Source organism: Monodon monoceros, unplaced genomic scaffold (assembly GCF_005190385.1).
Source record: "Monodon monoceros isolate NGI ecotype Baffin Bay Population unplaced genomic scaffold, NGI_Narwhal_1 Super_Scaffold_15, whole genome shotgun sequence".
NCBI classification, from domain to species: Eukaryota; Metazoa; Chordata; class Mammalia; order Artiodactyla; family Monodontidae; genus Monodon; species Monodon monoceros.
In genome coordinates, this window is record NW_021703771.1 from 3,674,158 (window position 1) to 3,746,246 (window position 72,089).

Consider the following 72,089-nt stretch of genomic DNA (forward strand, 5'->3'; position numbering starts at 1 on the left):
TGCTGGTAGAAATGCAAACTGGTGCAGATACTTTGGAAGACAGTTTGGCAGTTTCCTACAAAACTAAACATACTTTTACTATATGAGCCAGGTATTATGCTCCTTGGTGTTTACTCAAAAGATTTGAAAACTTATTTCCACACTAAACCCTGCACATGGATGTTTATAGTGACTTATTTAAAATTGCCTAAATTTGGAAGCAACCAAGATGTCCTTCAGTAAGTAAATGGATAAATTGTGGTACATCTGGACAATGAAATATTACTCAGCACTAAAAAAAAAAAAAAAGATCTTTCAAGACACAAAAATCATGGAGGAATCTTAAATGCCTATTACTACAAAAAATAAGTCAATATGAGAAAACTATAAGTATATGTAAGTATATAAGTATAATTCAAGCTGTATGATATTTTGGAAAAGATAAAACCACAGAGACAGTAAAAAGATCAGTGATTTCCAGAGACAGGGGGAAGGAAGGAATGATGAATAGGTAGATCACATCTCTGTATGAGATTATAATGAAGGATATACGTCATTTCACATTTGGTGAAACCCATAGAATGTACAACACGAGTAATGAACCTTATTATAAACTTTGAACTATGGATAATAATTATATATCAATATAGGTTCATTCTTTTTAAAAATGCATTATTCTGGTGAGTGATCCTGATAACAGTGGAGGCTATACATGTGTGGGGACAGGAGGTGTTATATATGGGTAATCTCTGTACTTTATTTTCAATTTTTTTGTGAACCTAAAACTGCTCACAATAAATAAAGAAAACAATTAAAGGTTACTAAAAGACAATGCACATAAATCAAAATTTGAGTTCTTGCAATATTAATTTGCAGATATTAATTTGTTAATATACTTTTATCTGTTTTATTTAATCCATTCAATAATTATCATTCTTAAGCTCTTATTGGTGATCTATCAATATATTATTCTTTTAAAAATTGTGTCAAATAAGTTTGCTAATTTTTAGATAATGAAAAGAAGTAAATTTAGAGATATTTTAGAATCAGGTTTTAAAAGACTTGTGCAATACAATAAACATGCATATTTTATTCTTTCAACAAGATTTATAATAAACAATGAACAATGTGCTTTGATATTTTAGGATCAATAGTTATTTTCAAAATAATGAATACATGATATTTTTAAGACATAAGCAGTAGTTCTGGGAGGACTTAGTTTTTTTTTATTCTTGTTTGCTTTTTGGCTAAATCTATAAATTGTCAACATATATTTAACCAAAAAGTATAAATTGGAAATTACAAATTTACAAGTTATGAATTTTACTTTTCACTTGGCTTCCTCCTTCACTATGTTTGAAGTAGAAACATACATATTAACTAACATGTATGTTTTCTACAGTTTTAACTCTTTAAGTTATTAGATTAAATAAGTAAAAGAATGCCCTGAACTCATAAAAAATGGAAGATTTTGTTTAATTGTTAACTCAGATCTCCAGAATATTCTTACATATCATTTTTGTATTGTCAGGTTTCATGTTGTTAATAAATACAGTGTTGAATTGTGAGCTCTTTACAAGTCCATCTGTACTTGCTGAAGAAAGCAGTAAAAGATTTTGTCATTATTGTAAAATTAAATTATAGTGGCTTCCCTGGTGGTGCAGTGGTTGGGAGTCCGCCTGCCGATGCAGGGGATGCGGGTTCATACCCTGGTCCAGGAGGATCCCACATGCGTGTGGAGTGGCTGGGCCTGTGAGCCATGGCCACTGAGCCTGTGCATCTGGAGCTTGTGCTCCACAATGGGAGGGGCCACAGCAGTGAGAGGCCCGCGCACTGCAAAAAAAAAATTTAAATTATAATTACACTGTACATTGAAAGAATTCAAGCATGAACTTTCTGATTGTTTGCATACTAAATTAGCTCTATATTTCTTTGGGTTCTTTCATTAAGCACTATATATATATTTTTTTTTTTTTCTTTTTTTTGCAGTACGTGGGCCTCTCACTGCTGTGGCCTCTCCTGTTGCAAAGCACAGGCTCCGGACATGCAGGTTCAGTGACCATGGCTCACAGGCCCAGCCGATCCGCACCATGTGGGATCTTCCCGGACCAGGGCACGAACCCATGTAACCTGCATCGGTAGGTAATATCTCAACCACTGCGCCACCAGGGAAGCCCAAGCACTATATTTTATAATAAATGTGTTGCTTTAATACAATGCTTTTGTTAAATGGCTTTTATTGAAATTTTGCTGCAATGTTGATTGTTTGGGATGATTAAAAAACATTTTTCAGACTGAAGGGCATCAAAAAGCATAATCCACATATTAATCCAGGAGATGCTGAATGACTGGTTTTAATAATTTAGTCAAATAAATAAATACATACATAAATAATCTAGGCTATAATCTACATACCAACAGCTATCGTTGGACATAACATTAATAAGAATATTTTACTACCACAATTTTAATCCATTGTTTATCAAAAGTCTCATAGATATTATAAAATGCTTTTTAAAATTATGTAGTTTTACATCATTCCTTTTGTCTCTTGTAATGTACATCATCTTTTGTTCTATGAGCATTCCTCAACATTAAATTGAAACCATTTCATGGTGCTGGTCAGCTGGGTAGCAGTTTTACAGCTATTTCATTTCCCTAGCTCAGTTTTCTGCCCTTGTCATCCCCTCTATCATCATATCCTCTATGAAAACTCTGCTAAAATCCTTGTTCTTCTATTTTTCATTTTTGGCGTTAGCATTAGAATAGGTTAATAAAAATGAAGCATTATTTTTTCTCTCCAATCCTCCACAAGATCTGCATTTTGTTTTCATCAAAAGAACCTACATTCCTATAAATATTTAGAGCAAAAGCCGTACAGCAGTTGCCTGTTTTCAGATGCAAGTAACTTAACAGTTGAGTTTGTCAGGCAGTCTCAGATGTTCCTGCTGACAGTTCTTATTTCACTTACTTTCATCTATTTCTCTCTAGTGTCCATCTTATTTATATCTGAATCCATGAGTATGCCAGTTGTGGTAGATAGATAAAACACCAGCTTAGCCTATTTCTTCAGGCTGTTTAGCAATTACCTTGAAACCTAAAGAATGGAAAAATATATACATACATATATATATATATATATATATATATATATATATATGCTCATTCATTTGTCCTATTTGTAGAAGTCATTTAGAGATCTCTTTTGTGTTATGAAATGAAATAATGTATTTTTTTTCCTTGTAAGCTAGGAACTTTTCTGTGTCTCTGTGTATGATTGATTTCTCCAACATGCCCTAGATTCCAAGTTCAGTTTTCACGATACTTGTTAGCTCAATATCTAAAAATACATTGTAGACAGGATAGTCCATGAAAGGAACATATATACATCAATATTGAATGTACTATCCAAACAGGATTCAATGCCTGAAGTCAGAAGAAGGGTTAAAATTCATATCTCTTGCTCTAATAATAGTTTGTGGTCTTCCTAGCTATATCCTGTGCCAACTTTTCTATGGATATCTTTTTTCTTTGCTGAGGATAGCATTTTGAAATTGGGTGAATTCACAGCTACTCTTTCCTTTTTTATTCCTCAAGCCATGGTATTTTATATATATATATATATATATATATATATATATATATATATGTATGTATGTATATACATATATATGTATATATATACATACATATATATATGTGTGTGTGTATATATATCATTATATATATATATATGATTTTCTACATCTTAGAAACTATTTTTGCTGTTTCTCAGAAAATAAAAAACAAACAACCATCCGTCTTCATTCTATTTCTACTTTTAAGTGTCCATCTAGTCTTGTTTTAGAGGAATAACAGCACAATACTTTTTATTTTATATTCTTAGTGTTCATATCTAGACTGTAGTTTCTCTGGCTCAATGATTGGTATTTATATACCAAAAAGAAAAGAAAAGAAAAGAAAGGCTGTAGCAAATTCAAAACGATGAGAAATAATGCATTATTTTTTGATGGTTTCAATATTGTTTGTGACCAGAAAAGCCTCTAAGATAGCCTCATTCACCAGAGGGCAGACAGCAGAAGCAAGAAGAACTACAATTCTGCAGCCTGTGGAAGGAAAACTACATTCACAGAAAGATAGACAAAATGAAAAGGCAGAGGACTATGTATCAGTTGAAGGAACAAGATAAAACCCCAGAAAAACAACTAAATGAAGTGGAGATAGGCAACCTTCCAGAAAAAGAATTCAGAATAATGAGAGTGAAGATGATCCAGAACCTTGGAAAAATAATGGAAGCAAAGATCAAGAAGGTGCAAGAAATGTTTAACAAAGACCTAGAAGAATTAAAGAACAAACACATAGAGCAATTAAACAACAAACAGAAGTGAACAATACAATAACTGAAATGAAGAATACACTAGAAGGAAACAATAGCAAAATAACTGAGGCAGAAGAACGGATAAGTGATGTGGAAGACAGAATGGTGGAATTCATGGCAGTGGAACAGAATAAAGAAAAAAGAATGAAAAGAAATGGAGACCTCTGGGACAACATTAAATGCAACAATATTCACATTATAAGGGTCCCAGAAGGAGAAGACAGAGAGAAAGGACCCAAGAAAATATTTGAAGAGATTATACTCAAAAACTACCCTAACATGGGAAAGGAAATAGCAACTCAATTCCAGGAAGTGCAGAGAGTCCCAGGCAGAATAAACTCATGGAGAAACACACCAAGACATATAGTAATCAAACTGACAAAAATTAAAGGTAAAGAAAAATTATTGAAAGCAACAAGGGAAAAATGACAAATAATATATATGGGAACTCCCATAAGGTTAACAGCTGATGTCTCAGCAGCAACTCTACAAGCCAGAAGGAGTGTCATGATATATTGAAAGTGATAAAAGGGAAGAACCTACAACCAAGATTACTCTACTTGGCAAAGATCTCATTCAGATTCGATGGAGAAATCAAAAGTTTTACAGACAAGCAAAAGTTAAGAGAATTCAGCACCACAAAACCAGCTCTACAACAAATGCTAAAGGAATTTCTCTAAGTGGGAAAAACAAGAGAAGAAAAAGTACTTACAAAAACAAACCCATAACAATTTAAAAAAAATCTTAATAGAAACATACATATTGATAATTACATTAAACGTGAATGGATTAAATGCTCCATTCAAAAGACACAAACTGGCTGAATGGATACAAAAACAAGACCCATATATATGCTGTCTACAAGAGACCCACTTCAGACCTAGGGACACATACAGACTGAAAGTGAGGGGATGGAAAAATTATTCCATGCAAATGAAAATCAAAATATAGCTGGAGTAGCAAGCAATACTCATATTAGATAAAATAGACTTTATAATAAAGAATGTTACAAGAGACAAGTAAGGACACTACATAATGACCAAGGGATCTATCCAAGAAGAAAATATAACAATTATAAATATATATGCACCCAACATAGGAGCATCTCAATATATAAGGTCACTGCTAACAGCTATAAAAAAGGAAATTGGGGCTTCCATGGTGGCACAGTGGTTAAGAGTCCGCCTGCTGATGCAGGGAACACGGGTTCATGCCCCAGTCCAGGAAGATCCCACATGCCGCAGAGCTGCTGGGCCTGTGAGCCATGGTCGCTGAGCCTGCATGTCCAGAGCCTGTGCTCCGCAACGGGAAAGACCACAACAATGAGAGGCCCGTGTACCGCAAAAAAAAAAAAAAAAAAAAGGAAATTGATAGTAGTACAAGAATAGTGGGGGACTTTAACACATCACTTATACCGATGGATAGATCATCCAGGCAGAAAATTAATAAGGAAACACAAGCTTTAAATGACACAATAGACCAGATATATTTAATTGATATTTATAAGACATTCCATCCAAAAACAGCAGATTACACTTTCTTCTCAAGTGCACATGGAACATGCTCCAGATTAGATCACATCTTGTGTCACAAATCAAGCCTTGGTAAACTTAAGAAAATTGAAATCATATCAACCATCTTTTCCTACCACAACACTATGAGATTAGAAATCAATTACAGGGAAAAAAAACGTTAAAAATACAACCACATGGACACTAAACAATATGTAACTAAATAACTAAGAGATCACTGAAGAAATCAAAGGGGAACTCAGAAAATGCCTAGAGACAAATTAGAACAAAAACACGATGATCCAAAACCTATGGGATGCAGCAAAAGCAGTTCTAAGAAGGAAGTTTATAGCAATAAAAGCTTACCTCAAGAAACAAGAAAAATCTCAAATAAAAAAACCTTACACCTAAAGGAGCTAGAGAAAGAAGAACAAACAGAATCCAAAGTTACTGGAAGGAAGGAAATCATAAAAATCAGAGCAGAAATAAATGAAATAGAAACAAAGAAAACAATAGCAAAGATCAATAAAGCTAAAAAGTGGTTCTTTGAGAAGATAAACAAAATTGATAAACCTTTATCCAGACTTATCAAGAAAAAGAGGGAGAGGACTCAAATCAATAAAATTAGAAATGAAACAGGAGAAGTTACAATGGACCCTGAAGAAATACAAAGCATCATAACAGACTACTACAAGAAACTCTATGCCAATTAAATGGAAAACCTGGAAGAAATGGACAAATTTTTGGAATGGTATAACCTTCCAAGACTGAACCAGGAAGAAATAGAAAATATAAACAAACAAATCTCAAGTAATGAAATTGAAAGTTTCATTCCCAACAAACAAAAGTCCAGGACCAGATTGCTTCACAGGTGAATTCTATCAAATATTTAGAGAACACCTAACACTGATCCTTCTCAAACTCTTCCAAAAAGTTGCAGAAGGAACACTCTAAACTCATTCTACTAGGCCACCATCACGCTTATACCAAAACCAGAGAGAGATACAACAAAAAAAGAAAATTATAGACCAATATCACTGATGTATATAGATGCAAAATCCTCAACAAAATACTAGCAAACAGAATCCAACAACACATTAAAAGGATCATACACCATAATCAAGTGGGATTGATCCCAGGAATACAAGGATTCTTCAATATTCGCGAATCAATCAGTGTGATACACCATATTAATAAATTGAAGAATGAAAACCTTATGATCATCTCAATAGATGCAGAAAAAGTTTTTGACAAAATTCAACATCCATTTATTATAAAAAAATACTCTCCAGAAAATGCACATAGAGAGAACTTACTTCAGCATAATAAAGGCCATATACAAAAAACCCACAGCAAACATAATTCCCAAAGGTGTAAAACTGAAAGCATTTCTTCTAAGATCAAGAATAAGACCAGATGTCCACTCTTGCCACTATTATTCAACATACTCTTGGAAGTCCTAGCCATGGCAATCAGAGAAGAAAAAGAAATTAAAGGAATACAAATTGGAAAAGAAGAAGCTAAACTGTCACTGTTTGCAGATGACATGATATTATACATAGAGAATCCTAAACATGCCACCAGAAAACTACTAGAGCTAATCAATGAATTTGGTAAAGTTGCAGGGTACAAAATTAATGCACAGAAATCTCTTGCATTCCTATAAATTAACAATGAAAGATCAGAAAGAGAAATTAAGGAAACAATCCCATTCACCATTGCAGCAAGAAGAATAAAATACCTAGGAATAAACCTACCTAAGGAGGTTAAAGACCTGTACTCAGAAAACTCTAAGACACTGATGAAAAAATCAAAGATTACACAGACAGATGGAGAGATATATCATGTTCTTGGAGTGGAAGAATCAATCTTATGAAAATGACTATACTACCCAAAGCAATCTACAGATTCAGTGCAATCCCTATCAAATTACCAGTGGTATGTTTTACAGAACTAGAACAAAACCCTTAAAATTTGTATGGAGACACAAAAGACCCCGAATAGCCAAAGCAGTTTTGAGGGGAAAAAATGGAGCTGGAGGAATCAGACTCCCTGACCTCAGACTATACTACAAAGATACAGTAATTAAAAAAATATGTTACTGGCACAGAAACAGAAATATAGATCAATGGAAGAGGATAGAAAACCCAGAGATAAACCCACGCACCTATGGTCAACTAATCTATGACAAAGGAGGCAAGGATATACAATGGAGAAAACACAGTCTCTCCGTAAGTAGTGCTGGGAAAACTGGAGAGCTACATGTAAAAGAATGAAATTAGAACATTCTCTAACACCATACACAAAAATAAACTCAAAATTGTTTAGAGACCTAAATGTAAGGCTGGACACTATAAAACTCTTAGAAGAAATCATAGGCAGAACACTCTATGACATAAATCACAGCAACATCTTTTTTGATCCACCTCCTAGAGAAATGGAAATAAAAACAAAAATAAACAATTGGGACCTAATGAAACTTAAAAACTTTTGCAAAGCAAAGGAATCTACAAACAAGACAAAAAGACAACCCTCAGAATGGGAGAAAATATTTGCAAATGAATCAATGGACAAAGGATTAATCTCAAAAAATATATAAACAGCTCATGCAACTCAATATTAAAAAAAAACAACCCAATCGAAAAATGGGCAGAAGACCTAAATAGACATTTCTCCAAAGAAGACATACAAATGGACAAGAAGCACATGAAAAGCTAGCTTCTCAACATCACTAATTATTACAGAACTGCAAATCAAATCTACAATGAGGTATCACCTCACACCAGTTAGAACGGACATCATCAGAAAATCTCCAAACAACAAATGCTGCAGAGGGTGTGGAGAAAAGGGAACCCTCTTGCACTGTTGGTGGGAAGGTAAAATGATACAGCCATTAAGGAGAACTGTATGGAGGTACCTTCAAAACTAAACATAGAATTACCTTATGACCCAGCAATCCCACTACTGGGCATATATCCAGGGAAAACCATAATTCAAAAAGACACATGCACCCCAATGTTCATTGCAGCACTATATACAATAGCCAGGTCATGGAAGCAACCTAAATGCCCATCAACAGACGAATGGATAAAGAGTATGTTGTACATATATACAATGGCATATTACTCAACTGTAAAAAGGAACGAAATTGGGTCATTTGTAGAGACGTGGATGAATCTAGAGACTGTCATACAGAGGGAAGTAAGTCAGAAAGAGAAAAACAAATATCATATATTAACGCATATATGTGGAACCTAGAAAATGGTACAGATGACCCAGTTTGCAGGGCAGAAATAGAGACACAGATGTAGAGAACAAACGTATGGACACCAGTGGGGAAAGTGGCAGGGCGGGTGGTGGTAGTGTAATGAATTGGGAGATTTGGATTGACATATATACACTAATATGTATAAAATAGATAGCTAATAAGAACCTGCTGTATAAAAAATAAATAAAATAAAATTCAGAAGTTCAAAAAAATATATTTTTTCTATCCAAATTTAAGCCAAAGACAATCACTTCTTTTCTACCCTCTCTTTCTCCTTCAGAAACATATATTCCTTGGTCATTCTTGTAATAGGCTTACCATTTGCATAGTTATCTCTTTTTAAAGGTTTTTTATATTTGCTATAGTATTATCCCCCTTAATGGCATCTAATAGGCACTCAAATTTTTGCTGAGTTTAATTACTTATGTTAAATTAGATCTTGAAAAGCGTAAGTTAATATCTATCTCCATTTTTTATTCTCTGTTTCGAAAGACATGCAACATCACATATAGAAAATGCAAATTCACACTGTTTTTTTCTTAGTTCTTACCTAGCATTAAGGAAAAGAAGTCCATAAAATATTTCAGAGGTAGAGAGCTATACTTTCTTGAACACTATGGTAAAACAATGGCTTTTTTTCAGTCATGGTAACAAACCAGGCTTATTTCTGTTTCAGAAACTGTGCACTAGCTTTTTCTTTAGGAATTCAGGGATGAAAATCTAACTTCCTGTTTTGGGACACGAAGCTCAGTGTCACCTCTGTGGAGCATCCTTGCCTGCCTATTTGTCAAATATATGGTAAAGAATCCTTTGGGGTTTTTTTTCTCCACCACACAGGAAAGTTTAATTTTAGTTATATAATTTTATTTCTTTGTTTCCTCCTAAGAATGTCACCCTCTAAGAACAGAGACCCTCTCAATGTTCTTCAGAATTATTTCTTGAACATCAAGAGTCATGCCTGCACCAAGGAAGCACCCAATAAAATCTTCTTTAAAGAACCAATGAGTGAGGGTCATTGTCTTTATATATATAATAAAGTTACTATCCTATAAGTAGTTAATTAATTTTAGATGCAAAGGATATTTATGTGACACATGTATCATATGTACGCATATGCAATTTATAACATATAGACACACATGCATATAAATGCAGACAGGTTAGCTATCTTTTCTCTATCATCTATCGATCTCTCTCTCTGTATATATATATATATATATATATATATATATATATACAGCTACCATCTATTTTTTAGTTAATCTATTCTATAAGGCATGCTTTGTTTCAAGAAATGTCTTCTTTTCTCCAAGATCTAAAAGTTGCTTGCTGCATGTAGAGGTTGACAAATCACTTTCTGAGTCTTGGTACATTCATCTCTAAATACTATCTACTTTTTTGTTTGTTATGAACTTTATATGTGATAATATATATGGAGTCTTTGCCTGTAGAAGGTAATAAAAATAAATTCAAGCCAGAGTTAACTATAATTTTTTCCAATAAGATATTACTGTACAGTAATAAAAAATTGCATGACACAACATTTGGGTTAAATTATTTTTCAGAGAAGCTACAGAATAGTTTGGTCATTTTCTTGTACATTCATTGGTGACTGAGTACATATCCAGAATCAGACATGAAAACATGTCTTGAATAGGATCTCAAAATTGAAATTTCCAAATTAACTGCTAAGGAGTAAGATTTATGGCCAGATTTGGCTTTAGAATTTTCCCTGGTTTAATGACTATATAAACTATTAAGAGCGAGAAATATTTTAGGTCTACTTCTCAGAAATATTTACTTTTTCTGTCAGAGCAGTTTGAGTTATATTATAGATGAATATGTGTTTTTATCACTAAGAAGTAGTTGTTTCTATATATGGATTAGCTAAAAGACTGAAGAGAGTGTGTTTGCTTATCAAGTGACTGACACTCCATGTCCTCTATTTGCTGCATTATAACTGATCACATTTTCACATTTCAGTTAATATAATTTATCTATGAAACATCTAATTTCTTTTTACACTAAAAGATATTTAGTACAGTTGACCTTTGAACAACATTTGGGTTAGGGGTGCAGATCCTTTGTGCAGTAGAAAATCTGAGTATAACTTTACAGTTTGCCCTTCATATATGTGGCTCCACATTCGAGGATTAAACTAACGCTGGTTTGTGTAGTACTGTAGTATATAGTATTGAAAAAAAAAAAGTCCACATATAAATGGACACATGCAGTTCAAACTCTTTTTCTTCAAGAGTCAACTGAATATAAGAACACAACAGCCAGATTTAAAAGCTACAAAATCTTTGGCAAGTTACTTCACATTTTTTATTTCATTACCTTCATCTGTAAAATGGTTAATAATAGTAACCATCTCAGTGGATTATGGTGAGGTTTCAATAAATTAATACATGCAGAGAAATTAGAAAATCAGTTGGTACATAGTAAATGCTATATGTGTTGGCTACTATTAGTTAGAAATAAAATTTGAACTACATTTTCTAATTTATTAACTGTGTTACATAGACCACTAAAAGGATGGTATAACTCTGTTTTATACTATTCAATTTATAATGAATCCTTAATCAGTGGTTCTAAAAATATAATGTGTCAAACTATCATCAGAAATGTTGACTAAAATCCATATTTCCACACCTGTCCTTAGAGAGGCTGAGTAATAGCCTGGTGACACCAAGACTTCTGCAGTTTAAACAAAATCAACAGATAATTCCAATGCACATGGCATGGAACAAACAGAGAATACTTGATTTAGCTATAAATTTAAAAAGTAATGAACTCCTGCAAGAGCCACGATCTTCATGGATGTCAAAATCTACCTGCAGGTAGAGGCAGGATCACACCTGTTCAAATAGGATTGTCATAACATGGAGGTTTTATTTCTCTTTTTATTTTTATAGGAGTATAGTTGTTTTACAATTCTGTATTAGTTTCTGCTGTACCGGAATGTGAGTCATTATACATATCCACTCTTTTTAAGATGATTTTTAAAGTTCTATGGATTCACAGAGGAGAAAAGAAAATCAATCTTGGTGACATTGGAAAGGCCACATCCAATTAGAAGTAAAACGTGAAGAATATATGAAATTTAGAGTAAGTTGATGAATTAATCTGTGAAGGAGAAAAAAAGATGAGACAATAGAGAATGTGGAAAGAAAAGGGTGTAATATGAACATGATGGCCTGAATATATATCTACACCACAGACAGGTACACATATAGAGATACCATATATATACATATATATATATATATATATATACACACACACACACACACATATACACACATACAGGGGTGCATATATACATACATGTATATACATGTGCAATCCATATTGTAGTAATCATTTTTAGAAATTTCTGCATATTATGATGTTTTCATACTAAAAAAAAACAAACAAAAACATTTCTGGCTGGGAAGAACCGCTTGGAGCTGGCCAATTCTTATAGACAGCAAAAACCTCAGCCAGGAGCAGGCCTTTAATATTCAAACTAATGAATCTAGAACTATACTTTCCCTATCCAGCCTGTGCACCACAGGATGAAATATTCCTCTGTCTTAATAATCCCAGGGCAGATACCAGGCAGCTACAGACCAGCCCTGTAGCCCAAAGCCTACTGAAATTATTCAGATTAGCCAGTCCTCAATTGTTTACCCTACCTTGCCCGGGTTGCCTGAAAAAAAAAAAAGAAAAGGGGCTTCTGGCCTAGGTTCTCCCTTCCCTCCTGCTTCTACTTCCTGACCAAATCCTGGGGTCCCTCCCAGGGCCCTGCATGGTCAGCTGTGTCTTTCATTTCTAGAGGATCTGTGAATACATTAAACTTGTCTCTCAATGGTGCTGATGTCTCCATGGTGTCATTTCAGTCACTTTTATAAATTAATACTCAGTACAAAACTCAAATGTACATTTTTCACACATGTACTCAAAGAAGTGGGATAATAGAATCTGAGTTTAAGATGACAGGACAGATTGGATGAGACAGAGCCTTCAAATTATGAAACTAGGAAACTTTTTCTTTTTAAAGCTTTATACAAGTTAAAGTTTAGTAATTAAAATTAGGGTAATATTTGGTAAAACTGAAATACACTTTAAAAATGTCAGGGAGGGCTTCCCTGGTGGCTCAGTGGTTGAGCTTCCACCTGCCGATGCAGGGGACATGGGTTCATACCCCGGTCCGGGAAAATCCCACATGCTGCGGAGTGGCTAAGCCCGTGAGCCATGGCTGCTGAACCTGCGCGTCCGGAGCCTGTGCTCGGCAACAGGAGAGGCCACAAGAGTGAGAGGCCCGCGTACCGCAAAAAAAAAAAAAAAAAAAAAAGTCAGTGCAAAGTGGGAGATAATGGAAAGGAAGAAATTAAAGATAATCAACACACCTAGATTCTTTGAAACTCTAACCCATTCTTTTAGAAATAACAATCGAGTTTACACTTAGAACTATAGTGACTGGGAAGAAGAGCAGAAGATTCTGCTAATTATGTTTCTTTATCTGAATTACAGTTACATGGATAAGTTACATTTAATTTGTAAAATTTTGTCAAGATATACACTTATAATATACACTTTATTACACATTTATTACATTTTTTGAATTAACAGATAAGAGTTTTTATAAAAATGATTTATTTTAAAACAGTGAATACAACTGATTTATCAAAATGATTACTGACCTTTACAAAGCAGATACTCTCAGAGAATATCTAATTATCCTAAAATTCTGCTGATGTCATACTCTTTTAGCTTCCCTTCTTAAATTACTTTCATAGTTTAAATTATGATTTTAAAAATAATATTTATTGGTATATAATTTAAATATAACAAAATACATAGATTATAGTATATATTTGATGAGTTTTATACAAACTCCAACCTAATCAAAACAAAACACTTCCATTATCCTTGGATTTCCTCCAGCGTAGCTTTACAGTCAAACTATACCCACTACAGTGTTACCGTTTCTGTTACTGTAGCTTAGTTTTTACTTTATCTAGGACCACATAAAGTGGTATCAACCATGAACTGTTTTATATATTTATTCATTATATATATATATATATATTTGTGTGTGTATTTGTATATATGCATGTATATCTATATACATACAAAATTAAGTAATATATAATAAAGAAATAATAAACATATATATATAATATAATAAAGCATCTTCCATTGTATTAAATCACTGCAGTTTTTTATGTCACTGACATATTGATAGACATCTGGGTGTTTTCCAGTTTGAAGCTGTTATTAATAATATTGCCAATAACATTCTTGTACAGGTTTTTAAAAATTTTTTTGTAGATATATATTTGTATCTCTTTGAGTAAATATACAGGAATGAAATGTCTGAGCCATTAATGCCTTTCATATACTACATAATTTACTTATTCATTGTGTTTATTGTCTCACTTTACTCCACTAAAATATAAAATGTATAAAGGCAGTAATATTTTGTATTTTCCCCTCAGTATATCTCACATGATAACAATGTGCCTAACACTTCATAGATGTATATGGAATTTATAAAATGTAACAAAACTGTTTTCCTAAGTACATTGCACACTGTACATAACACACTCCCACCAGCAGTTGATGAGCTCCAGCCATCCCATCTTCACTAAAACTGCTATTATTAGTCTTTTTTATCTTATCAGTCCTTTTGAGTATTAAGTAGTTTATCATTTTGGCTTCAATTAGCATTTCTCACACAGCTAAGGATCTTGATCATTTTTCCATGTACTTATTAGCCATATTTATGTCTTCTTTTGTGAAATGTCTGTTCAAAAATCAGCCTAATTTTAATGCTTAGTTTTTCCTTTCTTTAATTATAATTTTACATATTCTGATTACAATGGCACAGCAGTTTGAATACTTGGCTTTTTTGAAACAGCCAAAAAGTTTATGGTTATACATGTAAAAAACAGTGGATAATCACAACTGAAAACACTAAAAAACAAAAGTGAAAATAATAATCTCATTCTTGTGTGGGGTGTAAAGAAAATCTTTATTAAAAATAAAAGCTTTAAAAAGATTTTTGGTGATGTTTTCATGTCTCTGGTTAGAAGACTCAACTCTGATTTTCACGATACTCATTTGACTGTGAAGTCCTGGTGTAGAAGAAATGATATTTGAATTTTGTTATGCTGTGTCAGCTTTTTTTTGTTGTGCACCCAGCGTTACTTAGACATTTTTAATAGACTTCCATTTTTACATCAATTTTAGGCTCACAGCAAAATTAAGCAGGAATTAGATACTTCCCATATATCCTCCACCTCATACAGCCACTGTTTCCTACCATTAGCACCCTCCACAGTCAAGTGTAACAATCAGTTGTTACAGTGCTTCAACCTACCCTGACGCATGATCATCAGCCAACGTTGTTTACAATAGGGTTCACTCTCCCTGTTGTGCATATTATGGGTTCTAACAAACGTGATGAATGATGCACATCCAACATTATAGTATCACACAAAATAGTTTCACTGCCCTAAAAGTTCACTTCTACATCCCTAACTCCCCTAAAGGACATCTGGGAACCACTGATCAGTGTTTTTTTCTTTTCATTTATTTGTATTCTCTTATTAATTGAGGTAACATTGATATGACAACATATAAGTTCCACGTGGGAAGCATTATATTTCTACTTCCTTACACTCTACAACATGTTTTTCACCAAAAATGTATTTTCCATCTCTCACTGTACAGTTGAGCCCCATTAACCATTTCCCCCTCACCTCACCCCTTACCCTCTGTTCTCTGTATCTATATGTTTGTTGTTGTTTGGTATGATTTGTTCATAATACCTTCAAAGTCTATCCAGGTTGTCAAAAAATGGCAAGATTTTATCTTTTCTATGGATAATATTACATTGTATATATATATATATATATATATATATATATATATATATATATATATATATATATATAGCTTGTGTATCTTTGACTATTGTAAAGAATGCCATGATGAACATCGGGTGCAGATATCTTTTCAAATTAGTGTTTTGTACCCTTTGGATAAATATCCAGAAGAGGGATAGCGGGATCATATGGTAGTTCTATTATTCAGTTTTTGAAAAATCTCCATACTGTCCTCCATAGTGGCTGCACCAATTTACATTCCCACCAATAGTATATTGGATATACTCCATATATTCTCCATATCCTCAGTAACACTTGCTATTTGTTTATTTGAGATTTTGCTTGTTTCTTGTTCTATTGCTATATTTATTGCTCTAAACTTCTCTCTTAGTACCGCCTTTCTGCATTCCACAAATTTCCATTTTATTTATTTTCAAGTAATTTTTTTTAACACCTTTATTGGAGAAAAATTGCTTTACAGTGTTTTGTTAGTTTCTGCTATATAAAAAAGTGAATCAGCTATACATATACATATATCCCCATATTCCCCCCCTGTTGTGTCTCCCTCCCACTCTCCCTATCACACCCCTCTAGGTGGTCACAAAGCATGGAGCTGATTTCCCTGTGCATTGCAGCGGCTTCCCACTATCTATCTACTTTATATTTGGTAGTGTATATATGTCAATGCCACTCTCTTACTCACTTCGTCCCAGCTTACCCTTCCCCCTCACTATGTCCTCAAGTCCATTCTCTATGCCTGTGTCTTTATTCCTGTCCTGCCCTTATGTTCTTGAGAACTTTTTTTTTTAGATACCATATATATATGTTAGCATAGAGTATTTGTTTTTCTCTTTCTGATTTACTTCACTCTGTATGACAGACTCTAAGTCCATCCACCTAGAGTTTCATTAGGTCCCTTTTGTTTATTTTTCATTTTTTTTCCATTTCTCTAGGAGGTGGGGCAAAAAGAATCTTGCTGTGATTTATGTCATAGAGTGTTCTGCTATGTTTTCCTCTAAGAGTTTATAGTGTCTGGCCTTAAATTTAAGTCTTTAATCCATTTTGAGTTTATTTTCATGTACGGTGTTAGGGAGTATTCTAATTTCATTCTTTTACATGTAGCAGTCCAGTTTTCCCAGCACAACTTATTGAAGAGGCTGTCTTTTCTCCATTGTATATTCTTGCCTCCTTTATCAGAGATAAGATGACCATATGTGTGTGGGTTGATCTCTGGGCCTTCTATCATGCTCCATTTATCTATATTTATATTTTTGTGCCAGTAGCATACTGTCTTGATTACTGTAGCTTTGCAGTATAGTGTGAAACCAGAGCACCTTATTCCTCCAGCTCTGTTTTTCTTTCTCAAGATTTCTTCGGCTATTCGGGTTCTTTTGTGTTTCCATACAAATTGTGACATTTTTTGTTCTATCTCTGTGAAAAATGCCATTGGTAGTTTGATAGGGATTATATTGAATTGGTAGATTGCTTTGGGTACTACAGTCATTTTCACAATGTTGATTCTTCCAATCCAAGAACATGGTATATCTCTCCATCTGTTTGTATCAATTTTAATTTCTTTCATCAGTGTCATACTTTTCTGCATACAGGTTTTTGTCTCTTTAGGTAGGTTTCTCCCTAGGTATTTTATTCTTTTTGTTGCAATGGTAAATGGGAGTGTTTCCTTAATTTCTCTTTCAAATTTTTCATCATTAGTGTATAGGAATGCAAGAGATTTCTGCACATTAATTTTGTGTCCTGCTACTTTACCAAATTCATTGATTAGCTCTAGTAGTTTTCTGGTAGCATCTTTAGGCTTCTTTATGTATAGTATCATGTCTTCTGCAAACAGTGACAGCTTTACTTCTTTTCTAATTTGAATTCCTTTTATTTCTTTTTCTTCTCTGATTGCTGTGGCTAAAACTTCCAAAACTAAGTTGAATAATAGTGGTGAGAGTGGACAACCTTGTCTTTTTCCTGATCTTAGTGGAAATGCTTTCAGTTTTTCACCATTGAGAATGATAATGGCTGTGAGTTTGTCATATATGGCCTTTATTATGTTGACGTAAGTTCCCTCTATGCCTACTTTCTGGAGGGTTTTTATCATAAATCAGTGTTGAATTTTGTTGAAAGCTTTTTCTGCATCTATTGAGATTATCATATTTTTTTATCATTCAATTTGATAATATGGTGTATCACATTAATTGATTTGCATATTTTGAAGAATCCTTGCATTCCTGGGATAAACCTCACTTGATCATGGTGTATGATCTTTTTAATGTGCTGCTGGATTCTATTTACTAGTATTTTTTGTGGATCTTTTCATCTATGTTCATCAGAGATATTGGCTTGGAGTTTTCTTCTTTTATGACATCTTTGTCTGGTCTGTGATGGTGGCCTCATAGAATAAGTCTGGGAAAATTCCTCCCTCTGCTATATTTTGGAAGAGTTTGAGAATGATAGGTATTAACTCTTCTCTAAATGTTTGATAGAATTCATTTCTAAAGCCAACTGGCCCTGGGCTTTTTTCTGTTGGAAATTTTTTTTTATAATCACAGTTTCAATTTCAGTGCTTGTGATTGGTCTGTTCATATTTTCTATTTCTTCCTGCTTCAGGCTCAGAAGGTTGTGCTTTTCTAAGAATTTGTTCATTTCTTCCAGTTTGTCCATTTTATTGGCATATAGTTGCATGTAGTAATCTCTCATGATCCTTTGTTTTTCTGCAGTGTCAGTTACTTCTTTTTAATTTCTACTTCTGTTGATTTGAGTCTTTTCCCTTTTTCTCTTCATCTGTCTGGCTAATGGTTTATCAATTTTGTTTATCTTCTCAAGGAACCAGCTTTTAGGTTTATTGATCTTTGCTATCATTTCCTTCATTTCTTTTTCATTTATTTCTGATCTGATATTTATGGTTTCTTTCTTTCTGCTAACTTTGGGGGTTTTTTTGTTCTTCTTTCTCTAATTGCCCTAGGTGTAAGTTTACGTTGTTTATTTCAGAGATTTCTTGTTTCTTGAGGTAGGATTGTGTTGGTATAAACGTCCCTCTTAGAACTGCTTTTGCTGCATCCCATATGTTTTGGGTCATCGTGTTTTCATTGTCATTTGTTCCTATGTATTGTTTGATTTCCTCTTTGATTTCTTTGGTGATCTCTTGGTGATTAAGTTGTGTATTGTTTAGCCAACGTATGTTTGTATTTTTTTTACTGATTTTTTCCCTGTAATTGATATGTAGTCTCATAGAGTTGTGGTCAGAAAAGATACTTGATACAACTTAAATTTTCGTAAATTTACCAAGGCTTAATTTGTGACCCAAGATATGATCTATCCTGGAGAATGTCCATTGGCACTTGAGAAGAAAATGTATTCTGTTGTTTTTGGATGGAATATCCTATGAATATCAATTAAGTCCATCTTGCTTAATGTGTCATTTGAGGCTAGTGTTTTCTTATTTATTTTTATTTTGGATGGTCAGCTCTTTGGTGAAAGTGGGGTGCTAAAGTCCCCTGCTATTATTGTGTTACTGTTGATTTCCCCTTTTATGGCTGTTAGCATTTGCCTTATGTACTGAGGTGCTCCTATGTTTGGTGCATAAATACAATTGTTATATCTTCTTCTAGGATTGATCCCTTGATCATTATGTAGTGTCCTTCTTTGTCTTTTGTAATAGTCTATTTTAAAGTCTGTTTTGTCTGATATGAGAATTGCTACTCCAGCTTTCTTCTGATTTCCATTTGCGTGGAATATCTTTTTCTAGCCCCTAGCTTTCAGTCTGTATGTTTCCCTAGGTCTGAAGTTGGTCTCTCGTAGACATCATATACATGGGTCTAGTTTTTGTATCAATTCAGCAAGTCTGTGTGTTTTGGTTGGAACTTTTAATCCATTTACATTTAAGGTAATTGTCTATATCTATGTTCCTATTACCATTTTCTCAATTGTTTTGGATTTGTTACTGGGGGTTCTTACCTTCTCTTGTGTTTCCTATGTAGAGATGTTCCTTTAGCATTTGTTGTAAAACTGGTTTGGTGGTGCTGAATTCTCTTAGCTTTTGTTTGTCTGTAAAGGTTTTAATTTCTCTGTCAAATGTGAATGACATCCTTGCTGGGTAGAGTAATATTGTTTGTAGGTTTTCCTTTTTTTTTTTTTTTTTTGTGGTGCACGGGCTTCTCACTGTTGTGGCCTCTCCTGTTGCGGAGCACAAGGCTCCGGATGCGCAGGCTCAGCGGCCATGGCTCACGGGCCCAGTTGCTCCGTGGCATGTGGGATCATCCCGGACCGGGCCACGAATCCGTGTCCCCTGCATCAGCATGCAGACTCTCAACCACTGCACCACCAGGGAAGCCCAGGTTTTCCATTTCTTCATTTTAAATATGTCCTGCCATTCCCTTCTGGCTTGCAGAGTTTCTGCTGAAAGATCAGCTGTTAACCTTATGGGGATTCCCTTGTATGTTATTTGTTGCTTTCCCCTTGCTGCTTTTAATATTTTTTCCTTGTATATAATATTTGATAGTTTGATTAATATGTGCCTTGGCATGTTTGTCCTTGTATTTATCCTGTGTGGGATTCTCTGTGCTCCCTGCACTTGATTGGCTATTTCCTTTTCCATATTATGGAAGTTTTTAACTATAGTCTCTTCAAATATTTTCTCAGGCCCTTTCTTTTTCTCTTCTTCTTCTGGGATCCCTGTAATTTGCATGTTGCTGCATTTAATGTTGTTCCAGAGGTCTCTGAGACTGTCTTCAATTCACTTCATTCTTTTTTATTTATTCTGCTCTTTGGTAGTTATTTCCACTATTTTATATTCCAGGTCACTTATCCGTTCTTCTGCATCAGGCATTCTGCTTTTGATTCCTTCTAGATAATTTTTAATTGCATTAATTGTGTTGTTCATCTTTGTTTGTTTGCTCTTTAGTTCTTCTAGGTCCTTGTTAAAAGTTTCTTGTATTTTCTCCATTCTATTTCCAAGATTTTGGGTCATCTTTACTATCATTATTCTGAATTCTTTTTCAGGTAGACTGCCTATTTCCTCTGCATTTTTTTGTTCTGGTAGGTTTTTCTTTGCTCTTTCATGTGCTGTGTATTTATCTGTCTTCTCATTTTGCTTAACTCACTGTGCTTGGGGTCTCCTTTTTGCAGCTGCAGGTTCATAATTCCACTTGTTTTTGGTGTCTGTCTCCACTGGGTTAAGTTGATTCAGTGAGTTGTGTAGGCTTCCTGGTGGAGGGGACTGGTTCCTGGGTTCTGCTGGATGAGTCTGGATCTTGTTTTTCTGGTGGGCAGGGCCACATCCTATGGTGTGATTTGGGGTGTCCATGAACTTATTATGATTTTAGGAAGCCTATCCGCTAATGGGTGGGGTTGTGTTCCTGTCTTGCTAGTTGTTTGGCATGGGGTGTCCAGCACTGGAGCTTGCTGGTTGTTGAGTGGTGCTGGGTCTTAGTGTTGAGACGGAGATCTCTAGGAGAGCTCTTGCCAATTGATACTATGTGAGGCTAGGAGGTCTCTGTTGGTCCAATGTCCTGGACTCATCTCTCCCACCACAGAGGCTCAGGCCTGACACCTGGCCAGAGCACCAAGACCCTGTAAGTTGCACAGCTCAGAAGAAAGGGGAGGAAGAAAAGAAAGAAAAAAATGAAATATAATAAAGTCATTAAAATAAAAAAATATTAAAATAGAAAAGTAATTTAAAAAAGAATATAGCAACCAAACCAATAAAAAAATCCAACAATGATAACAACTGCTAAAAATTATGCTAAGATAAACATAAAAATCAGAAACTAGTCAGTCACATACAGCAAACCCCAAGGTTACAATTGTTCTCAAAGTCCACTGTCTCAATTTTGGGATGATTCATTGTCTATTCAGGTATTCCACAAATGCAGGGTGCATGAAGTTGATTGTGGAGATTTAATCTGCTGCTTCTGAGGCTGCTGGGAGAAATTTCCCTTTCTCTTCTTTGTTCACACAGGTCTTGTTTTTCATCTTTGCATTTGGCCCTGCCTCTGCTTGTAGGTCATCTGAGGGCGTCTGTTCTTCTCTCAGACAGGAGGAGGTTAAAGGAGAGGCTGATTAGGGGGCTCTGGCTCACTCAGGCTGCGGGGGAGGGAGGGGTACAGAATGAGGGGCAAGCCCATGGTGGCAGAGGCTGGTGTGTCATTGCAACAGCCTGAGGCACACCATGTGTTCTCCCTGGAAGTTGTCCCTGGATAACAGGACCCTGGCAGTGGCGGGCTGCACAGGCTTCCGGGAGGGGAAGTGTGGATAGTGACCTGTGCTTGCACACAGGCTTCTTGGTGGCTGCATCAGCATCCTTAGCATTTCATGCCTGTCTCTGGGGTCCGCGCTGATAGCCACAGCTCACACCAGTCTCTGAAGGTCATTTAGGCAGTGCTCTGGCTCTCCTCTCCTCATGCACCCTGAAACAGTGGTTTCTTGTCTCTTAGGCAGTTCCAAACTTTTTCCTTGAATCACTCCCAGCTAGCTGTGGTGAACTAACCCCCTTCAGCTGTCTTCATGCAGCCAACCCAAGTCCTCTCCTGGGATCTGAAGTCTAAACCCTGAGCCTTGGCACCCAGCCCCCACCCACCCCAGAGGGTGAGCAGACAATCCTCTCAGGCTGGTGAGTGCTGGTCAGCACCGATCCTCTCTGCAGGAATCTTTCCACTTTGCCCTTTGCACCCCTGTTCCTGCACTCTCCTCCATAGCTCCAAAGCTTCCCCCGCTGCCACCAGCAGTCTCCACCCACGAAGGGGCTTCCTAGTGTGTGGAAACTTTTCCTCCTCCACAGCTCCCTCCCAGAGGTGCAGGTCCCATCCCTATTCTTTTGTGTCTGTTTTTTCTTTTGCCCTACCCAGGTACATGGGGAATTTCTTGCTTTTTGAGAAGTCTGAAATCTGCCAGCATTCAGTAGGTGTTCTCTAGGAGTTGTTCCATAGATAGATGTATTTTTGATGTATTTATGGGGAGGAAGGTGATCTCCACGTCTTTCTCCTCCACCATCTTGAAGATCCTCTCTTCAAGTAATTTTTCATTTCACCTTTGATTTCTTCTTTGACCTAATAATATCTATCTTAGGGAAGGTATTGAGGTAATTAGGTGTTCTCTTAGTTTTATGAACTGGTATAGCCAGTTCCTTCCCAAAGTTTAGTGTGTTTTCAGTTATTAATTCTTCAAATAATCTCTTTGGTTTTTTCTCTCTCTCTTCTCCTCCTGGTGTATCCATTATCCTAACTTTGCCTTTCCTAAGAGGTTGATAGCTTTTGTAGGATTCCCTCATTTTTAATATCTTATTTCTCTTTAGTTTTCTACTTGCATCATGTCTAGATTTCTATCGTTAAGCTCACTAATTCTCTCTTCCATAAGGTCTGGTCTACTTCCAATGCTTTCTAATGTGTTCCTCACCTTGTTTATTGAGTTATTCAGCTCCAGAATTTGTTTGACTCATTTTTAATATTTCCATATCTTTGATAAAGTATTCCTTCTGTTCATTAATTTTATTTCTGAGCTCATTAAACTGTTTTTCTTGCATCTTGTTGAGTTTCTTCATGACAGCTATTTTGAATACTCTATCAGTTAGATCACAATATTCCATGACTAAGTTAGTTTCCTGGAGAATTTTTATCTTCTTTTTATGATATAGTGTTATTGTGGTTCTTCATGTTGTTTGGTGAACTGTTCCTCTATCAGCACATTTGATATCAAATGACAGGTTAGGAACTGGAATCTTTTCTTTTGTTTTCTGATAGGTGGCATTATCACACAAGTTTTTGTTTCTCTTACTTAAGCTGCCTCTGGTTATATTTGTGATTTTCACTTCCCAGCCTCCAATGTCTCTGTAAGAGGTGTGGCTCTGTGCCTTTGTTATTGCCTGTTGTGCAACCAGGTCTCTGCTGCCTTGCTTCTACCAGAGCCACTCTTGTCACAGAAATTGTGGGCTCTTTCCTTGTGTCCTGGATCCCCTGAGGCACAAACTTCATCATTGTGGAGGATGGAGAGTGGGGCCAGTGTTGTGGAAACATTACCCTCTAGAGGGATTTTGTCCCAGGCCCCACTACTGCTGTTACCCAGTTACCTGTGGCCATGGGCACTGGTGCAGTCAGGTGGTCAGAGCTGTGCCTGCTGTCTTCCCTGCTGTTGCTGGATTCTCTGAAGCTGAGAGCTCTGCTGTTGTGGCCTGAGGTACAGGACTTCGGACACTATCTTTACTGTTCCCTTGGTTCCATCTTTTCCATGTGTTCCAACCCACACACCTTTAGATATACAGATGTGTGGAATTTTCCTACTTCTTGATGTGCTGGGCAGAGCATCTCTGTTTAGTTGTGGATATTTTACTGGTTGTAGATTGAATGTCAGAGACAAAGGTAAATTTTCACTCCAGTATGTTCCTGTCTTCACTCTTTCCCCCCCCCAATCATTATCATTTTGGCTTTTCCACAATGTCCTATGATTGGAACCCTATGGTATATATTCCTTTCAGATTGGCTTCTTTCACTTAATAATATGCATGTATTTTTCTTCCATGTCTTTTTGTGGTTTGATAGCTCTTTACTTTTTAGCACTGAATAATAATCTGAATGTACCATAGTTTATTTACGCATTCATCTACTTATAGATATCTTGGTCATTTCCAGGTTTTGCCAATTATGAATAAAACTACTATAAACATTATGTATAAGTTTTCAGGTAGACATAAATTTGAACTCATTTGGGTAAGTACCAAGGCATGAATTTGCTGGATCATATGTCAAGAGATATTTTTAGTTTTGTAAGAAACCACCAACTCTTCCAAAGTGGCTGTACAATTTTGCATTCCCACTATCAATGAATGGAAGTTTTTATTGCTCCAAGCCTGCCCAGCATTTGTTGTTAGTGTCCCAGATTCTGGCAGTTCTAATAGCTGTGTAGTTGTATCTCATATTGTTTTAACTTACAGTTCCCTAGTGATGTATTGTGTAGAGCATCTTTCATCTGCTTACTTGACATGTGTGTATCTTCCTTGCTAGGTGTCTGCTCAGATCTTTTTTACATTTTTAATCAGGTGTTTTTTTTTCTTATTGTTGAGTTTTTATATAATATATTATTATCCTTTTAACTTCATACTTAATAAGGTAAAATACCTCAATGTTTTCAAGCTAACAAGTGATGGGTGTAAATGTAATCAATATGTGCATTAGATCAGTGATTCCTCAATCTGGCTGAAAACCAAAATCTTTTGGAATTATTTAGTCTATTTCATAAAGTCTGTCTCTTTGGTGTGAAAATTTCTACTACAAAGAAAAAAAACCCAGGTAATAACTGTGTGACTGGGGCGATCACTAGAATAACTAACACCCTAGAACTCTAGTGGCATTCAACTGGGTTTCCAGAACTCATTGGGTCCTTATCAAGTACCAGTAACTCCACTAACTACTGGGAATAAATATAAACCTTCACTCCATGATGTAATATGATAAAAGTAGAAAGAGGACAGGTAAGCAGATGAGTACAGGTAAGGTATAGAATTTTATTTAATAACCATAAACATTGGAACTAAGGAAAAATGAAGGAATGGACATTCAGATTAGAAAGATAAGCAACAACGTCTTAGAGAATATTATCACTAAGTTGCGTCTTTAAGGACAAATAGAAATCAGTTGAGTAAAGGAAGAAAGATAAGTATGTTCAGATATTCTTGCAAAGACAAAGAGAGACAAGAAAGTGTTCTATGTTAGAAACAGCAAAAAAAAAATGCCTATGAATTTAGGGTTGTGTTTCAGTGGGGTCTAATGATAAGCCAGGGTCCTCCATAAATAGCATCCATATAAAAGGTAGGCATAGGCACACTGCTTTGCACTCATGTTGCTCTTGGGTTTTTTATCCTTATCACTACTTGTTTTTTCCTAGCAAAAACAAAAGAAAAAACATATGTGTAGTATAAACTGCATGAAACTAAGAATTTTTTTGTGCTTTTTTCCCTTAATGTATCTATTGAATAAGATTAGAAAAGTGCCTAGCACTTGAAGTGATGAGTACTTACTTGATAAATAAAATAAAGGCTATATATTTCCTACCTGTAAATTCTGTCATTGTAGAAAGGATATAGGGTAGAATTATAATAATTTTAGAGTGAGGCCACTATTGGCCCAATCTCTTAAATTCTATCAGTCAATTTTCCAAATTATAATTAGGGAAAGGAATGCAGTCTTTGTAGCATTACAACTATTATGATGTTATGTGAAAGAGCTTTTGAAACTATATGAACTACATGTTGTACAAAATAAGCAATTTTGTTTATGTTAATGGTTTGAGTGGCAGCATGGTGTTGTGATAAAAGCACTAGGTTTGGGGCAAAAACAAAAACAGAATGAAATCTCTATTCTTGAGTAACTCACTTTTTTTATTTTTTATATTCTCTGCAAAATAGCGTCATTTGAATGCACTTCAAAATATAAATTCTTTTCAAACTTTAGTATTTAACACTTTTCCTACCTGTAATCTTGGGCCAGAAATGATAGTTTATGAAAAACTGTGGGTTTGAATTGCTTTTGAATCACAAGTATTTTGTTGCAGATCCTGGGTCCGCTATCTATTGCTATAATTCAATGTTCGATATAATCATAAAAAAACAACCTCCTGTATACCTCCTTCATTTTGGATATTGTCATATTATGTGCAGATCATATTGTGGTGGACTAAGCTGGGAAAATTAACATCAGTGAGGAGGAGGGCTCACACGACTGCATCCATCCAGTTCCTTCACAAGGAAAATTGTCTTATTACTTCCTGTGTACTCAGTGGAAGGAGATCAGGAGATCCTAATGAAACTTAGTAGAAAGTGTAAAAGATTAGAGAGACTCTTACTCTTCCTCATGACCTTATTTGCTTGTATTTTGATGAAAAACTGGTATGAACTCTACAATTTTGAAACAGTATGATATTAATTTCAGAGGAAATGGTTTTAAATCTGCTATGGTGCAACAAAGACAACAAGCACTAAGGAGTAAAATGTATGTTTACTGGGCAATAACCATTTTGAGGGCTTCTTTCCAATATATTTTCAAAGCACTGAATTGCCTACCTGGAGTGCAATGATCTTACGTGAGAGATGGCTAAGTTTATGTATAGTTAGCAGCAACTTATATTTAGCTACGATATGCCTATTTATGCAAACAATTTTGTTGTGGAGTAGTTTGAGTGATGGGGCACTTCACAGCATGCTTTTATTTTTTTAATTTTTAATTTTTTTATTTTTTTCTTCTTTTTTAACATCTTTATTAGAGTATAATTGCCTTACAATGGTGTGTTAGTTTCTGCTATATAACAAAGTGAATCAATTATACATATACATATGTTCCCATATCTCTTCCCTCTTGCATCTCCCTCCCTCCCACCCTTCCTATCCCACCCCTCTAAGTGGTCACAAACCACTGAGCTGATCTCTCTGTGCTATGTGGCTGCTTCCTACTAGCTATCTATTTTACGTTTGGTAGTGTATATATGTCCACGCCACTCTCTCACATTGTCACAGTTTACCCTTCCCCCTCCCCATGTCCTCAAGTACATTCTCTAGGAGGTCTGTGTCTTTTTTTTTTTTTTTGTAACACCTTTATTGGGGTATAATTGTTTTACAATGGTGTGTTAGTTTCTGCTTTATAACAAAGTGAATCAGTTATACATATACATATGTTCCCATATGTCTTCCCTCTTGCATCTCCCTCCCTCCCACCCTCCCTATCCCACCCCTTCAGGCGGTCACAAAGCACAGAGCCAATATCCCTGTGGCATACGGCTGCTTCCCACTAGCTATCTATCTTACTACGTTTGTTAGTGTGGGTATGTCCATGACTCTCTCTCGCCCTGTCACAGCTCACCCTTCCCCTTCCCCATATCCTCAACTCCATTCTCCAGTAGGTCTGCATCTTTATTCCTGTCTTACCCCTAGGTCCTTCATGACATTTTTTTTCTTAAATTTCATACATATGTGTTAGCATACGGTATTTGTCTTTTTCTTTCTGACTTACTTCACTCTGTATGACAGACTCTAGGTCTATCCACCTCATTACAAATAGCTCAATATCGTTTCTTTTTATGGCTGAGTAATATTCCATTGTATATATGTGCCACATCTTCTTTATCCATTCATCCAATGATGGGCACTTAGGTTGTTTCCATCTCTGGGCTATTGTAAATAGAGCTGCAATGAGCATTTTGGTACATGACTCTTTTTGAATTTTGGTTTTCTCAGGGTATATGCCCAGTAGTGGGATTGCTGGGTCATATGGTTGTTCTATTTGTAGTTTTCTAAGGAACCTCCATACTGTTCTCCATAGTGGCTGAACCAATTCACAATCCCACCAGCAGTGCAAGATTGTTACCTTTTCTCCACACCCTCTCCAGCATTTATTGTTTCTAGATTTTTTGATGCTGGCCATTCTGACAGGTGTGAGATGATATCTCATTGTAGTTTTGATTTGCATTTCTCTAATGATTAATGATGTTGAGCACTCTTTCATGTGTTTGTTGGCAGTCTGTATATCTTCGTTGGAGAAATGTCTATTTAGGTCTTCTGCCCATTTTTGGATTGGGTTGTTTGTTTTTTTGTTATTGAGCTGCATGAGCTGCTTGTAAATTCTGGAGATTAATCCTTCCTCAGATGCTTCGTTTGCAAATATTTTCTCCGATTCTGAAGGTTATCTTTTGGTCTTGTTTATGGTTTCCTTTGTTGTGCAAAAGCTTTGAAGTTTCATTAGGTCCCATTTGTTTATTTTTGTTTTTATTTCCATTACTCTAGGAGGTGGGTCAGAAAGGATCTTGCTGTGATTTATGTCATAGAGTGTTCTGCCTATGTTTTCCTCTAAGAGTTTGATAGTTTCTGGCCTTACATTTAGGTCTTTAATCTATTTTGAGCTTATTTTTGTGTATAGTATCAGGGAGTGTTCTAATCTCATACTTTTACATGTATCTGTCCAGTTTTCCCAGCACCACTTATTGAAGAGGCTATCCTTTCTCCACTGTACATTCCTGCCACCTTTATCAAAGATAAAGTGTCCATATGTGCGTGGGTTTATCTCTGGGCTTTCTATCCTGTTCCATTGATCTACCTTTCTGTTTTTGTGTCAGTACCATACTGTCTTGATTACTGTAGCTTTGTAGTATAGTCTGAAGTCAGGGAGCCTGATCCCTCCAGCTCCTTTTTTCGTTCTCAAGATTGCTTTGGCTATTCGGGGTCTTTTGTGTTTCCATAAAAATTGCGAATTTTTTTGTTCTAGTTCTGTGAAAAACGCCAGTGGTAGTTTGATAGGGAATGCATTGAATGTATAGATTCCTTTAGGTAGTAGAGTCATTTGCACAATGTTGACTCTTCCAATCCAAGAACATGGTATATGTCTCCATCTATTTGTATCATCTTTAATTTCTTTCATCAGTGTCATAATTTTCTGCATACAGGTCTTTTGTCTCCTTAGGTAGGTTTATTCCTAGATATTTTATTCTTTTAGTTGCAATGGTAATGGGAGTGTTTATTTGATTTCACTTTCAGATTTTTCATCATTGGTATATAGGAATGCCAGAGATTTCTGTGCATTAATTTTGTATCCTGCTACTTTACCAAATTCATTGATTAGTTCTAGTAGTTTTCTGGTAGCATCTTTAGTATTCTCTATGTATAGTATCATGTCATATGCTAACAGTGACAGCTTTACTTCTTCTTTTACGATTTGGATTCCTTTAATTTCCTTTTCATCTCTGATTGCTGTGGCTAAAACTTCCAACACTCTGTTGAATAAGAGTGGTGAGAGTGGGCAACCTTGTCTTTTTCCTGATCTTAGTGGAAATGCTTTCAGTTTTTCACCATTGAGGATGATGTTGGCTGTGGGCTTGTCATATATGACCTTTATTATGTTGAGGAAATTTCCCTCTATGCCTACATTCTGCAGGGTTTTTATCATAAATGGGTGTTGAATTTTGTCAAAAGCTTTCTCTGCATCTATTGAGAAGATCATATGGTTTTCCTCCTTCAATTTGTTAATATGGTTTATCACATTGATAGATTTGCGTATATTGAAGAATCCTTGCATTCTTGGAATAAACCCCACTTGATCATGGTGTATGATCCTTCTAATGTGCTGTTGGATTCTGTTTGCTAGTATTTTGTTGAGGATTTTTGCATCTATGTTCATCAGTGATATTGGTCTGTAGTTTTCTTTCTTTGTGACATCCTTGTCTGGTTTTGGTATCACGGTGATGGTGGCCTTGTAGAAGGAATTTGGGAGTGTTCCTCCCTCTGCTATATTTTGGAAGAGTTTGAGAAGGATAGGTGTTAGCTCTTCTCTAAATGTTTGACAGAATTCACCTGTGAAGCCATCTGGTCCTGGGCTTTTGTTTGTTGGAAGATTTTTAATCACAGTTTCAATTTCCGTACTTGTGATTGGTCTGTTCATATTTTCTATTTCTTCCTGATTCAGTCTTGGCAGGTTGTGCATTTCTAAGAATTTGTCCATTTCTTCCAGATTGTCCATTTCATTGGCATAGAGTTGCTTGTAGTAATGTCTCATGATCTTTTGTATTTCTGCAGTGTCAGTTTTTACTTCTCCTTTTTCATTTCTAATTTTATTGATCTGAGTCTTCTCCCTTTTTTTCTTGATGAGTCTGGCTAGTGGTTTATCTATTTTGTTTACCTTCTCAAAGAACCAGCTTTTAGCTTTATTGATCTTTGCTATCGTTTCCTTCATTTCTTTTTCATTTATTTCTGATCTGACTTTTACGATTTCTTTCCTTCTGCTAGATTTGGGTTTTTTTTTTCTTCTTTCTTTAATTACTTGAGGTGCAAGGTTAGGTTGTTTATTCGAGATGTTTCCTGCTTCTTAAGGTGGGCTTGTATTGCTATAAACTTCCCCCTTAGAACTGCTTTTGCTGCATCCCATAGGTTTTGGGTCATCATGTATCCATTGTAATTTGTTTCTAGATATTTTTTTATATCCTCTTTGATTTCTTCAGTGACCACTTCATTATTAAGTAGTGTATTGTTTAGCCTCCATGTGTCTGTATTTTTTACAGATCGTTTCCTGTAATTGATATCTAGTCTAATGGCGTTGTGGTCAGAAAAGATAGTTGATACAATTTCAATTTTCTTAAATTTACCAAGGCTTGATTTGTGACCCAAGATATGATCTATCCTGGAGAATGTTCCATGAGCACTTGAGAAAAATGTGTATTCTGTCGTTTTTGGATGGAGTGTCCTATAAATATCAATTAAGTCCATCTTGTTTAATGTATCATTTAAAGCTTGTGTTTCCTTATTTATTTTCATTTTGGATGATCTTTCCATTGGTGAAAGAGGGGTGTTAAAGTCCCCTACTATGAATGTGTTACTGTCGATTTCCCCTTTTATGGCTGTTAGTATTTACCTTATGTATTGAGGTGCTTCTATGTTGGGTGCAAAAATATTTACGATTGTTATATCTACTTCTAGGATTGATCGCTTGATCATTAGGTAGTGTCCTTCTTTGTCTCTTTTAATAGTCCTTATTTTAAAGTCTATTTTGTCTGATATGAGAATTGTTACTCCAGCTTTCTTTTGATTTCCATTTGCATGGAATATCTTTTTCCATCCCCTTACTTTCAGTCTGTATGTGTCTCTAGGTCTGAAGTGGGTCTCTTGTAGACAGCATATGTAAGGGTCTTATTTTTGTATGCATTCAGCCAATCTGTGTCTTTTGGTGGGAGCATTTAGTCGATTTGCATTTAAGGTAATTATCGATATGTATGTTCCTATTCCTATTTTCTAAATTGTTTTGGATTCGTTATTATAGGTCTTTTCCTTCTCTTGTGTTTCTTGTCTAGAGAAGTTCCTTTAGCATTTGTTGTAAAGCTGGTTTGGTGGTGCTGAACTCTCTCAGCTTTTGCTTGTATGTAAAGGTTTGAATTTCTCCATCCAATCTGAATGAGATCCTTGCTGGGTAGAGTAGTCTTGGTTGCAGGTTTTTCTCCTTCATCACTTTCAGCATGTCCTGCCACTCCCTTCTGGCTTGTAGGGTTTCTGCTGAGAGATCAGCTGTTAACCTTATGGGGATTCCCTTGTGTGTTACTTGTTGTTTTTCCCTTGCTGCTTTTAATATGCTTTCTTTGTATTTAGTTTTTGACAGTTTGATTAATATGTGTCTTGGCATATTTCTCCTTGTATTTATCCTTTATGGGACTCTCTGTGTTTCCTGGACTTGATTAACTATTTCCTTCCCATATTAGGGGAGTTTTCAACTATAATCTCTTCAGATATTTTCTCAGTTCGTTTCTTTTTCTCTTCTTCTTCTGGAACCCCTATAATTCGAATGTTGGTGCGTTTAATGTTGTCCCAGAGGTCTCTGAGACTGTTGTCAGTTCTTTTCATTCTTTTTTCTTTATTCTGCTCTGCAGTAGTTATTTCCACTATTTTATCTTCCAGGTCACTTATCCGTTCTTCTGCCTCAGTTATTCTGTTATTGATCCCATCTAGAGTACTTTTAATTTCATTTATTGTGTTGTTCATTGTTGTTTGTTTCATCTTTATTTCTTCTAGGTCCTTGTTAACTGTTTCTTGCATTTTGTCCATTCTATTTCCAAGATTTCGGATCATCCTTACTATCATTATTCTGAATTCTTTTTCAGGTAGACTGCCTGTTTCCTCTTCATTTTTTAGGTCTGGTTCATTTTTATCTTGCTCCTTTTTGTGCTGTGTGTTTTTCTGTGTTCTCATTTTGCTTATCTTACTGTGTTTGGGGTCTCCTTTTTGCAGGCTGCAGGTTTGTAGTTCCTGCTGTTTTTGATGTCTGTCTCCAGTGGCTAAGGTTGGTTCAGTGGGTTGTGTAGGTTTCCTGGTGGAGGGGACTAGTGCCTGTGTTGTGGTGGATGAGGCTGGATCTTGTCTCTCTAGTGGGCAGGTTCACATCTGGTGGTGTGTTTTGGGGTGTCTGTGGCCTTATTATGATTTTAGGCAGCCTCTCTGCTAATGGGTGGGGTTGTGTTCCTGTTTTGCTAGTTGTTTGACATAGGTTGTCCAGTACTGTGGCTTGCTGGTCGTTGAATGAAGCTGGGTGCTGCTGTTAAGATGGAGGTCTCTGGGAGATTTTCACTGTTTGATATTATTTGGATCTGTGAGGTCTCTTGTTGACCAGTGTCCTGAAGTTGGCTCTCCTACCTCAGAGGCAGAGCCCTGCTTCCTGGCTGGAGCACCAAGAGCCTTTCATCCACACGGCTCAGAAATAAAGGGAGAAAATGTAGAGAGAATTAGTAGAAGTATGAGGAAAGAAAGAAGGAAAGGAGGGAAGGAAGGAAGGAAGGAAGGAAGAAAGAAAGAAAGAAAGAAGGAAAGAAGCAAAGAAGGAAAGAAGTCAAGAAGGAAAGAAAGGAGGGAGGGAGGGAGAAAGGAAGGAGGGAAAGAAGGAAAAAAGACAGAAAGAAAGAAGATACAGTAAAAATAAAATAAAGTATAATAAAGTTATTGAATTAAAAAATACTTATTTAGAAAAAAAAAAGGACGGATAGAACCTTAGGACAAATGTTGGAAGCAAAGCTATACAGACAAAATCTTACACAGAAGCATACACATACACCCTCACAAAAATAGGTAAAGGGGGAAAAATCATAAATCTTGCTCTCAGAGACCACCTCCTCAATTTTGGATGATTCGTTGTCTAAAGGAGGGAAGGAAGGGAGGAAAGAAAGAAAGAAAGAACGAAGGTAAAGTATAATAAAGTTATTAAAGTTAATTATTAAGAAAAAAAATTTAAAAAAAACCATGGACGGATATAACCTTAGGACAAATGGTGGAAGCAAAACTATACAGACAAGATCTCACACAAAAGCATAAACTTACACATTCACAAAAAGAGGAAAAGGGAAAAAAGTCATAGACCTTGCTCCTAAAATCCACCTCCTCAATTTGGAATCATTCCTTGTCTATTCAGGTATTCCACAGATGCAGGGTATATCAAGTTGATTGTGGAGCTTTAATCCGCTGCTTCTGAGGCTGCTGGGAGAGATTTCTCTTTCTCTTCTTTGTTCTCACACCTCACAGGGGCTCAGCTTTGGATTTGGCCCTGCCTCTGTGTGTAGGTCGCTGGAGGGCGTCTGTTTTTTGCTCAGACAGGACGGGGTTAAAGGAGCCGCTGATTCGGGGGCTCTGGCGCACTCGGGCCGGGGGGAGGGGAGGGACACTGTGTGCGGGGCGGTCTGCGGCGGCATGACATTGCACCACCCTGAGGCCCGCCATGCGTTCTCCCGGGGAAGTTGTCCCTGGATCCCGGGAACCTGGCAGTGGCGGGCTGCACAGGCTCCGTGGAAGAGGGGTGTGGAGAGTGACCTGTGCTCGCACACAGGCCCTTTGGTGGTGGCAGCAGCAGCCTTAGCGTCTCCCGGCTGTCTCTGGGGTCCGCGCTTTTAGCCGCGGCTCGCGCCCGTCTCTGGATTTCCTTTAAGCAGTGCTCTTAAACTCCTCTCCTCACGCACCAGGAAACAAAGAGGGAAGAAAAAGTCTCTTGCCTCTTCAGCAGGTGCAGACTTTTCCCTGGACTCCCTCCCAGCTAGCCATGGTGCACTAACCCCTTCATGCTATGTTCAAGCCACCAACCCCAGTACTTTCCCTGCGCTCCGTTCGAAACTGAAACCCGAGCCTCAGCTCACAGCCCCGCCCACCCCGGCGGGTGAGCAGACAAGCCTCTCGGGCTGGTGACTGCTGGTCGGCACTGATCCTCTGCGCGGGAATCTCCCCGCTTTGCCCTCCACACCCATTGCTCTGCACTCCTCTGAGGCTCTGAAGCTCCCCCCTCCACCTCCCGCAGTCTCTGCCCACGAAGGGGCTTCCTAGTGTGTGGAAACTTTTCCTCCTTCACAGCTCCCTCCCACTGGTGCAGGTGCTGTCCCTATTCTTTTGTCTCTGTTTTTTCTTTTGCCCTACCCAGGTACGTGGGGAGTTTCTTGCCTTTTGGGAGGTTTGAGGTCTTCTGCCAGCCTTCAGTAGGTGTTCTGTAGGAGTTGTTCCACGTGTAGATGTATTTCTGGTGTATCTGTGGGGAGGAAGGTGATCTCCGCATCTTACTCTCCCGCCATCTTCAAGGTCCCCCCCACAGGATGCTTTTAAAATGTCTTTCCACAAAACCACAAACAAAACAAAAAGACAACCTACAGAATGGAAGAAAATATTTGCAATGTTACTGACAAGGGATTAATTTCCAAAATATGCAAACACCTCATACAGTTTAATATCAAGAAAACAAACAACCCAATCAAAAAATGGGCAGAAGACCTAAATACACGTTTCTCCAAAGAAGATATACTGATGACCTACAGGCACAGGAAAAGATGCTCAATATCACTAATTATTAGAGAAATGCAAATCAAAACTACAATGAGTTATCACTCATCACAAGTCAGAATGGCCATCATTAAAATGTTTACAAATAATAAATGCTGGAGAGGGTGTGGAGAAAAGGGAACCCTCTTACACCATTGGTGGGAATATAAATTGGCACTACCACTATGGAGAAAAATATAGAGGTTCCTTAAAAAACTAAAAATAGAGTTACCACATGACCAGCAATCCTACTCCTGGGCATATATACAGAGAAAACTCCAATTCAAAAAGATACATTCACCCCAATGTTCCTAGCAGCACTATTTACAATAGCCAAGAAATGGAAGCAATCTAAGTGTCTATCAATATATGAGTGGATAAAGAAGATATGGTACATTTATGCAACGGAATATTACTCAGCCATAAAAAGAATGAGAAAATGCCATTAGTAACAACATGGATGGACATAGAGATCATCATATTAAATGAAGTAAATCAGACAAAGACAAATTTCATATGATATCACTTATATGTGGAATATTCAAAATGATACAAATGAATTTATTTACAGACATAGAAAACAAACTTATGGTTACCAAACAGGAAAGGGGAGGGAGAGATAAATTAGTTTGGGATTAATATATACACACTACCATATATAAAATAGAGAAACTACAAGGACCTACTGCATAGCACAGGGAACTATACATGATACCTTGTAATATTAAGGAAAAATAATCTGAAAAATAATGTATATATATATAATCTGAATCACTTTGTTATACACCTGAAACTAACACAATATTGTAAATCAACTATACTTCAATACTTCAATTAGAATAAAATCAAATAAAATAAAGAGGCAAAAATTGTCTTTCCATATATGAAGACACAAGGGTAGGCTGTAACACATAGATATTAACAGGAAAATAAGGCAAAGGAGGAGTTTGTGCTAGTAACTCAGCACTACATTAGGAAAAATTGTGTCTGAACAAAGGAGAAATATTTTCATAGAGGAATAGGAGGTTCCTGGACAGTGTAAAAATTTAAACCTCAAACTCTGCTCTACAGATGAAAATACATCTCTTATCTAAGGCATACAGTGATCTCAGATAAAGTGACTATAGAGCACTATGACTGGCTATTACTTTCATTCTGGAATTTTAGAAAAAAACTTTAAAGACAAGATCTTATATTAAGAATATAATGAGTAAAATATTCATTCAGATCAAATTATATACTCTGTACACAAATCAAGATTAACTTATATGAATGTACCCAATTAGTCATGTAAAATTCCAAAATAAATAAAACTAAAAGTGATACAAATATTCTGTTTGTCCTCACCCTCTTCCTTTTCCCTGGAAGAAGCATTTTAATTTTCATATAATTTACTAGTGTACTAAATTATGTCCTCTCCTCTGGCTTGAATAAATTAATATGATTTCATCTTTGGGAGCAGATCATTATCCCCAGAACATTTTATAATTACACATTCATTCAAATATATTTAATATCAACATTTCTAAATTTCACCCCTGCTGTAATTGTACCACATTTGACAGTTACAGAGGAATGAAGGTGCATTAGATTGGTCTATTGTAAAGCATATTTTTTTCATATTAAAAGTTTTCCAAAGAAAGTTAATATCTTTCTTTGTAGCACATAGGAAGAAACTAAGGTTTCTTAGTTTCTTACCATATTTATGCTTCATCTAAATCTTAGTGATATAATAATTTTCCTTTCTTTAAAAATGATTTGTAATTACAAAGACTCTACTGACTCTTCATATTGTTCCGGGATTTTGGCAAATTATATTTATTCTTCCATCTGCGATTTTTAAAAAAAGATTTTAAAGAAAATTTTTAGATTTTTAAAGAAAAGGCTGAAATTGTGTTAGCAGATTTTGGCAAATGTATTGTTTAGGAAAGATTACTGAGCTACTTCTAACTGAGCCAGAATACCCAGTTTTGTTTCATCCTAGAAAAACAAAAGCAGACATGAAGTTTTCCCTGTTGCACTCAACAAGCTTGCTGAGCTCACACAGAATGTAGCACTTGCTCAGAATCATACCTAATGATTTCCTCCACAGCCAGGCCGGAAACCCAAAGCTCTTTAATATTCTGGTATCATTATTTTCATTTTCTATAATTTAACAACTTTTCATTTTATTCTTAATGGAAAAGTCATGCAATATTGAGCAGTAACTGCTGTTAATTTCCTGCTGTATATCATTTGCATTTTTTGTTGCTGTTGGAGAGTAATTAACATGCTCTAATTATCATACTGATTGTCTTTTTTAGCTTATGAGGATATAGTCATCTCAACCCTCGTTAATCTTACAATTGTATATTTTATTGTTCCCAAAAATAATATTCTGGGATATACAAGACTTAAATTATTACAAAAACAAAAGTTGTGTGATTCTGCAGTAGTAGATTTTCTAAATGGTTCAATTTAGAAGAGAATATTGTAAGTTTTTATAGTTCCTAACAAAAAACACAGAATCATTTCTGTGGCAGGGCAATGCCATCCTTTCCTGCAAAGTGAATTGCAGTTATGCTATTATCACACAAGAAACTGTTTTCTTGTATTTCATTCAGATTGTATCTTTTATTTCTTCATATTACAGAGGTTTATGTTAAAATTTGCTATGAATATACTTGTAACGTGTAATAAAAAGCCTCTTTTGCAAGAATTTTTAACACATTAGATTCTTTCTACCCAAAATAACATTTTTCTTAATTTAAAATATTTACTTTGTAAATCCTAATATTCTCAACTAAAATTTTATAAAATTGTGTGGAGACAGAAAAAAGATGAAAGAAATCAGTGATTTTAAATATTACAAATGAAACTATAGATAGTACAAAAATTCTTAATAGTACAAAAAATTGTCGACAATGTTCAACTCATATTTTATGTCCAAACCTACCCTCAGCATAGCTAGCTTCATAATTATGGGCTAGTTTATATGTTCTTTTGGTGAAGAACAGAGTCCCTTTTAGAATAGTCATTATTTATAACAGATGTTATTATATCCAAGGAATGCTATTCTACAAAACTTATAGACAATGAGAAATATAACTCATTTCCTGATTAACTTCCATTTGGTTCCAATCATCAGTGTATTCTGTACCATGAGAAGGGTCACAAACGAAAGTACAAAGATGACCTATATGTAAACCACTAAACAAAGGTGCTCTTTTTAGTTTATTGAGCTTTAAAAAAGAGTATAAATTAATATAGAGTATCAAAAAACAATAAAATGGATTATAAAAAAATGATAATTTCTTTCTATATTCACAAGGACATTTTTTGGTCATAAAGGCAGGTACGCAAATCACACTTGCAAAAAAATCAGTGGAGATTAATGTTGGACTACATTCTGACTGAATTCTAATCGTGACTCCACCATTTATCTGTACTCTGATAATTTACAAGGTATTAAAAAATATTTGGACCTTATTTTCCTTTTCTCTTAAATGGAGATAGCATTAACATATATCCTAGAAGGTTGGTTTGACTATTAAAAGAAATATGACATCAGGAGAAAAAGCTCAGTGAGAAAAATCTCGGAAAAAGAGCTCAGTAAAAAAAAAACTGGCTAGGGCTTCCCTGGTGGCGCAATGGTTGAGAGTCCGCCTGCTGATGCAGGGGACACGGGTTCGTGCCCCGGTCCGGGAAGATCCCACATGCCGCGGAGCAGCTGGGCCCGTGAGCTATGGTCGCTGAGCCTGTGCGTCCGGAACCTGTGCTCCACAACGGGAGAGGCCACAACAGTGAGAGGCCCACGTACCGAAAAATAAAAAAACAAAACTGGCTATTAATAGGTTATTTTTAAAAGGAGCTTTAAGTGGACATAATTGTCTTCAGGAAGGTTTGAACTCTGTTCTCAAGCCGCATCCTCAGAGCGAGGCTTGCTTTGTCTCTGTCTCAGCTCCATTCTTCCCGTGTTTTTCTACCCTCCATCTGCACTGGGTCACAGAATCACTCTAGCACTCTCAGCCTCACATGTTCTCAGGTTCAAATCCAAAAATGCCCTTCAAACATCAAAATACGGCTCTAAACAAGCCTGGCTGATATGACCTGAATCCTATTCCCAAACCCTGAGTTACTGTGACCAAAGACATAAACCCACAACTGGCTTAAAATCCACAATCACATGTTTTCACATGTGCAGAGATGAATTTCCACCCAAACCACGTATGCCATTAGAATGACTGAGATTTTAATCCCCAGATGAAAACTCCAGATCTTTACCATAAATTTGACACCTGGATAGTGAAGACCCAAATAATAAAGCTAGCAAGCAAGGAAAAAGCTGACGATGGCTATGTATAAGATTCCTATGATATAAATTATATTGATCTAGCTTGGTTTAACATAAAAAAAGTGTGTGTGGCTTAAGCAAACCTTCTAAACTCTAAGAATCTCACGTTCTTCATCAACAGGAAAAGTAATGATTTCTCCTCAGCTTTTGTGCCACAATAGAGATGGTACCTATAAAATGCTTAGCATAGTGTTTGACAGCGAAGTATTATATGGTAGATAAATGCTACATTAAAATGATGCAGCAATTATAAAAAATAATAAACTACTGAGAGAAATCCAAAAGTTTAATATTAGAAATTGGTTTGAAAACTGTGTTTTATTTGTATAATGTAAAAACAAGCAGTAATTAAAATGGTTTGGAGACTGAATAAAGTTATAGATAAGATTGCTATATCATTAAAGGAGAATATAAAAGTTAAAAGTATGGTTAGTATAATCTTTATGGACACTTAAAAATCTTATATATGTATAAAAAGATAAATAAGGAAAGGGCATTTTTCAAATCTGTAAGAACCATCTCAAACAGACAGGAAGACCTTTGGAAGCAAACAGAAAGAAGCAAGCCCCTTCTCTGGCCTCCAGCCTTCCTTTTCCACTTCCACCCCCATGTGGCACAGGTTAAGGGGGAGGTAGCTGGCAAAGCAGGAATGTGCTTTGCAGGGCCAAATATCTACCATCTCAAAGCAAATTGTGGAAGGTGATTTTGGATCTGAATCACAATAATAACTGACCCAGGTAATTAGATTGTTACCAAATTTTTTATCAATGGAACAATAGAAGAAATAAAGGAAGCTAGAATACAAAGTGGTAACATATTTAACGTGATTAAAGAAAATAACCATTGAACCAGAATTTTACCCACTGCCAATATCTCATGAGAAGTAAAGTGAAATACACAAGTTTTGAAAAAATAGTGTGAAAAAATATTAGGGGAAGACAAATACTAAACAAGAACAAGAATGTGCTCATTAAGCAGATGGAAAAGATTTTAATTGCTTTAACAAAGACTAAATAAAAACAAGATAGGTGGTCACAGAGCACCAAGCTAATCTCCCTGTGCTATGCAGCTGGGAGGGTGGGAGGGAGGGAGATGCAACAGGGAAGAGATATGGGGACATATATATATATATATATCTGATTCACTTTGTTGTAAAGAAGAAACTAACACACAATTACTTTAGTAAAGTAATTATACTCCAATGAAGATGTTAAAAAAACAAACAACAACAACAACAAAAAAAACAAGATAGAACTCTTTATTTCTCTTCCAAATGGCAAAGTCTAAACCGAGAAACAATGTAGGGAAGCAGGGTGGGTTTCCTCTACGAGTCCAGGAACACAGATTCATCCTTTTTAATTGCTCTGCCCTTCCCTTAAGCCCTGTAGTCATCCCAAATCCTAAACAGGTTCATGGCCACCACCACTGTGTTCCAGACTGCAGGAAAGGGTGGGAGAGAAGGGAGAAGGGAAATTAGATTCCTTTTAAAGATCACCAGAAAGTTGGACATAACACTGCTACTCACATCCTTCCATCCAGAACTTGGATACTCTTAGCTCAAAGAGAAGCTGGAAAAACTGGTACAAGAACAGTTTAGGCTTAAGGTAAGACTCAAAATCAGTTACAAAAGAAGAGACGTACAAATGACGCAACACAAATAAAATGTATCATAAGAGTCCTCCGTGGACTCTTTTTGTTGCAATGATAAATGGCAGTGTTTTCTTAATTTCACTTTCAGATTTTTCATCATTGGTGTATAGGAATGCCAGAGACTACTGTGCATTAATTTTTTATCCTGCTATGTTACCAAAATTCATTGATTAGCTCTAGTAGTTTTCTGGTATCATCTTTAGGATTTTCTACATATAGTATCACGTCATCTGTAAACAGTGACAGTTTTACTTTTCTTTTCCAATTTGGATTCCTTTTATTTCTTTTTCTTCTCTGATTGGCTAAAACTTTCAAAACTAAGTTAATTAATAGCAGTGAGAGTGGGCAACCTTGTCTTGTTCCTGATCTTAGAGAAAATGGTTTCAATTCTTCACCATTGAGAATGATGTTGGCTGTGGGTTTGTCATATATGGCCTTTATTATGTTGAAGGAGTTTCCCTCTATGCCCACTTTCTGGAGAGTTTTTGTCATAAGTGGGTGTTGAATTTTGTCAAAAGCTTTTTCTGCATCTATTGAGATGGTTATATGGTTTTTATCCTTCAATTTGTTGATATGGTGTATTACATTGTATGATTTGCATATATTGACGAATCCTTGAATTCCTGAGATAAACCCCACTTGATCATGGTGTATGATCCTTTTAATGTGCTATTGTATTCTGTTTGCTAGTATTTGAGGATTTTTTGTACCTATGTTCATCAGTGATATTAGCCTGTAGTTTTCTCTTTTTGTGACATCTTTGTCTGGTTTTGGTATCAGGGTGATGGTGGCCTCATAGAATGGGTTTGGAGATGTTCTTCCCTCTGCTATATTTTGGAAGAGTTTGAGAATTATCAGTGTCAGCTCTTCTCTAAATGTTTGATAGAATTCACCTGTGAAGCCTTCTGGTCCTGGGCTTTTGTTTGTTGAAGAGTTTTAATCACTGTTTCAATTTCATTGCTTGTGATTGGTCTGTTCATATTTTCTATTTCTTCCTGGTTCCATCTTGGAAGGTTGTACTCTTCTAAGAAATTGTCCTTTACTTCCAGGTTGTCCATTTTATTGGCATATAGCTGCTTGTATTAGTCTGTCATGATCCTTTGTATTTCTGCAGTACAGTTATTACTTCTCCTTTTTCATTTCTAATCTGTTGATTTCAGTCTTCTCCCTTTTTTCTTGATGAGTCTGGCTAATAGTTTATTAAATTTTGTTTATCTTCTCAAAGAACCAGCTTTCAGTTTTATTGATCTTTGCTGTTGTTTCCTTCATTTATTTTTCATTTATTTTTTATCAGATATTTTTAATTTCTTTCCTTCTCTAACTTTGGGTTTTTTTTGTTCTTCTTTCTCTAATTGCCTTAGGTGTAAGTTTAGGTTTTTTATTTGAAATTTTTCTTATTTATTGAGGCAGGATTGTATTGCTATAAACTTCCCTCTTAGAACTGATTTTGCTTCATCCCATAGGTTTTGGGTCATCGTATTTTCATTGTCATCTGTTTCTAGGAATTTTTTGATTTCATATTTGATTTCGTCAATGATTTCTTGGTTATTTAGCAGCATATTGCTTAGCCTCTATGTGTTTGTATTTTTTAGTTTTTTTTCCTCTAATTGATATCTAGTCTCATAGCATTGAGGTTAGAAAAAGATGCTTGATACAATTTCAATTTTCTTAAATTTACCAAGTTTTTATTTGTGACCCAAGATGTGATCTATCCTGGAGAATGATCCATGAGCATGTGAGAAGAACGTGTATTCTGTTGTTTTGGATAGAATATCCTATAAATATCAATTAAGTCTATCTGGTCTAATGTGTCTTTTAAAGCTTGTGTTTCCTTATTTATTTTCATTTTGGATGATCTGTTCATTTGTGAAAGTGGGGTGTTGAAGACCCCTACTATTATTTTGTTACTTTCGATTTCCACTATATGGCTGTTAGTATTTGCCTTATGTATTGAAGTGCTCCTATGTTGGGTGCATACATATTTACAATTGTTATATCTTCTTGGATTGAGCCTGTGATCATTATATAGTATCTTTCTTTGTCTCTTGTAATACTCTTTATTTTAAAGTCTCTTTTCTCTGATATGAGTATTGCTACTCCATCTTTCTTTTGATTTCCATTTGCATGGAATATCTTTTTCCATCCTCTCACTTTCAGTCTGTATGTGTCCCTAGGTCTGAAGTGGGTCTCTTGTAGACAGCATATATATAGGTCTTGTTTTTGTATCCATTCAGCCAGTCTATGTCTTTTGGCTGGAGCATTTAATTCATTTACATTTAAGGCAATTATCGATATGTATGTTCCTATTACCATTTTCTTAATTGTTTTGGGTTTGTTTTTGTAGGTCTTTTCCTTATCTTGTGTTTCCTTCTTAGAGAAGTTCCTTTATCATTTTTTGTAGAGCTGCTTTGGTGGTGCTGAATACTCTTAGCTTTTGCTTGTTTGTAAAGGTTTTAATTTCTCCATTGAATGTGAATGAGATCCTTGCTGGGTAGAGTAATCTTGGTTGTAGGTTTTTCCCTTTCATCACTTTAAATATGTCCTGCCACTCCCTTCTGGCTTGCAGAATTTCTGCTGAAAGATCAGCTGTTAACCTTATTGGGATTCCCTTGTATGTTATATGTTGCTTTTCCCTTGCTGCTTTTAATATTTTTTCTTTGTATTTAATTTTTGATAGTTTGATTAATATGTGTCTTAGTGTGTTTCTTCTTGTATTTATCCTGTATGGGACTCTCTGCACTTCCTGGACTTGATTGACTATTTCCTTTCCCATATTAGAGAAGTTTTCAACTATAATCTCTTCAAATATTTTCTCAGTCCCTTTCTTATTCTCTTCTTCTTCTGGGACCCCTATCATTGGAATGTTGATACATTTAATGTTGTTCCAGAGGTCTCTGAGACTGTCCTAAATTCTTTTCATTCTTTTTTCTTATTCTGCTCTGTGGCATTTATTTTCACTATTTTATCTTCCAAATCACTTATCCATTCTTCTACCTCAGTTATTCTGCTATTGATTTCTTCTAGAGTATTTTTAATTTCTTTTATTGTGTTGTTTGTCATTGTTTGTTTGCTCTTTATTTCTTCTAGGTCCTTGTTTCTTGAAAAATGTTTCTTGTATTGTCTCCATTTTATTTCTGAGATTTTGGATCATCTTTACTATCATTGCTCTGAATTCTTTTTCAGGTACACTGTCTATTTAATCTTCATTTGTTTGGTTTGGTGGGTTTTTACCTTGCTCCTTCTTCTCCTGCATATTTCTCTGTTTTCTCATTTTGTTTAACTTCTTATGTTTGGGGTCTCCTCTTTGCAGGTTGCAGGTTCGTATTTCCCATTATTTTTGTTGTCTGTCCCTGTGGGTGAGTTTGGTTCAGTGGTTTGTGTAGGTTTCCTTGTGGAGGAGACTGGTGCCTCTTCTCTGGTGGTGTGGCTGTTCTTTCCTTCTGGTGGGTTGGCCTGAATCTGGTGGTGTGTTTGGAGTGTCTGTTAACTTAGTATGACTTTAGGCAGCCTCTCTCCTAATGAATGGGGCTGTGTTCCTGTCTTGCTTGTTGTTTGGCATGGAGCTTCCAGCAGTGGAGCTGGCTGGCCGTTGGGCGGAGCTGTGTCTTAGTGTTGAGACGAAGATCTCTGGGAGAGCTTTTGCCAGTTGGTATTACAGGGTACTGGGAGTTTTCTGGTGGTCCAGTGTCCTAGTCTTGGACCTCCCAACTTCGAGGATCAGGCCTGACACCTGGCCAGAGCACCAAGACCCTTCCAGCCACACAGCTCTGAAGAAAAGGAAGAAAGCTTCTCTGGTGGTGCAGTGGTTGAGGGTCTGCCTGCTGATGCAGGGGACATGGGTTCATGCCCTGGTCTGGGAAGATCCCACATGCCGCAGAGTGGCTAGGCCCGTGAGCCATGGCTGCTGAGCCTGTGCGTCTGGAGCCTGTGTTCCACAATGGGAGAGGCCACAACAGTGAGAGGCCCGTGTACCACAAAAAAAAAAAAAAAAAGAAAGCTTAAAAACAAACAAACAAACAATCCAGACAAAGAGAACCCTAGGAAAAATGGTAAAAGCCAATCTATACAGGCAAAATCACAGAAAGAAGTGTACTCATACACACTCACAAAAAGAGAAAAAGGAAAAATATATTTACATATATATACATATTAAGGAAGAGAGCCACCAAACCAATAAACAAACCTACCAATGATAATAAGCTCTAAATACTGAACTAAGATAAACATAAAACCAGAAATAAATTAGACACAGGAAAGCAAACCCCAAGTCTAGAGTTGCTCCCAAAGTCCACCTCCTCGATTTTGGGAACATTCATTTTTTATTAAGCTATTCTTCAGATGCAAGGTTTATCAAGTTGATTGTGATGATTTAATCTGCTGCTTCTGAGGCTGCACAGAGAAATTTCCCTTTCTCTTCTTTGTTCAAACTTCTGTGTTTCAGCTTTGGTTTTGGCCCAGCCTCTGCATGTAGGCCACCCTCTGGAGTCTGTTCCCTGCCCAGGCAGGAGAGGGTGAAAGCAGCAGCTGATTAGGGCTCTCTTGCTCTCTCAGGCCGGGGAGAGGGAGCAGTATGGTAGTCATAACCGGGATGCAGGGCGAGCCTGAAGTGGCAGAGGCCGACATAACATTGCAACAGCCTGCACCACACCATGTATTTTCCCGGGTAAGCTGTCCCTGGATCATGGGATCCTGGCAGTTGTGTGCTGCATAGGCTCCCAACAGAGTGTGGATAGTGACCTGCGCTTGCATACAGTATTCTTGCTGGCAGCTGCCACACGTTAGCTGTTCATGCCCATGTCTGGGTTCCAAGCTGATAGCCGTGGCTCACACCCATCTCTGGGGCTGTCTTAGGTGGTGCTCCACCTTCTGTGGGCACTCTGGGAAGGAATCCCCTCTCCTCATGATCCCCGAAACAAAGGTCTCTGGTGGGCCCAGAAATTTTCCTTGCCTCCCAACTGGCTAACTGTGGTGCACTAGCCCCTTTCAGGCTGTCTTCATGCAGCCAACCCCAGTCCTCTCCCTGAGATCTGACCTCCAAAGCCCGAGCCTCAGCTCCCAGCCCCGCCCGCCCCAGCAGGTGAGCAGACAAGCCTCTCGGGCTGGTGAGTGCTGGTCGGCACTGATCTTTTGTGCGGGAATCTCTCTGCTTTGCCCTCTGCATCCCTGTTGCTGACCTCTTTTCTGTGGCTCTGTTGCTTCACCCCCGCCCACCCCCTGTTTTCACCAGTGAGGGGTCTTCCTAGTGTGTGGAAACTTTTCCTCCTTCATGGCCCCCTCCCAGAGGTGCAGGTCCTGTCCCTATTCTGTTGTCTCTGTTTTTTCTTTCTTCTTTTGCCCGACCCAGGTACGTGGGGAGTTTCTTGCCTTTTGGGAAGTCTGAGGTCTTCTGCCAGCATTCAGTAGGTGTTCTGTAAGAGTTGTTCCACATGTAGATGTATTTTCGATGTATTTTTGAGGATGAAGTTGATCTCCACGTCTTACTCCTCTGCCATCTTGAAAGCCTCTTATTTCCATAAACTTTTAATCTTCACAGCAACTCTCTGACAAAAGTACTATTAATAACTCTGTTTTACAGATGAGTCAACTGAGACATTGAGATATCAAGTATCTTAATCTTAATTAAGATACCTAATCTCCTCTCTTGAACCAAGTTTTGATTCTGTTTGGCCTTATGTCAGATTAAAGAGCAAAGACGACAGGTCTATTCAGAGAGAGACAAGGTCTTTGTGACTGTTGTGAACAATAGAGTGCAGTAAAGTGATGCTACCCTTTAGTAGTTCTTTTCTTTTTTAATTGAAGTATAGTTGATTTACAATGTCATGTTAATTACTGCTGTACAGCAAAGTGATTCAGTTATACATATATACATTCTTTTTAAAATATTGTTTTCCATTATGACTTAGCAGAGGATATTGAATATAGTCCTCTGTTCTATATAGAAGGACTTTGCTTTTTTTTTTTAACATCTTTATTGGGGTATAATTGCTTTACAATGGTGTGTTAGAGGACTTTGCCTTTTATCCATTCTATATATAAAAGTTTACATCTTCTAACACCACCCTCCTTCTCCATCCCTCTCCTAAACCCCTCCTTTTGTAGTTCTTGACCTATCCTTTAGGGGGAGTGGCAATTTCCACTGTGCTTCTCTCAGAGCCCTGAGGTCTGACATCTCAGTATCCTGAGGTCAGACGTTATCATCCTGACATCAGATATCTCAGTAACCTGAGACCGCCGTACCATGGGGAAGTCTAAGGTAGGCTTCAAGGGAAAGAGACAGAGAGAGAAAGAGAGATGGATCCCCAGCTGTTCCAGCTCCCAGTCACTTGAGTCCACCTAGCTGTGGTCACAGACATCATGGAACAATCCTTCTGACCCATATAACATGAGATATAATAACGCTTTGCTAATTTACATATTAAGTTTGTTATACAGCAGTACTGAACAGAATATGGTCACTTCTTTGTCTTTTTCATTATTTCATGTTTTGGGAGGCATATATCCAGTGTTTATTTATAACGGTATTTTTGTTCCTAAAACATATATTCTAACTAATAACTAATATTTACATTTTATTTTTTAATCAAATCCATTATAACAGCCTTCACATGCTTTATTTATTTATTTTTCTTATTTTTATCCATATCAGCTCTAGTATACCTGTAAGTATACCTTAACCTCAAATAGCATTTTGGTCCTTACTAACTTGAATGATTAGCTGTCATATTCTGAGTTTGTTTGTTTGTTTTTCTTTTTAATAAAGGTACACTGCAGTGTCAGTATTGGTATTTACTGTGGAGGGAGACATTTGCTATATACCTAATACTTTTTCCTTACTTAAGTGTTTTCCATTTTCTATTTTGGATATGTTTAATGTGGTGATTTTTATAGATAGATAAGGAGAGGTAGTTAAAGATATGTATATTTTCAAGTGTAATGAACTGTTTTTTGATTTATTTTTCCATAATGAATCAAATCATTATATTTTATTTGAGTATTTTCTCTTCCCCCTTTCTTATCTTAGTTTTGAGAGTACTAACATGTGAGAAAAGAATGGTCTCTTTAAACTGTCTACTACATCTTTTTCTTTTCTTTTTTTTTACACCATTTTTATGTAGTCTCTAACTCTCCCTGAATTCCAGGGCCAGGAGAATAACCTGAATTTATTTTCTACTTTACCACTTTAATTTTCTGAAGCATAGAAAAAGTTGTCCACTGCATATTGCAGTTTCCAATTTACCATGTGGATCTTTCATCTCAATGCAGTCTAGAGCTTTATAAGTAACCCTTTCATCTCTTAAGAATATGGATTCAAATTTGTCTATAATTTACTCCTGTTTCTTGGTACAACACTACTTATTTATAGTTATGATACTACTTTTTTTTTTTTTTTTTAGCTCACACCTAAAGAATGAAGACTATATTTTGCTAGTAAGGGTTGATAGCAAATTTGAGTTGAGGTAGGGTTTGTCAGATCCTAATTTGGGTCCTAATCCAAATCTCCAAGGACATACAAGGTGAGAAAATAAATTTTTATGTATACTGCATTTGAGAGAATTTTACCACATTTCAAATAGAGGGCATGAACTAGGGAGAGCTGGAAGGGAGGGAGCTGGGCACAGTAGAGGTAGTCACAGCAGGGAGATTTACCTTCTGCCTAAGTGTATCTTTTCAGCACTTGGCGTGGCAGTCAGGAAAGAGCCTCAGCAGTGTCCCTGGTATTTATCTGGAATATCTGACTTTCTTTTACCTGTCAGAGCTTTCTGTTCCAGGAGGTCTCCATGTCTAAGCCAAGAAGAAACCTTGCCAAAATCACTCTCCTTTTTATGGCTTAAAACAACAAGAATGCTTCCCCAATGGCACTGCCAAGGTTGAAAATTCACTCCCAGTTGCCCCGTGGTTCATCGTATTGAATACAAATGGCATAGCACTCTGCCAGAATTTAATCTGGCACACTTTCCAGATAGGGAGTGAGTTATAGATTTATTATTGTTTTATTATTTTTTATACTCTACATAGCAAACAATTACTTGGTGCTTCTAATGTGGTAAGGAAACATTCCTTAATTTCATATTGATTTAGGTTTCTCTCTATTTTTGTGCTTCATTTGTCCCTTCAGGTGTAGGCAGGAATGGAAAGGGTTGGAGCACAAGTAGGTAGAGACCTGTGTTCAGGTTGCCATCTCAACAAGGACAATTGTTCTCTATTTTGAACACAAATACTTTTACGAAAATTTCAGTTCTTCAGGACTTGAATTCATTTTCTGTTTATAAATTAAACTGCACAAATTTTTAAAACTCTATAAGACTCTTCTGACAGAATATATTTTAATGTAAATTGCACAAACACTGATATTGAAAAATATTTAAAAAGTTATGTTGAATGTCAGGAAGCTGCATATGTTTTATTATCACTATATCTTCATTATTGTTAAGGCCCTGTTAAAGTAACAACCTCTATACACCCAACATATTACTTATAATATGAGCAAATCACTCTGTCTCATTTTGCAGCAATCAGTAGCTATTTGGTCCCAAATAAAATTAATTTATAGACATATGTACAATTCAAAGTTTATAAGAGAGAGAGAGAAGAAATAATTTAGCACAGGGGTCCCCAGACAGTTTCCTGTTAGGACCCGGCCCGCACAGCAGGAGGTGAGCTGCGGGGGAGCACATGAATCTTCATCTGCCACTCCCCATCACTAGCATTACTGCTTGAACCATCTCCCCCAACCCTGTGTGTGGAAAATTTGTCTTCCATGAAACCGGCCCCTGGTGTCAAAAAGGTTGGGGACTTCTGATCTAGCACATATAAGACCAAGGAGTTGTTTGCTCAGAGAGCTGAATACAGAGGACCTAAAGCAGTCTCTGTTTATTGTTTCCAGAAGTGGTGTAGCATAGGGTTTGAAACTTTTGCTAGATATTAACTGTCCTTATTATGACCATCATCACTAATATCAATAATAATACCAGTGCATGGTTCTGTTACCTATGAAGGTATTTGTTGCTGTTGTTGCTGTTTTTATAGTACAGAACAGAATAATTCCATTCAGTTATAACATTTATCACCTACAATGTGTCAGACAATGAACTGGCCACCAGGGAACACAAAGATTAATAAGAAATTCTCTTTGACCTTGAATTTATCTTTCTTTTCAGAAAATGAAATATGACACTAATGACTAATTAGTAAAGATGCCATATATTAGAAAATGAAATTAATATTAAAGAGCGTTCCCCTATTGTCCATGTAAAAACACATTTTACAAGAAATCTATTTCATTAAAAAAAATCAGCACACCACTCCTCCTTCATTAGATGGACACTGTTTACAAAGTAATTCATCCTGAGGTCAGTGGTTATGGAAGGTTATAGGGTTATGAACGCCTAAAGGAATGCTAATGTACAGCATTTATGTTTTTAATTAGCCTCTCCTGATAGAGCAGTAAATAATTACCTCTAATGAAGGTTTACTCTGTGTCAGCCTGTTGGCTTTGATGGATTGAAACTCCCTTCAGATAATCTATGTCAATCCTAGGCCTGTGCTCTTATACTCACTTATTGTCAAGAGATTAGCTGAAGAGAACTGGTTGATTAACACAGCTAGCCAAAATTAAAGCAACTGTTATGGTTTTATTTACTAACTGCAACAGTGTAAGCAGGAAACCAGAAAGAAAGTATCCACACTGCCAATGTTTCACTTTTCCCCACTGGAACCACATCATGTGAGGTGGAGGCAATCATCTCATTGCCAAAGGAGTCTTGAATAAAAGGCTCCTGCCATTCTATGAACCCACTAGGAGCTGGGAGAAGGATGAAGAGGAAGGGCTAGGGTGGAAAAGTACCGATTACTAACACTGCAGAAAAGTGTCCTCAAGGCATCCCTGGTTCTCCATAATGAAGTCTCAGCAGAGACAAATGGAGGACCTCAACCTAAGGACCTCACAAGGTAACCTCCATTGGAGGCACCTGGGGTAGCAAGGCAGCTATGCTCTAGAGCATGATCAGCCAGGGTGCCTAAGGCCTTGACCACAACTCCCTTCAGAGTCCGCGATGCACCAGCTGTCAACCAAGTCTGTGCAGGGAAGGCACAAGCCTGAAAAGACACACATAGGATTTGGCCTGGAACCAAGCTCCTCATTTACTTAAGAGAGAACAGTTTTCTTTGCCTTAGGTTTCCCCTGCATTTGACATTTTTAAACCTGCTTTTGAAACCCTTCCCATTGAATCTCATTATTTTATTTCATTAATTTCTCCTCTGTACACTCAGTAAACCATGAGAGTTCACCATGGTTTTGTCTTTGAGCATTCTTTTCCACTCTGAGTGACCCTTTTCCCCTTTCATTTTAACCATTACCTGTTACTGATTCCTAACTAATGTCCAGTTCTTTCTCAGAATGCCCTTCTGAATTCGACTTGGAATTTCCTCTTCCAATTGGGAATATTCTCAACTATGCTGTACAGGAACTTTCAAACTAACACTTCCAGGAAGAATTCATTATCTCCCCTGATAACTTTCTTTTCTTTCCTGTGCCCCTGTGGTTGACGGATGTTGTTCACCCAGGATCTCTCAAGCTAATAACTTCAGAAATATCAATGGATAGTATTTTTGTCACCAATCATGTCCATTAGTCACCAAGTGTTGTCAAATACGTTTATTTAATAATTCTTGATTCTCTACTGCACACCCCCTGCTTCCTTTGTTGTAGGTCTTTTTTATCTGTCTCCATGAAATTCTGTGTTTTCATTCCAACTGATCTCCTGTTTTCTTTCTATTTTCAATTTTTGTCTTCTTGCTTTCCACTGACACCAGTTTCTCTTCAAAACATATATGAGTCAAGTACATAACAATCTTAAAATCTCTGTATCTCTCTGGTGTGTACAGGATGCAATAGCTCTAGACTCTCCACTTCTCTTAAATTCTTACTAATTAAAAACAGCAAACTGAGCTTTTAACTTTTTATTAATAGGTTTTCTTCCTTTGCTATACCTTTGTACAAACTCTTTTTCTTGGCTGAGAAATTTCTTATCATTTTCTCCACTGTTAAATTCCTATATAGACAGTTAAGGTTTAATTTAAATATCAGCTTTTGTCCCTTCTCAGGGATCACTCTGTATAAATCTCACCGAACTAACAGTAATCACAGTATTCTCCAATTATTCATTTACAGGTCTGTTTCCTTTACTACATTGAGAACTACTCAAAGGCTGGAGTGTCCCTAGACCCTAAATTTGTCTGACAGATAAAAGAAGCTAATTCATGATTTTACATAAAGGAATATTTATTTCAAAATAATTATGGGGCTTCCCTGGTGGCGCAGTAGTTGAGAGTCTGCCTGCCAATGCAGGGGACACGGGTTCATGTTCCGGTCCCGGGAAGATCCCACGTGCCGTGGAGTGGCTGGGCCCGTGAGCCATGGCCTCTGGGCCTGTGCGTCCGGAGCCTGTGCCCCACAACAGGAGAGGCCACAACAGCGAGAGGCCCACGTACCACAAAAATAATAATAATTATTATGATTTCTAAGGCACTAATATAGTCTGAAAAATATAGAAATAGCTCAGTAAAAATTCCCTTGTAAAATTATATATATATATATATATATATTCCCTCTGTAGTTAATACTGCCTTCTATTTTCATATTCAAAAGCATTTATTAAGTATACCTGTTTTTCTGTATAAACTACCACATGCTGCGTAATGCTTTCAACATGTTTCCTGTCATTTAGAAAATTAAAATTCAACACATATGTTTATTCCTGAATTAAGATAATCTGCCAAGAAAAATTCACAGCAATTTCTCTAGAAAAATGTGTGAGAAAATTAATTTACAATATAATATATTTTAATTTACTAGATTTATTCTACTTAATGTATAATTTGTATATCCAGTGAAGTACAATGATACAGGTCTCTCTTTGTAAATGTAACTTACATTATTTGTCTTCACATTAAAATATAAATTATTATTTTAAAAGCTACTCTAATGTATTGCAAATATAATTTAATATTAAATATAAAAATTCTCATGTAACAAAGTACCATTGCATGTCAATGAATATTAAATTTTTTTTCTTAATATAGTAATAACAAAAGTTATTAACCAAGTTAACATTTTAAACTCATGGAACACAAGAATATTGTTCCTCATAGCTTGAAATTATACAACAACTAATTTTTTATTATTCAAATTAGTGTCAAATAGAAACCTTCAGCAATATATACAGCCTTTAAAATGTAATTAAATGGTTCATTAAAAAATAATACTTTATGTAAATCACCATTTCTAATCATTTAACTCCAACAATTTCAAATATGTAAGATGTATGTTCAGAATCTGTTGAGAATTACTAACTTTATAAATTGAAGGTTAATTTTAATTAACTTAATTCAACCATTTTTGAATATTGGAAAGTATACAATATTTGAAGTATGATTCATGAGTTCAAAGACAGGGTCTGCTGCTTACTAATGATTTCATCTATGAGGAGGTACTTAACTTCCTTGACATTGCTCATGTGAATTAAACATATATATTGCTGTGCTAACTCTATTTGAATATGCTATATGTAGGAGAACCGAAGTATATGAAAATTATCATTTTTTAGTTGATGATAATGAAGATGACGTATGAAGGCAAAGACATTGTATAAAAGACATTTTATCTGTAAACATATAATCAAAGCAACAGAATTAGAAGGGAAATTGGGTTGCAAGGAGTCCTTGTCACATCCCACCCACCAAAAATATGCTAGCTAAATAAAAGGATAAACAAATATATTAATTGGAAATTAAATCAGTGCTTCTACTTGTACACTGTCTTTTTAGAGATGGTAGTTTGAGTCAAATTCTATTGTCAAACAGCTTTTTCAACCCTGACTCTAACTGCAAAATTTGGGTAAGATTTTTAACCTTTGTGTGCCTTAATTTCTGATAAGAAATAAAGATACAATAGTATATAGGTTTTCTTAGGAAGTAATTAGGTGATGTACAATTTTAAAGTACTTAACATAATGCCAGGCATATGACAATAACTCATAAATGTTAGAGATGATATTATTATTAATATTATCATTGTTATTGCATTCTCTTCCTTGTTATCATCATTAACAGAGGTCTGTAAAGGAAAGTGTTTTCTTTTAAGATTTTTTTGATGTGGATAATTTTTAAAGTCTTTATTGAATTTGTTACAATATTGCTTCTCTTTTTATGTTTTAGTTTTTTAGCCCCAAGTGTGATCGTAGCTCCGCGACCAGTGATTGAACCCACATCCCTGCACTGGACTGCCAGGGTAGTCTCAGGAAACTTTTAATTATAATTCTTTCTACAGGGATGCTGCTGTATCATTTGAATATGTCATTTCACTTTTATTCTAATAACAATAACTCTAATGAAAATGTTTAACAACAATATTGTTATTTCATTGATGAGAAAACTGTATGCATTTCATAAAATGTAAATAATCATAACTGAGATACCAGATAAGTAACAGATAGCACCTGTATTCAGATCCTTGGCTGTCTATTTTTAATGACTATGCTCTTTTTATTTCACCACCGTGGAATAGTGTTAGAAGGAAATAGAGATTTTGGAAATGAGTTATTGCAGATAAGTGCATAGAACTAAAAAACATGCATTAATAGAACATGCATTGTTTTATGTTTTTCCTTAAATTATGTATAAGTTTAAATTATTTTATTTTAAGTAATATTTTTAAAGTCTTGCAATGATGCATACACCCATCATATAATAATGGATTTTAATAGAAAGTTAATATTATTGAACTTAGGTCATCTTTTTAAATACAGTTTTGCAAGAACTTTTTTTTTCTCCAATGGAAAATAAAAATGCTTTCCTCTTCTCATTTTCCTGGTTTGGCATATATTGCTCTGCAACTAGTGGGGTTTAAGGGAATTTTTGTGCTTTTTTTTTTTAATCGAGTGCAGACAAAACCTCTCTGAATTATCTCACATTCCTGGAGCAGAACTTTTAATAAAGTTCTGACATGACCCATATTTTCAGGGCTACAAAGACTTATTCAGGAGCACTAGAACTTAGTTCAAGGCCTTCAGTGCTGGTCCATATCACTCTCCTCCTTCGTAAACTCACTGCACTGCTTCATAGTAATATACTCTTTGTTCCCAGTTTGAAGGAAAATCTCATGAAGTTTCAAAAGAAAAACAGTTTCTCTCCAAGAGAAAGGACTATGATTTAAACTTGAGATCAGAATAGTTTGAAATAATTTTAGGCAAACTTTCATAAAATATATTTTTTTAGGAAATATAAATAAATGGAAAAATCATCTCTCTATGTAGGGAAAACCCCACATTTATTTCAACAATGTAATCTATATCTTATATACAATCTGTTTAGAGTATATATATTTCAATAACTTCAGATTTTTCTCTTTCTGTTTCATAGCACTGTATTAAGCACTAGTCAAATAAGATGTGGAAAATTACTTCTTTAAACAGATCTCATTTTTTAACCAACTTTCATAATACCATAAAAGTTTAGCCCCATTTCTTAATGGAGGTTGGCAAATGGGTATTTTATATTCATGAACAAAATAAAGAATGTGAATAAAACCATTCATTTCTTCAAACTTCTTCTCATTTCTATAAATATGTAGTAACTAAAAAACAGTGCATCAAAATTCTTTTGTTAGTTGATATTTTCACATGTGTAAAATTGCCAATATAATTTAGGACCTGGATCTAAATGATTTTGCTGATTTCTTTCACCAGGTTAGACAAAAATATATTCCTTCAATTACTGAAAAAAATTAACAATTGTTTATGTAGATCTGGACTTGAAAAAAATGGGAAATAAAAGAGTGTTAATAATAGTTTTATCCTATAAAATCTCTATTTTATAATTAGGTATGACAAAGTTTAACATTTTAAACAATATATTAGATAAGATAATTTTGTCAGTGTCTCTTTAATTTTATATACAATATAGGGTTTCCTGTGAAGACATTATATGAAATGAAAATTTATAGTAAGTTTATGAAATTATTTTTTGGGGGAATCTAAGAATAATCATAGGACAATCTCACTAAAGAAGCAAAGAAAAGAACCAACACATATGGAGCCCCTATTACACATTCTGAACTTTCCATGTGAATTTATCTCATTTATCTCAATTGATAATCATTCCAAAGAATAAAATATTTTAAAATATTCTCAGTTAATATAATATACAGAAGAAATATTCAAAATGTTATCTATTATATAAATAAAATTATTCTAGTATTATGGTTTGCTTTCTCAGATATTTATAATTCATAGTGAATCAATGTAGTTAAAAAAGGCATAATAATAAAAATACTATTCATTTTTTATAATTATATTTAATGTTATAAATACAAGTGTTAGTTATGAGATGATATTATGTTCCTTTATGGTAATAAAAATGTACCTTGAGGGTAAATTCAATAAGACAATTTATATCATGATGGGTTACAGAAATAAAATTTTAGTTTCTTACAAGGACTTTAATCTTTGGTTGTAAGTTCAAATATGTTAAAACATTGCTATAATTTTATACAACAATGTTTTATATAATCTTGAAAAGAAAAGAAAATTAACATATGCAAGTATAATTTCTAGGATTTACAGTCAAGTGAGAATTCACACTATCATAAAACATATTTTTGAAGCAAAGTGGGTGAATTCCAATGTTTGCTTTCACTTTAGCAACTGAGAGTTCAGAACGTAGAAATTATCCTATATGCAAATTTGTTGATGCATTGGTTTTAAGTTACATTTAGATGTGTGATAGGCTGTTGACAAATTTCAGGAGTTATATGCAGACAACAAGTAATTATTTCTCTGTTATGCATTTTGAGATTTGTTGTTATACATTTTTTGTCACAATTTAAATGGATGTAGAAGTTAAATGACCTTGGTATGTCATCACACACAATGTAAACTTCATAGAACCAATGAAATTTACATGCAAAAATCCTTCTCTTTACTGGATTGTAAGAACACACTGTGTTACAACCATTATTTATTTTAAAGTTTATGGTATAAGTAAATTTGAATAATATTTTTCTATTATTCTAATCATTCAGTGTTATTCTTATATAAGGGATTTTATATACAACAAAAATTTACAAAGCATTTGACACCTTAGTGATTCATTAATGGCTTTTATTGCCTCAAATATTAACTTCTTCCAAAACTAAAGAATTTCTCTTTCATATTAATTTTGAAGTTACTTTCTTAAAATTAATCTTTATTGGAGTATAGTTGATTTACAATGTTGTGTTAGTTTCTGTTGTACAGCAAAATGAATCAGTTATACATGTACATATGCCCACTCTTTTTTAGATGCTTTTCCCATATAGGTCATTGCAGATTATGGAGTAGAGTTCACTGTAATATACAGAAGGTTCTTATTAGTTATCTATTTTATATATAGTAGTGTATATATGTCAAACACAATAGATCAATTTATCCCTCCCCCCTCACCTTTCCCCGTTGGTAAACATAAGTTTGTTTTCTACATCTGTCTCTATTTCTTTTATGTAAATACACCAAAAGTGTAGGAAGGTTTCCTCTTCTCCACATCCTCTCCAGCATTTATTGTTTGTAGATTTTTTGATGATGCTCAGTCATTCTGACAGGTGTGAGGTGATAACTCATTGTAGTTTTGATTTGCATTTCTCTAATAAGTATTGATGATTTGGAGATTAATCCCTTGTCGATTGATTAGCTTGAAAATATTTTGTCCCACTCTGAGTGCTGTCTTTTGGGTTTTCTTATGGTTTCCCTTGTGCAAAATCTTTTAAATTTAATTAGGTCCCTTTATTTATTTATTTATTTATTCTTCATTACTCTAAGAGGTAGATCAAAAAAGATCTTGCTTCAATTTATGTCTAAGTCTTTTCTATGTTTTCCTCTGAGAGTTTTATAGCATCCAGCCTTACATTTAGGTCTTTAATCGATTTTGAGTTTATCTTTGTGAAAGGTGTTAAGGAGTGTTCTAATTTCATTCGTTTACATGGATCTGTCCAGTTTTCCCAGAACCACATATTGAAGAGGCTGTCTTTTCTCCATTTTATATTCTTGCCTCCTTTGTCAAAGATTAGGTGACCATAGGTGCGTGGGTATATCACTGGGCTTTCTATCCTGTTCCTTTGATCTATACTTCTGTTTTTGTGCCAGTAACGTACTGTCTTGATTACTATAGCATTGTAGTATAGTCTGAAGTCTGGGAGCCTGATTCCTCCAGTTCTGTTTTTCTTTCTCAAGGTTGCTTTGACTATTCATGGTCTTTTGTGCTTCCATATAAATAGTAAAAGTTTTGGTTTGTATTCTGTGAAAAATGCCATTGGTAATAAGATAGGGTTTGCATTGAACCTTTAGATTGCTTCAGGTACTATAGTCATTTCACAATACTGATTCTTCCAATCCAAGCACACAGTATATCACTCCATCTGTTTGTGTCATCTTGGATTTCCTTCATAGTACCTTATAGTTTTCTGAATACAGGTCTTTTGCCTCCATAGGTAGGTTTATTCCTAGATATTTTATTCATTTTGATGAGATGGTAAATAGAATTGTTTCATTAATTTCTCTTCCTGATATTTCATTGTTAGTGTATAGGAATGCAAGTGATTTCTGTGTATTAATTTTGTATTCTGCCACTTTACCAAATTCATTGATGAGCTCTAGTAGTCTTCTGGTAGCATTTTTAAGATTTTCTATGTATAGTATCAAGTCATCTGCAAAAAATGACAGTTTTACTTCTTTTCCAGTTTGGATTCTTTTATTTCTTTTTCTTCTCTGATTGCCATAGCTAGGACTTCCAAAACGATGCTGAATAATAGTGGCAAGAGTGGACATCCTTGTCTTGATCTTGATCTTAGAGGAAATGCTTTCAGGTTTTCATCTTTGAGAATGATGTTTGCTGTGGGTTTGTCATATATAGTCTTTATTATGTTGAGGTAAGTTCCCTCTATGCTCACTTTCAGGAGAGTTTTTATCATAAGTTTTTATCATAAGTGAGTGTTGAATTTTTTCAAGAGACTTTTCTGCATGTATTTTGATGACCATATGGATTTTCTCCTTCAATTTGTTAATATGGTTTATCACATGGATTGATTTGCATATATTGAAGAATCCTTGCATTCCTGGGATAAACCCCACTTGATCATGGTGTCTGATCCTTTTAATGTGCTGTTGGATTCTGTTTGCTAGTATTTTGTTGAGGATTTTTGCATCTATATTCATCAGTAATATTGGCCTGTAGTTTTCTTTTTCTGTGACATCCATCTTTGTCTGATTTTGGCAGCAAGGTGATGGTGGCCTCGTAGAATGAGTTAGGGAGTGTTCCTCCCTCTGCTATATTTTGGAAGATTTTGAGATGGATAGGTGTTAACTCTTCTCTAAATGTTTTGGTTTTCCTGTGAAGAATTTTCCTGTGAAGCCATCTGGTCCTGGGCTTTTGTTTGTTGGAAGATTTTTAAGCACAGTTTCAATTTCAGTGCTTATGATTTCTCTGTTCATATTTTCTGTTTCTTCTTGGTTCAGTCTTGGAAGTTGTACCTTTCTAACAATTTGTCCATGTCTTCTAGGTTGTCCAGTTTATTGACATAGAGTTGCTTGTAGTAGTCTCATCATCCTTCGTATTTCTGTTGGGTCTGTTTTAGCATCTACTTTTTCATTTCTAATATTGATCTGATCTGTCTCACTGTTTTTCTTGATGAGTCTCACTAATGGTTTATTAATTTTGTTTATCTTTTCAAAGAACAAGCTTTTAGTTCCATTGATCTTTGCTATTGTTTTCTTCATCTCTATCTCATTTATTTCTGCTCTGATCTTTATGATTTCCTTCCTTCTTCTCACTTTGGGTTGTGTTTGTTCTTCTTTCTCTAGCTGCGTTAGGTGTAAGTTAGGTTGTTTAGTTGAGATTTCTCTTGTTTCCTGAGGTAAGATTGTATTGCTCTTGTCTTCCCTCTTAGAACTGCTTTTCCTGTGTCCCATATGTTTCAGATTGTGTTTTCATTTGTCTCTAGGTATTTTTTTTTAATTTCCTCTTTGATTTCTTCAGTGATCTAGTAGTCATTTAATAACATATTTTTAGTTTCCATGTGTTTGTGTCTTTTACAGGTTTTTTTCCCTCTGTAATTGGTTTCTAATCTCATAGCATTGTGGTCAGAAAAGATGCTGGATGTGATCTCAATTTTCTTAAATTTACTGAGGCTTAATATGTGGCCCAATATGTTATCTATCCTGTAGAATGGGCCATAGGCACTTGAAAAGAATGTGTATTCTGCTGCTTTTGGATGGAATGTTCTATAAATATAAACAGGCCTCTGGACCTATTTCTTAACTCTGTTTCAATGCAAGGTAGGCAGGATTGGAGCACTTCCACTGGGAGAAAGACCACTGAGTTTTCCTACTCTGGAGATGTTTACCTGTGAGTGCACTCTGTTGTGTCACTTTTCACCTGTTGTGTTGTCTCACTATTGTCAGAACTCTTTTCAGCCCTACCTCAACTGAGGCAATTGGCAATTGGCCCTGGTGTCTCTGAGGTGTTGTTTTCACCAGGCCACCATTACAGATACACCAAAGTTAGGTCCCAGGACTGCAGTAATCATGCACTTGGGCCCGCTGTGGGAGCTATGGAGGTAGCTCAGATTCTAGCCTTGTCCAGTCCCTGAGTGTACATGTCCACAAGGCCCACAGCTGCTGAAGCTAGACCTGTATCAGCTGCAGGAGTACTTGCCATTCAAATGTTCTGCAGGCACTGAGTTTACAAAACAAGCAGTGGGGGTGTAAATTCATAGTTCCTGCAGCTGCAAGGAGAGATTGCAGCTCTTCTTCCTTAGTTGCATGGTCCCTGGGACTCAGTTGTGGTTTCAGACCCACCTCTCCATGTGGACTTCCCACCAGAGTGTGCTCCCGAGGCTGCCCCAGAACACTCACACCCATCCAGGCAGGTGGGGTTGGAGGTGGGGAGGAGCAGGCTGTGCAAGCCCCCTGGGGACAGCGGGGCTGGAGGAGGTGACAGCAGGGGGGACATGTGAGCCTGCTCAGGCGGGTGCTCCTCCTAGTGCCTGCAGAGGCAGGGTCTGGTGCATGGGGAAGGGTGCTGCAATGGCGGCCCCACTCTTTGCACCCCACTCAACAATGGTGTCCTGCTTCTATGGTGGCTTGGTCTTCTTCCACAAACATTCCCGGTTGTGGAGCTCCTTACTCCAGTCCCTTCAGGCTGTGTCTTCACAGCCAACAGCTGTCTCCCCCATGAGTCTGCTCTTCAATCCCCATGTTCAAGCACCAGCCCCTGTCTGCACCAGACACATGTCTCAGGCAGGGGCACATAGGCTATGGCACAGACCATCCATGTAGGTCTTACTCTCTCTTGCCTGCCTGTTGCTGTGCTCTCCTCTGAATCCCAAAACTCCCCTTCTGTCCCAGCTGATCTCCCTGACACCCAGCTTCCTCAGGTGTGGGAACATCTCCTCTCCTTCAGCTTCACCCCCAGGGGTGCAGGTCCTGTCCAGTTTCCTCTTTTCTCTTTTTCTTGATTTTGTCCTACCCATTTGTGCAGGGATTTTTCTTGTCCTTTTAGGTTTCTGAGGTCCTCTGATAGTGTTCAGCAGGTACTTCTGTGAGAATTGTTCCATCTGTAAACGTATTTTTTTTTTTTTTTTGCGGTATGCGGGCCTCTCACTGCTGTGGCCCCTCCCGCTGTGGAGCACAGGCTCCAGACGCGCAGGCTTAGCGGCCACGGCTTACGGGCCCAGGAGCTCCACGGCACGTGGGACCCTCCCAGACTGGGGCATGAAACCGTGTACCCTGCACCAGCAGGCGGACTCCCAACCACTGCGCCACCAGGGAAGCCCTGTAAACGTATTCTTGATGTACTTGTTGGGAGAGGCGAATTAACGTGTCCTCTTATTCCACCATTTTGACTCTTCCTCCAACCTCATTTATTAAAGTTCTTTTTCTTCTTTTTGCTATCCAGCAGCAGTGATTTCTACAGCTTTGTCTTTCACTGATTTGTTCTTCTATATCACCCAGCCTACTGTTGATTTTTTTCTAGTGTATTTTAAAATTTCAGTTATTGTACTCTTCCACTCTGTTTGTTTTTTTATATTTTCCAGCTCTTTCTCCTCATTGTGTTTGTTCATTCTTATCCTAAGTTCATTCAACACCTTTATGATCATTACCTTGAACTCTTTATTGGCTAGATTGCTTATCTCTATTTCACTCAATTCTTCTGAGGTTTTGTCTTTTTCCTTCATTTGGGATATATTCCTCTGTCTTCTCATTTTCCCAAATTATCTGTGTTTATTCTTATATATTAGTGAGGTTGGTTATGTTTTCTGGTCTTGGACAATGGCCTTAGGGAGGAGACATCCTATGGAGCCCTGCAGCACAGTCCTCTCTGGTCACCAGAACTAGGTGATGTAGAAGTGCTCCTTATGTGACTTGGGTTAACCCTTCTGTTGTGGTGAGGCTGACTACTGTGTGTGTTGGTAAATGGGACTGGCCCTTGGCCTGGTTGGCTTCCAGACCCTGTCTCATTTGGAGGCTAGCTTGCTGGAGGGGGCAAAGTGTCTACATACACAGGTGGAATCCCAGTTGCCTTCTTAGTTTTCCAGGAGACTTTCCAAGAACAGAAAATGGGTATGACCTAGTATCCTTCCATATTATAGCCTCTGGGCTGGGTCTTTGGGCATGATGATTTTGTGCATGCCCTTTAAAAGCAGAGCCTTTCCTGCAATACTCTGGTTCTCCTTTATACAAGCCCCACTGGCCTTCAAAGACATACTTTCTGGGGACTCTGTTTCCCAGTGAAGGACCCCTATGCTGGGGAGCATGATATGGGCTCAGATCCCTTCCTCTTTAAGGATAACGTTTGCAATTGTTATTACTGTCTTATGTGTGAGTCATTTACCCAGGGGTTTAGGTCTTGACCATACTGCCCCTCCTACCTATCTCATTGTGTTTTTTTCTTTATTTCATTAGATATGAAAAATACTTTTTTGCTAGTCTGCAGGTTGGTCTCATAGATAGTTGTGCTTGTAAATAGTTGTAATTTTGGTGTGCCCATGGGAGGAGCTGAGTCCAGGATCTTCCTTCTCTGCCATCTTGACCACACCTACCACAAATCACTGTTTTACTTCCCTTGGAACTCTTCCATTGACCGATGGATTATTTAGAACTGTTTTGTTCTGTTTCCAAGTGTTTGAAGATTTCCCTTTTATAGATTTCTAATTTGATTTTATTGTGAACATAGAAAATATTTCTCATTGTTTCAATTATTTTCAATTTGTTTAGGATTGCTTTATAGCTTGGGACATAGTTTACCTGATATATTTTCCATGGGCACTTGAAAATGATGTATATATTATTGCTGTTGGGTGGAGTATTCTATAGATGTTGGGTAGATATTATTGGTTTATGGTGTGTTTTATACCCTTGCTGATTTTCTGTCAAGTTCAATTAATTGAATTATTTCCTTAAATACTTTTTAGCCCCACCCCCAGTTTAGATTATCCATATTGAAATTTGGCATACTATTTTTACCTTCCACATTTCATGCTTTGAATTCAGCTTTCTAGGACATGCTAGACTAGCCAGCACACATCCTCCCATTTTTGGAATCCAAATAATGCACCTTTAATTTCCTCTCTTATCTTTGTGTTTATGATTTTATGGTGTCATAAGTCATTTTCCTAGATATTTAGTGTGTTTTAGTAGCAAGCAGATCTAAAAGGTTATACTAGCAGAGCTAAATCCAGAGCATTTAATCAAATAGAAAGTACATTTAACGGATCTGTAAAAGAGTTTCTTCAGGTTAATATAGAATGACCCACCATGTGTCACTTGTTTTGTCGCTTCTTTCTTCCTTAGAGTGATTTTTCTCATCATGAGCTGTACAAAGTTTGCCAGTTGATGCAAAATCATCTTGGAGTATTTTGTGCTGATATTTTATATTTCAGTGTTACAAGACTTTACCATGGGCTTATTCAGTGTGCAGTTATGTATAAACTTATTGTGAGAATGGCATTTCAAAGTAAACCTAGATGTTAAAATAAAGATATATTCCTCCTTCAATTCATTTCCTCTTCTCATTTACTTAATTGCACGTTTTTGGATTTTCTAGCCTTAGAGTATTTTGAAGAACTGTACATCATTTTTTTTAAATGACTGCACTATTTTAGTAATATAAAATAAACATTTTAGGAATAGAAGTATAGTCTTTTTGTCTCACTCAGCTTTGACTTTGCTTCTTCTACTATTTCTCTAAGACTTTGAACTGTCAGCATTCTTATGTTGCCTCTTGCTTGAATTTCTTATTTCTGTATTTGTCATTGGAATTTTTATCTCAACTATCAGCAGATCATTTTATTCTAACTGTGCCTTTTAACAGAAACATTAATAGCAATTGCAAGTGGTGCTTTGGGCTTCCTTAGAATCCATAATCAGAAGTTTTCAAGCTCCAGGTACCAGGAGGTTCTCTGCTCAACATGTGCATGAAAGGTTGGCAGTTTCTTCCTGTCAGGGAATAGGAGATTAAAAGAGCTCAACCACCCCTCACATGATTTTGCCTTTGGATAGAATTTTTAAAAATTCATTGAAGATCCTAAGTCTCTGCTTTGAAATGTTACAAATAGTGAAGTAATGCTGACCTCAATATTAGTGTTGTATTATTTACATAAATTTTGTTTCAACAAAAGGAAAATATGCACATTTGTTATAGAAATATTTAGAGTAGTTGTGAAAACTGCTGTTTGTAAATAACAGCTGTACAGGTATCAAGACTTGAATGTATATGATGTAAATAATTCCCCTTGTCACAATTCCTTTTTCCCTAATAAGAACACACATGTAATCATCTATCTTTATATAGAACAACAATGGTGTTGATATTCTCTAAATATTAGTTATCTCTAAAGTCACCAATGTTTGCATCTCTGGCTCGATTTTTTATGGTTACATTTCAATATGTATTTTTTAATCTTTTAGGGTAGCAGTAAACGTAAAAGACCATAATATACATTGTGGAAAATCTTGAAAGTTACTTAGTTTAACCATTCTACATGTTCTCACTCCCATTCCTCAATTTCTGATCCTTAATTGTGACCTAATGAACCTGAAGGAATTTAACTCTCAAAAAAATACCAATTTATTTATATCCTAAATTCTTTTTCTTCCACTGTTACTTTGCTTTTCTTTCTGACCAACTTAATAGTGCATGCAATATTATTCCATTTATTAGAATGTTAATTTTTCTTTCAGTAATATGTTGTAGTTTTGAGTGAACATTTTGCACTTTGCTAAATTTTGTCCTTAGTATTTATTATTTTGATACTCATAAATTGAGTTTTTTTCTAAATTTCATTTTTGGCATGTTCATTGTAAGGTTATTTATATACAATTTCATTCATATATTGACATTACATCCCTGAAAACTTGCTAAACTAGTCAATTCTAAATGTTTTTGAAGGTGTGCATTTCTTACGATTTTCTAAATACAAGGTTACAATATTTCTGAATAGGAGAGTTTCACATCCCCACATCATTGTTTCCAATCAATATGTCATCTATCTATCTATCTTTCTTTCTTTCTTTCTTTCTTTCTTTCTTTCTTTCTTTCTTTCTTTCTTTCTTCTTTCTTTCTTTTTACCTAAGGCATTGTTGAAACCTCTAGCACAATGTTGGGAGAAAATGTTGAGAATGGACATACTCCTTCCATTCTTAATCTTTTGGGGAACATATTCAGTCTTTAATCAACAAGCTTGATGATAGCTGTGTTTTTCTTTGTTTTCTTCTTCTTCTTTTTGTTTTTTTTTTTTTTTGGTAGATGTCCTTTATCAAGCTGAAGAAATCCTGTTTGACTTCTAATTTTGTTGATTTTTTTTTATCATGAAAGAGTTTGAGTTTTCTTCAAATACTTTTTCCTTGTCTATTGAGATCATCATGTCATTGACTTCTGTTATTTTGGTGTATTACATGGATTGTTTTTTATATACTGAAACTTTCTTACATTCCTAGGATAAAACATGTCAGTCATGGTACATAACCTGTTTTTATATGTGGCTATTAAAATTTTAATTGAAATATATTTGATTTGCATTATTATATAAGTTTCAGATGTACAACAAAATGAATCAATAGTTTTATAGATTATACTCTGTTTATTATTACAAAATAATAGCTATATATCCGTTTGCTATACAATATATCCTTGTTGCTTATCTAGTTTATATAGAGAAGTTTGAATTTGTTTTGTTTGTATTTTGTTGAGGATTTTTACATAAAGTGTATTGGTCTGTAGTTCTTTCCTAGTGATGTGCTTGTCTGGTTTGATATCAAGGTGATTCTGAATAATAAAATATTTTGGGAAGTATTCTTTTCTCTTTGAGTTTTGGAAGAGTTCATGAAGAATTGGGGTAAAATTTTCTTCATATGTTTGGAGGATTTCACCAGTGAAGTCAAGTAGTCCTAGGCTTTTCTTTTTTGTGAAGTTTGTAATTACAACTAAAGTCAATCTTTTAACATTTTTGTAAAGATTTTCAAATTTTGTAATTCTTCTTAAGTGAATTCTGGTAACTTGTGTCATTCTGAGAATTGTCTATTTCATTTAGATAGCCTAATCTGTATCTAATCTGAGCTTTCCATACAATGCTTTTTATGTCTCATCAAAAATATCTTACTCCTGATTTTAGTAAATTGAGTTCTTTATCATTTTGTTTTAGTCATTCTAGCAAAGTTTTGTAAATTTTATTTTCAAATAACCAAATTTTAGTTTTCTTGGTTCTCTCTATTGTTTTCTATTCATTCATCTCAAATTACTTTCCAGTATTCATTGGGATATTTTATTTGACATACTTTTTATTTAGGAGTGAATTGCCAATTTTCTTGATCTTTTCAAAGAACCAACTATTTTTACCTAGATTTTCTCTATTGTTTCCCTATACTTTATTTCATTTATTCTGTTATTTTTCATTATTATTTTCTTCTTTTTGATTTATGTTTAATTTAATCTCCTTGTTCTAGTTTCCTAAGTGAAAGATTATGTTATTGATTTGAGATCCTTCTTCTGTTTTCATATAGGTATTTGTATCTCTATATATTTTCCTCCAAGTATTATTTTACCTCCATCTCAAAAGTTTTGGTATTTGTGATTTGATCTTTATTCAACTCAAAGCATTTTCTATTTCCATTTATTATTTTCTTTGACACATTTCTTATTTAGAAGACTTTTGCATAATTTCTGCATTTTTGTTTGTGAATATCCCACATATTTTTGTAGAGATTATTAATTTCATTCCATTGTAGTTAAAGAACCTACATTATATGTTTTTAATCCTTTTAAATTTATGAATTATTGTTTAGCTTGGAATACAATGTATCTTAGAGGGTGCTTCATGTGTTCTTGAGAAGAATTTGTATTCTGTTTGGGTGGAGTGTTTGATAAGGTGTCTATTAGTTCTAATATATGTTCAAGTCCTCTATTTTTAAAAATCATCTTCTATTTACAAGTTTTATTCATTATTGTAGGTCAGGTATTGATGTTTCTAACAATTTTTATTGACCGGTATTTCTCTTTAAATTTTGTCAATTTTATCCTTCATATATTTTGGGGCTTTGTTGTTAGGTGCGTATATGTTTATAATTATTTTACCTTCACATTGAATTGACGCTTTTATTATTATAAACATTAAATATCATTGTTTCTACTAAAAATTCTTGTCTTAAAATCTAATTTATCTGATATTGTAATAGTCATTCTGTTTTATTTTGAGTACTATTTATATTGCACATTTTTCCCAACATGCACATTGGAACTATTTATATCTTTGAATCTAAGTTTTGTCTCTTGCAGACAGTATATAATTTGACTATTTTTAAAATTTATCTACCAATCTGTGTTTAATTTGAATGCTTATTCAAATTAGATGTAATGTAATTACACAAGGTAAAGTTTACATCTCTTGTTTTGCTATATGTTTTCCTTGTGTCTTAATTTTTGTTCTTCTATTTTTTCATCACTGTTCTCTTTTTTGTTAACTAGACATTTTCTAGTGTACTGTTGTAACTCCCTTGATTATTTAAAAATAATTTTGAGTTGTTTTCTAATTGGTTTCTGTGTACATTACAATGAACAGATTTATTTAATCTAATTGGATTTATATTAAAATAAATAATCTACAAAAATTTTGCTCTAATATATTTTGCTCTTTCTTCTTTGCTCCTTTGTGCTACTATTATCATAAAAATTAAATATTTGTACACTAAATGTCCATTGGCACAGTTTTAAGATTTATGTTTCACAGAGTATTAGTTTTAGAAAGGTAAGCTTCAAAAAGAAGCTATGAAAAAGTTTATACTGTCTTTTAAATTCACTTATTTAATTCTCTGTATTGGTACTTTTTGTTTTTTCTGTGAAAAAAGCATATATTAATTAATATATTGTATTAATAATGTATTAATACAATGTGTTAATTAATAGAATGTATTAATAATGTATTATTTTAATGTATTATTTTTAAGGATGTATTATCTTTAAGGATGTATTTTTTAAGGATGTATTAATTTCCCAGTAAATTTTTTGAAAATTAAGCTTTACTGAATATAGAATTCTCTGGCTTCCATTTTGTTCTTTTTATAATATCTATAGCTTTATTGTTGTTCCATATTTAGTGAGACTTTATAATAATACTTTCCATTCATCCATTATACATAATTTAAATTAAGAAAACTTTACACTTATTTGTAATAGCTGGTTTAAAAATCTCTCTTTAGTAAATACAACATCTCAACTACCTCAGTGACAGTTTTTATTCAGTATTTCTTTTCCTATATATGAGCAATGTTTTCATGTTCTTTTGTATGCATCATGATTTTTAATTAAAAACTGTTATTTTTACATTAATGTGACCACTTTGAAAATCAAATTTTCCTTTTCTCTTCAGCATTTTTTGTTAGAGATTTTAGTTGTTGTTTTTGGTTTTGTTATTGTTTGTTTAGTAATTCTTCTGCAATAATTCTGTACAGTCTAGGTTTTTTGATATACATAGACACTGAGGTCTACTCAGTTAGCTTGGTGGGCATCAAATAATTGGAAAGATATTTATTTGAGTGCTTTGGATCAATAAGTCTCTTAGCCTTTGTCAAGGGGTTGTGCCTATATGTTGAAGCACAGATACAATTACTTCATAGTGGGACTCTGACTTAAATTTCACTTCCTGACTTGTCAGGAACTCAAGGTTACATGGGGTTGAAAGGATAGGTATTTTTCACATCTTTCTTGGTGATGTAAATAGCCCTGAATGTAAATGGCTTTTGAGATTACCAGGGATATCTTAAAGCTTTTAAAGTTCCTTGTAGGTATCTCATTCCTTACATTTTCCTTTTAAGTTTCTTACAGTCTGTTGTTTGTCCCAAATGCTATCACTGTTTAAACAATTGTGATGTTGAAAACTTGCCACTGATTGTTTTCAACAAACACCCTGGAGATTAAGCAGTCATAGTGAGTGAGCTCTGAGTTATGCCAAATAAAGAGTCTCTGATAATTCCAGGTTGCTGCCTATCAAGTAAAATATTGATAATTTGCTAAGCATGGAGCTTTTTGGGTAGCTACAAACATGTTATATTCCCTGCAGTGGCTGCTAGCTGCCAGTGTCATATATTCCACATCTGTAATAGTATTGTTTTTCAAGTTTACTGTACAGATGGGAAAGGGTGACAGTAACAGAACAAGTTAAAATGCCCAAAGTATCAGTTTTTACCAATAGCCCACTATTTTTCTTGAATAATTGCACACTGGATTTTTGCAAGACATTGTTAAATCCCAGAGTTTTTTTAAAAATGTTGTTTTCACAATTTTTATTAGAGTTCTTATAATTCTCATAAAAGAGTGAAATTTTGGAGGTACCTATTCTGTCATTCTAGAAGCTGATATCTCAACAGAAATATTTTACATATCATCATTAGTATTTTAATTTACTTTATAAAATATAATTAAAGAAAACCTTGATCATTTTACCACACTTAAAAATTTGGCTCCTTTTCCAGCCCCTCCTACACTGGCACTGTTTCCAGAACAGGCAGAGACACTTTCACATCATAAAGAAGTGGAAGTAGCTCAGAAATGAAGCTTCAGACTCTCAGAACCCAACCTCACCCTGAAGCAAGGTGGAGATTGCCATTGCACTTGGGAGAAAGTCAGCTCCTTCAGGCCTCCTGCTCCAGGTCTTTGATCCCCAGGCCTGCCATCTGTCAGGACAGCCACTGCCACTGAGCCTGGGAAAAGTATCAGCTCACACTGAGCTCCAGAGCTAACCTCTTTGACTTTAGCCATACACCTCAGAAAGGCAGTGGCCATCAGAGCACACCAGTAGAGGAGGCAGCAGGATCATTGCAGATTCAGTTTTCTCACTAATACCACTGGCTACATGCAGGCTGCATAGAGATGCTCCCACACAAGGACACAGCTTCAAGAATGTGGTAGGTAACCATTTAATCTAATTTCAAAGAGACAAATAGAAAAAAAAAACAAAATGAGAAGACAGAGGAATATGTTCCAAATAAGAGAACCAAATAAAACTCCAGAAAAAAAAAAAAAAGAAACAGAGACACCTAATTTACCTGATAAAGAGTTCAAAGCAAATTAGTAATAAAATTTCTCACTAAACTTGGGAATAGAGTAGAGGATAATAGTGAAAACTTCAACAAACAATTAGGAAATATATAAAAGAACCAATCAGAATTGAAGAATACAATAACTGAAATGAAAAATAAACTAGAATAAATTATCAGCAGATTGGGGGATACAGAGGAAAGCCAAAGTGACCTAGAAGGCAGAAAAGTGGAAATCATGAATTAAAAGAACAAAAAGAAAAAAATAAAATGAGGAAAGTTTAAGGAACCACTGAAGCAACATCAAGCACATTAACATTTGCAGTATAGGGGTCCCAGAAGGAGACAGGCAGAGAAAATGTATTTGAAGAAATAGTGGTTGTAAACTTCCTTAACCTGAAGAAGGAAGCAAGTATACTGGTCCAGGAAGCACAAAGAGTCAAAACAAGATGAACCCCAAAAAACCCCACACCAAGACATTTTGTATTAAATTGGCAAAAGTGGAATGTAAAGAAAATTTTAAAGGCAAAAGAGAAAAACAAAGAATCACACACAAGTGAACCCCACTAAGGCTATCAGATAATTATTTAGCATAACTAATGCAAGCCAGAAGGGAGTGGCATAATATATCTAAAGTGCTGAAAGAAAAACAAAACAAAACAAAACAGAGAGCATTGGAAGATGGCGGAAGAGTGAGACGTGGAGATCACCTTTCTCCCCACAGATACACCAGAAATACATCTACACGTGGAACAACTCCTACAGAACACCTACTGAAGGCTGGCAGAAGACCTCAGACCTCCCAAAAGGCAAGAAACTCCCCACGTACCTGGGTAGGGCAAAAGAAAAAACAAAGACAAAAGAATAGGGACGGCACCTGCACCAGTGGGAGGGAACTGTGAAGGAGGAAAAGTTTCCACACACTAGGAAGCCCCTTCACGGGCGGAGACTGCGGGAGGCGGAGGGGGGAGCTTCAGGACCGCGGAGGAGTGCACAGCAACAGGGGTGCGGAGGGCAAAGCGGAGAGATTCCCGCACAGAGGATCGGTGCACACCAGCACTCACCAGCCCGAGAGGCTTGTCTGCTCACCCGCCGGGGTGGGCGGGGCTGCGAGCTGAGGCTCGGATTTCGGTCAGAGAAAAGGGAGAGGACTGTGGTTGGCGGCTTGAACATAGCCTGAAGG